Source organism: Ranitomeya variabilis, chromosome 4 (assembly GCF_051348905.1).
Source record: "Ranitomeya variabilis isolate aRanVar5 chromosome 4, aRanVar5.hap1, whole genome shotgun sequence".
Taxonomy (NCBI): domain Eukaryota; kingdom Metazoa; phylum Chordata; class Amphibia; order Anura; family Dendrobatidae; genus Ranitomeya; species Ranitomeya variabilis.
The window spans coordinates 400,689,411-400,761,499 of NC_135235.1; the positions used below are offsets into that span (position 1 = coordinate 400,689,411).

At 44.9% G+C, this 72,089-nt stretch overlaps 1 protein-coding gene across 2 annotated transcripts; it reads right to left on the reverse strand.

The window, feature by feature from the left end:
- Positions 1–751: 751 nt before the first annotated feature.
- On the reverse strand, positions 752–41,457 carry LOC143764916 (gastrula zinc finger protein XlCGF66.1-like). 2 transcript variants are annotated; one of them, XM_077251026.1, is made up of 7 exons: positions 41,430–41,457; positions 27,091–27,189; positions 25,625–25,816; positions 25,416–25,539; positions 25,255–25,331; positions 15,693–15,804; positions 752–1,631 (listed from the first exon to the last, which is right to left on the reverse strand). In XM_077251026.1, the coding sequence occupies exons 2-7, from the start codon at positions 27,184–27,186 to the stop codon at positions 931–933; spliced, it is 1,302 nt and encodes a 433-aa protein (XP_077107141.1). In that variant the 5' UTR covers positions 27,187–27,189; positions 41,430–41,457; the 3' UTR covers positions 752–930. The 2 variants fall into 2 exon arrangements, with proteins under 2 accessions (XP_077107141.1, XP_077107140.1); XM_077251025.1 differs by lacking the exon at positions 41,430–41,457 and having other exon boundaries at positions 778–1,631; positions 15,693–15,801; positions 27,091–29,116.
- Between the last annotated feature and the right edge of the window lie 30,632 nt (positions 41,458–72,089).

Consider the following 72,089-nt stretch of genomic DNA (forward strand, 5'->3'; position numbering starts at 1 on the left):
AGTGATAAGAGCAGCTCATAAATCATCATTAGTCAATCATCGTTATATTTTTTCAACAATACTAGGAAGAAAAAGTAAGGCCGGAGACACACTGGTGCGAGAGACGGCCGAGTCTCGCTGGTTAAAAGCAAGCTGTGGCACCTGCACTCCGGAGCGGAGCGTGCGGCTCCATAGCAATACATGGAGCTGCACGCTCAGCTCCGGAATGCAGGTGCCACAGCTTGCTTTTAACCAGCGAGACTCGGCCGTCTCTCGCACCAGTGTGTCTCCGGCCTAATAGCAAAACTAAGACATAGACCCAGATCATGTGATTGCGAGCCCGCTTCAGCTCATCACCGGACTGCATCATGCTTGGATCTTCACAATCACACTTTTATTGTAGCAGCACTTTAACTCACATCTGCATGCATATTTTTGTATTTGTTTTTTTTATGAGAAGCATTCATAATATCCCAAAATTAGTATTTTATGATGTGTACAGTGATACAAAGGTGAATTTAATTCCACAACCACAAATAATCACTGTGCTCTAAATCACGTTTTTCTTCTAGATCTGAGCCACAAATAATGTTTTAGCAAGTAATTTATAACATGGGAAATCAGAGATAATTCCATCTGAAAAATAATGGGGACTACCCTTTAATACAGGTACAAAAAGATTAATTTGATTCAATTTGTGTATTGGCTTCCTTTATGTGAAATATTAGAATATTTTTTACATTATAAACATGGAAGACATTCTTGTGTTTTTCAAAATATGGTTTTATTGTAAAACATTCCAGAAATAAATTTTGTGGAATCCTCTTTATGTTGTACAAAACATTTTCCCACATGTAAAACATAATTATAATTTTAACCATTTGAGAATTAGATTTAACAAAACTCATTTCTTGGTAGACCAACTCCAAGATTCTGAACACATTTTGCTGTCTAAGATATATGAAGTTTCTGGTGTGCAACAAGATTTGATTTTTGGGTAAAGGATTTACCACATTCCAAGCATGAGAAAGGTTTCTCTCCTGTGTGAATTCTCTGATGATCAACAAGGGTCGATTTCTGTGAAAAACGTTTTCCACATTCTGAACATGAGAACGGCTTCTCCCCTGTGTGAATTCTTTGATGATCAATGAGAGTTGATTTCCTGCTAAAACATTTTCCACATTCGGAACATAAAAACAGTTTCTCCCCTGTGTGAATTCTCTGGTGGTCCACAAGACCGGATTTCCTAGTGAAACATTTACCACATTCTGAACATGGATATAGTCTAACATTTTTGTGGATTTTTTTATGTTTAACAAAATCTGATTTCTGGACAAAACATGTTCCACATACAGAACAAGATGACAATGTATTCTCATGTGTGTGAATTTGCTCATGTTCATGATGACTTGATTTATAGGTGATAGGCCTAAAGCTTTCGGATCTTAAATATGGTTTTAAATTTGTAGGCAGAATCAGATTAGGATCACTTTTACAAATAACATCTCCTCTATGGTTTTCCATACTTGGTTGAACAGACAATAGATCTGCACTGCTGAGTCTTGAATGTATGTGAACAGTAACGAAGTTTTCTTCTAGAGAACATTGTGTGAGATTTTCATGGTATCTTTCTCGCCTGTTTCTAAGACAATCTGGTGGAAAGAACATCATATTAACAAATGATACTGTAACACGATACTTTCTAACTTACCTGTATCATCCATCGTATTCAAGTACTGCTATGAAGTAGTCAAGAGCATTTTGCCATTACATTACACATAAAATTGGTGATTATTACTGACATCTCAAAAGAAACTACAGTAATTCAGAAACTCTCCAATGTATGAAATCTAGACATATTCTACAGTAGTTGGAATGTGGCATGTGCCTGCGTTGACAAACAGGTAAGCAAAGAGACAGAAGGTCATAGTGTAAAATTAATTAAACCCTTAGGGTATTTTCACATTGCGTTTCAGCCACCTGTTTGGTGGCACTGTCGGGTCGTACGTCTGAACCCCCCGCAAAAAGGGATTTGGCCTTTTGCGCCGACGGGGCCATAGACTTTAATGGTGGATCATTTTCGAGTGTGTACGCCTACTGAATTCAGACACTCAGACGTAGTAATCCAAAGTCAATTTTGACCTACCTGACCAGGCCAATTTTTTTTTTTTAACCCCTTCATGACCTTGGGATTTTTCGTTTTTCCGTTTTCGTTTTTCGCTCCCCTCCTTCACAGAGCCATAACTTTTTTATTTTTCCGTCAATTTGGCCATGTGAGGGCTTATTTTTTGCGGGACGAGTTGTACTTTTGAACGACATCATTGGTTTTACCATGTCGTGTACTAGAAAACGGGAAAAAAATTCCAAGTGCAGTGAAATTGCAAAAAAAGTGCAATCCCACACTTGTTTTTTGCTTGCCTATTTTGCTAGGTTCACTAAATGCTAAAACTGACCTGCCATTATGATTCTCCAGGTCAGTACGAGTTCATAGACACCTCACATGTCTAGGTTATGTTTTACCTAAGTGGTGAAAAAAAATTCCAAACTTTGCAAAAAAAAAAAAAAAAAAATTGCGCCATTTTCCGATACTCGTAGCGTCTCCATTTTTCGTGATCTGGGGTCAGGTGAGGGCTTATTTTTTGCGTGCCGAGCTGGCGTTTTTAATTATAGCATTTTGGTGCAGATACGTTCTTTTGATCGCCCGTTATTACATTTTAATGCAATGTCGCGGCGACCAAAAAAACGTATTTCTGGCGTTTCGATTTTTTTTCTCATTACGCCATTTAGCGATCAGGTTAATGCTTTTTTTTTATTGATAGATCGGGCGATTCTGAACGCGGCGATACCAAATATGTGTAGGTTTGATTTTTTTTTTTATTTATTTTGATTGGGGCGAAAGGGGGGTGATTTAAACTTTTATGTTTTTTTTATTTTTTTCACATTTTTAAAAACTTTTTTTTTTCACTTTTGCCATGCTTCTATAGCCTCCATAGGAGGCTAGAAGCAGGCACAGCCCGATCGGCTCTGCTACATAACAGCGATCATCAGATCGCTGTTATGTAGGAGAATTGCAGGTGTGCTGTGAGCGCCGACCACAGGGGGGCGCTCACAGCCACCGGCGATCAGTAACCATAGAGGTCTCCAGGACCTCTATGGTTACCATTCAGAAGCATCGCCGACCCCCGATCATGTGACGGGGGTCGGCGATGACGTCATATCCGGCCGCGCGGCCGGATGCGGTAGTTAAATGCCGCTGTCTGCGATTGACAGCGGCATTTAACTAGTTAATAGGCGCGGGCAGATCGCGATTCTGCCCGCGCCTATTGCGGGCACATGTCAGCTGTTCAAAACAGCTGACATGTCCCGGCTTTGATGCGGGCTCACCGCGGAGCCCTGCATCAAAGCAGGGGAGCTGACCTCGGACGGTATAGTACGTCCGAGGTCAGAAAGGGGTTAAATCTGACCAGATTCACTTTATGTGGTAATAACTCTGGAATGTTTCAACATATCCCAGTGATTCTGAGACTGGAAAAAAACACAGTCACAGAATTACATGGGGCCATTATACTGCATGGAGCATTATATGGGGCCATTATACTATATAGAGCATTATATGAGGCCCATTAATCTGTATGAAGCATTATGTAAGGCCCATTATTCTGTATGGAGCTTCATATGGGGTCCTTTATTCTGTATGGAACATCATAGGGGCTCATTATACTGTATGGAGTAATATATGGGGTCCATTATATTGTATGGAGCACTAAGTGGTGCCAATAATACTGTATTAAGAAGTATGTTGTGCCCGTAACACTGTATGGAGCAATATATGGAGCTCATTATACTGTATAAAAGACTATGTGGTGCTCATAATACTGTATGGAGGACTACATAGGAGGAAATTGACTTTTGTAAAGAGTTTACTCCTAAAATCTTGAAACCTGTGGACCCTTGATGGCCTGAATCCCCTCTGCTGTATGGTATTTTAGAAATTAAAATAAATATCACTCGTGTAATGTAAGATGTGAAATCTTTGGCATTGTACTATACCTATATTTCAATACTGTATCTGTGCATTATGAATCATGGTATGTGTTAAAAGGACCCACTGGGACTCATTTACCCGGGCCCCACAAAAACCTGAAGCCGACCTTGTGTGTCTGCCGGTGCATATGTGTGTATGCGTAAATTACAGACCTTGACAAACTGGTTTAGGAGTTTGGGGTCTAGTATGGGTCTCACTTTTCCGTCTTTTTTTGGGACAACGAATAGGTTGGAGTAGAATCCCTCAAACCTTTCGCCATGCGGCGCAAAGAGTTTATGGCTCGGGAAAGCGCCTTTGCCCTTGATGTTGGAAGTCAGGAAGGAAAGATATGAGACTGGGGATGCCAAGAAAAATCAATTTTGTAACCAGGAAGACACCAGGTCTTTGACCCATTCGTCGTGAACGACTGAGAGCAAGACCTGGTGAAAAAGAAGTAGGTGAAAGTCTACCCTGCTGGTGTTGACTGGATAACCCCATGAGTCATTGGGCGGAAAATCTCTGGGACCTAGATCCCTTAGATCCAGACTGTTTGGGCTGACCATTCCATTGGTGACTGGACCTATAGGATGTCTGGGGTCCTCTGTTCCTGCTGGAGAGCAGAAAAACGATAAAGGTTGCACCATTATTTACCAAGAATTATTACTCTAGAACATTGAAAATGCATTACTGCCATAGAAAATAGGAAAAAAGCGCTATATAATGTACACATGAAATATTTATCTGCAAAAATTGCTATGAAAAAAGGAAGGTATTTCGCGCATGAAGAGCGTCCTGATCCTGAATAGGTAGTGGACCAAACCGAATTGGTGTGAAAGGATTGGAAACGGATTTGTTGGTGATGCCGAAAAGGACGCCTAAGCCACTGCTGGGGAAGAAATTTGCTCCTTCCTCACGTCGCATCCAAGAGAAGCTGATCCAGCTTCTCTGAATGGAATTAGCCAAGGTCTCCGACCAGGATACCATTGCTTTAGCTACCCACACTGCAGTGAAGGAAGGACATAGAGCCGCACCTGAGACCTCGAAGACAGGTCAAGCCAAATTTTCTATCTGTGGGATTTTTAATAGATGATCCGTCCGGCAGGGATAGAAGGGTTTTGGAATGCAAGTGAGAGACTGGCGGGTCTACTACAGGGAACTCAGCCTAATCATTTCTCAGATTGGCTGAGAAAGGTTACTTCGCCTCAAGCGGTTTTTATCCTGTAAAGCGCTTATCCGGTAGTTCCATGTGCCGATTAACTATATCCCGAAACTCCGGGTGAATGGTGAAAGCTCTATGAGGACGCTTAGCTTTTTTGAAACACAGCGTGATCCGGCACAGAGCCGGAGTCTTCATCAACCTTCAGAGTTTGGTTGACGGCCTCAATCAGAGAATCAAGCATCCTCTCAAAGTCTGGCAAATCCAGATCTAAGGAGACATCCGATTAATACTCAAAATCGAGTTCTCTACCAAAGTGTAGAGAGGGAGAACGCGAAACGGAGCTCGCGGACACCTTGGCACGTGATTGTACGGGAGACGTACTACGTATCCGTTTCCTAGACGCTTGTACATTTCTAGATTGTGTGCGACCCCTGCTAGCTGACTGTTCCCGTGTAGGGGAGGGTCCCTCTGCATCAGATGTGCGAACGCCATGATCCCCAGAAGGAATGCTTTGGCCAGAGACATCATAGATTGCATCAGAGACGAGACCCACTCAGGGGGACTAAGGAAACTGGGCTCAGTATCAGCAGGAGGCTCCTGAGCACATTTAGGGTCACATTCTTTGCAGAGTGGCGAACTCTGAGCTTTTGGAAACGCAGACTGGCAGGAGTTACATGAAGTGAAAAAGACTGTAAGAGTCTCATGGGACTTTTTAGGTACCTGAGGCTGGGACATATCTATCATGAACCGGGGGTGTTTGGTTGCCCCCAAGTTCGTCAGCAGAGATTTCTTTATATCTCAGTTCCAGTTCTGAGCTTGCAGCTCTCTGGCACCCCCTTACCCTCTGGTTAGTCAGGGGACTGCACCTAGGATAATTAGTTGCCAGAAAGGCTGCCTTGTTGTGTACTGGCTATTAGGCACGCTGCCTTGAGGGTGATATAACTATTCCCAGCCGCTGCCAGGCAATACACTTATAAACCCCGTTCGGTCACTGCCAGCGTCACCCAACCAGCTCTGTTGTGAATTTGGTTTTTGGGCTCCCCCGGTGGTCACTGGTGGTACTGGACTTGTGTGCTTTTCTTTCTCTGTTCACCTGTTTCCATCTGGATATGGGTGTATCCTATTTAGCCTTGCTGCTCAGTCATTCTGGCGCCGGCCATCAATGTAACCAGAGTCTTTCTGTTGCATGTACCTGCTCCAGTCTTCTGATCAGCTAAGTTGGACTATTTAGTCCTTGGTTTATTTTTGCATGTTTTGTCCAGCGTGCAGTTATGTGACTCTCTGCAGCTGGAAGCTCTTGTGGTCTGAAATTACCACTCCGGTGTCATGAGTTGACACATGAGTTTAAGGTAATTTCAGGATGGTATTTTCTAGGGTTTTGTAGCTGACCGCGAAGTCCCCTTTTTGTATTTTTCTGCTATCTAGTTAAGTGGGCCTCGCTGTGCTAAATCTGCTTTCATACTACGTGTGTCTTTTCATCTGAATTCACCGTCATTATATGTGGGGGGCTGCTATCAACTTTTGGGGTTTTCTCTGGAGGCAAGCCAGGTCTGTGTTTCTTCTACCAGGGGTAGTTAGATCTCCGGCTGGCGCGAGGCGTCTAGAGAAAACGCAGGCACGCTCCCCGGCTACTTTTAGTTGCGTTAATAGGTTTAGTATCGCGGTCAGCTCCAGTTTCCATCACCCGAGAGCTTGTCCGTTTATTCTTATGCTCCCAACGTTCCCCTGCCATTGGGAACCATGACAGTATGGCCGGCCAAGGGTTAAAACTGTTGGCAGAAGAAAGGAGAGGAAAAGAAGTCTGCAGATTTTTTTTTTTTTTTCCCCCACCTCTGAGCTTGCTCTATAGTTGACTCAGTTGCATTTCTGCTCTAATTTGCAGCCTTTGTCTCTCTCTCTCCTTCTAATCCTTGAATGGCTCTGATCGCACCTGATTAAAATGGATCCTCAGAGTTTGACTGCAGGTTTGAATAATCTTGCTACTAAGGTTCAGAATTTACAGGATTTTGTTGTTCATGCTCCTATGTCTGAACCTAGAATTCCTATACCAGAGTTTTTCTCCGGGGATAGATCTCGTTTTCTGAATTTCAAATATAATTGTAAATTGTTTCTTTCTCTGAGATCTCGCTCCGCTGGAGATCCCGCACAGCAGGTTAGGATTGTGATTTCCTTACTGCGGGGTGACCCTCAAGATTGGGCATTTGCATTGGCACCAGGGGATCCTGCGTTGCTCAATGTGGATACGTTTTTTCTGGCTTTGGGGTTGCTTTATGAGGAACCTAATTTAGAGATTCAGGCTGAAAAAGCCTTGATGGCCCTATCTCAAGGGCAAGATGAAGCTGAAATATACTGCCAAAAATTTCGTAAATGGTCTGTGCTTACTGAGTGGAATGAGTGCGCCCTGGCGGCGAATTTCAGAGAGGGTCTCTTTGATGCCATTAAAGATGTTATGGTGGGGTTTCCTCCGCCTACAGGTCTGAATGAGTCCATGACAATGGCTATTCAGATTGATCGGCGTTTGCGAGAGCGCAAACCTGTGCACCATTTGGCGGTACCTTCTGAGAAGGCGCCAGAGAATATGCAATGTGATAGAATTCTGTCCAGAAGTGAACGGCAGAATTTTAGGCGAAGAAATGGGTTGTGCTTTTATTGTGGTGATTCAACTCATGTTATATCAGCATGCTCTAAACGTACAAAAAAGGTTGATAAATCTATTTCAATTTGCACTTTACAGTCTAAGTTTATTCTATCTGTGACCTTGATTTGTTCATTATCGTCAATTACCGCGGACGCCTATGTCGACTCTGGCGCCGCTTTGAGTCTTATGGATTGGTCCTTTGCCAGGCGCTGTGGGTTTAAGCTAGAGCCGCTGGAAGTTCCTATACCTCTGAAGGGTATTGACTCTACGCCATTGGCTAGTAATAAACCACAATACTGGACACAAGTGACTATGCGTATGAATCCAGACCATCAGGAGACGATTCGCTTCCTTGTATTGTACAATTTACATGATGTTTTGGTGCTCGGATTGCGATGGTTACAATCTCATAACCCAGTCCTTGACTGGAAAGCAATGTCTGTGTTAAGCTGGGGATGTCAGGGGGCTCATGGGGACGTACCTTTGGTTTCCATTTCGTCATCTATTCCCTCTGAGATTCCGGAATTTTTATCTGATTATCGTGATGTTTTTGAGGAGCCTAAGCTTGGTTCACTACCTCCTCACAGAGATTGCGATTGTACCATAGATCTGATTCCGGGCAGTAAATTTCCAAAGGGTCGTTTGTTTAATCTATCTGTACCTGAACATGCTGCTATGCGAGAATATATTAAGGAGTCCCTGGAAAAGGGACATATTCGTCCTTCTTCATCTCCCTTAGGAGCCGGTTTTTTCTTTGTATCTAAAAAAGATGGCTCTTTGAGGCCGTGTATCGATTATCGACTCTTGAATAAAATTACAGTCAAATATCAGTATCCTCTGCCACTGCTGACTGATTTGTTTCCTCGAATAAAGGGGGCTAAGTGGTTCTCTAAGATTGATCTCCGTGGGGCGTATAATTTGGTGCGAATTAAGCGGGGGGATGAGTGGAAAACCGCATTTAATACACCCGAGGGCCATTTTGAGTATTTAGTAATGCCTTTTGGTCTTTCAAATGCCCCTTCAGTCTTTCAGTCCTTTATGCATAACATTTTCCGTGAATATTTGGATAAATTTATGATTGTGTATCTGGATGATATTTTGATTTTTTCGGATGACTGGGACTCTCATGTCCAACAGGTCAGGAGGGTTTTTCAGGTTTTGCGGGCTAATTCCTTGTGTGTGAAGGGTTCTAAGTGTATTTTTGGGGTTCAAAAGATTTCTTTTTTGGGGTACATTTTTTCCCCCTCTTCCATCGAGATGGATCCTGTCAAGGTTCGGGCTTTGTGATTGGACGCAACCTTCTTCTCTTAAGAGCCTTCAGAGATTTTTGGGCTTTGCTAATTTTTATCGTCGATTTATATCTGGTTTTTCTGATGTTGCTAAACCTTTGACTGATTTGACTAAAAAGGGTGCTGATGTTGCTGATTGGTCCCCTGCTGCTGTGGAGGCCTTTCGGGAGCTTAAGCGCCGCTTTTCCTCTGCCCCTGTGTTGCGTCAGCCTGATGTTGCTCTTCCTTTTCAGGTTGAGGTCGACGCTTCCGAGATCGGAGCTGGGGCGGTTTTGTCGCAGAAAAGTTCTGACTGCTCCGTGATGAGACCTTGTGCGTTCTTTTCTCGAAAATTTTCGCCCGCCGAGCGAAATTATGATATTGGTAATCGGGAGCTTTTGGCTATGAAGTGGGCTTTTGAGGAGTGGCGTCATTTGCTTCAGGGGGCCAGACATCAGGTGGTGGTATTGACCGATCACAAGAATTTGATTTATCTTGAGTCTGCCAGGCGCCTGAATCCTAGACAGGCGCGCTGGTCGTTGTTTTTCTCTCGGTTTAATTTTGTGGTCTCATACCTACCAGGTTCTAAAAATGTGAAGGCAGATGCCCTTTCTAGGAGTTTTGAGCCTGATTCCCCTGGTGATTCTGAACCTACAGGTATCCTTAAGGATGGGGTGATATTGTCTGCTGTTTCCCCAGACCTGCGACGGGCTTTGCAGGAGTTTCAGGCGGATAGACCTGATCGTTGCCCGCCTGGTAGACTGTTTGTTCCTGATGATTGGACCAGTAGAGTCATCTCGGAGGTTCATTCTTCTGCGTTGGCAGGTCATCCTGGAATCTTTGGTACCAGGGATTTAGTGGCTAGGTCCTTCTGGTGGCCTTCCCTGTCTCGAGATGTACGAGTTTTTGTGCAGTCTTGTGATGTTTGTGTTCGGGCCAAGCCTTGTGGTTCTCGGGCTAGTGGATTGTTGTTATCCTTGCCTATTCCGAAGAGGCCTTGGACTCACATCTCTATGGATTTTATTTCTGATCTTCCTGTTTCTCAGAAAATGTCTGTCATCTGGGTGGTGTGTGACCGTTTTTCAAAGATGGTTCATTTGGTACCCTTGCCTAAGTTGCCTTCCTCATCCGAATTGGTTCCTCTGTTTTTTCAAAATGTGGTTCGCTTGCATGGTATTCCTGAGAATATCGTTTCTGATAGGGGGACCCAGTTCGTGTCTAGATTTTGGCGAGCGTTCTGTGCTAGGATGGGCATTGATTTGTCTTTTTCGTCTGCGTTCCATCCTCAGACTAATGGCCAGACTGAGCGAACTAATCAGACCTTGGAGACTTATTTGAGGTGTTTTGTGTCTGCGGATCAGGATGACTGGGTTGCCTTTTTGCCGTTGGCGGAGTTTGCCCTCAACAATCGGGCTAGTTCTGCCACTTTGGTTTCTCCTTTCTTTTGCAATTCGGGGTTTCATCCTCGTTTTTCTTCCGGTCAGGTGGAGTCTTCGGATTGTCCTGGAGTGGATACTGTGGTGGATAGGTTGCATCAGATTTGGGGACAGGTGGTGGACAATTTGGAGTTGTCCCAGGAGAAGACTCAGCGTTTTGCTAACCGCCGTCGTCGTGTTGGTCCTCGTCTTCGTGTTGGGGACTTGGTGTGGTTGTCTTCTCGTTTTGTCCCTATGAGGGTTTCTTCTCCTAAGTTTAAGCCTCGGTTCATCGGCCCGTATAAGATTTTGGAGATTCTTAACCCTGTGTCCTTTCGTTTGGACCTCCCAGCATCTTTTTCTATCCATAATGTCTTCCATCGGTCATTATTGCGCAGGTATGAGGTACCGGTTGTGCCTTCCGTTGAGCCTCCTGCTCCGGTGTTGGTTGAGGGTGAATTGGAGTACGTTGTGGAGAAGATCTTGGACTCCCGTGTTTCCAGACGGAAACTTCAGTATCTGGTCAAGTGGAAGGGCTACGGTCAGGAGGATAACTCTTGGGTGACAGCCTCTGATGTTCATGCCTCTGATTTGGTCCGTGCCTTTCATAGGGCTCATCCTGATCGCCCTGGTGGTTCTTGTGAGGGTTCGGTGCCCCCTCCTTGAGGGGGGGTACTGTTGTGAATTTGGTTTTTGGGCTCCCCCGGTGGTCACTGGTGGTACTGGACTTGTGTGCTTTTCTTTCTCTGTTCACCTGTTTCCATCTGGATATGGGTGTATCCTATTTAGCCTTGCTGCTCAGTCATTCTGGCGCCGGCCATCAATGTAACCAGAGTCTTTCTGTTGCATGTACCTGCTCCAGTCTTCTGATCAGCTAAGTTGGACTATTTAGTCCTTGGTTTATTTTTGCATGTTTTGTCCAGCGTGCAGTTATGTGACTCTCTGCAGCTGGAAGCTCTTGTGGTCTGAAATTACCACTCCGGTGTCATGAGTTGACACATGAGTTTAAGGTAATTTCAGGATGGTATTTTCTAGGGTTTTGTAGCTGACCGCGAAGTCCCCTTTTTGTATTTTTCTGCTATCTAGTTAAGTGGGCCTCGCTGTGCTAAATCTGCTTTCATACTACGTGTGTCTTTTCATCTGAATTCACCGTCATTATATGTGGGGGGCTGCTATCAACTTTTGGGGTTTTCTCTGGAGGCAAGCCAGGTCTGTGTTTCTTCTACCAGGGGTAGTTAGATCTCCGGCTGGCGCGAGGCGTCTAGAGAAAACGCAGGCACGCTCCCCGGCTACTTTTAGTTGCGTTAATAGGTTTAGTATAGCGGTCAGCTCCAGTTTCCATCACCCGAGAGCTTGTCCGTTTATTCTTATGCTCCCAACGTTCCCCTGCCATTGGGAACCATGACACAGCTCAGTACGCTTTGATGCCACCAGCTCCTATTACTATGATTAATAGCGGGTCAGGAGCCAACACAATCAGTAACGTAATTTACCTCAGAGTATGTTGGGGGTACGTTTTAGAGCAAGGAAAATGAAGCTAGTAATTATTATAATTTTTACTCAAAAGAAATACGCAGTCTTTATAACAGGTAAAAAAAACAATATTACAAGATGAGACAATTATAGTATGAAGAAAACGATTACAAATAATAAGGGATTCAAGTTGAAAAAACACTTACAGTTCTCTCATATCATGGCTGGCCATGCGGGGGGGGGGGGGTGACACATCCCGATGCATCAAAGCAGATTGCAGAGTTTCTGGGCAAAAAGCTACTCCTAAAATGAGGTCCCATATTTTATACACTTATACCCTCTGCTAGTGACATCCCTGAGGGGCTGGATATGCCCCCCTTGGAAAGGTATGGAAAACCTTCTAATAGCTCAAAGCCATCCTAACACGGTCTGTGAGGCTCGCAGATGGATGACAAAATTATAATTTTTCTCAGCATGACATTGGTGTTCATTTAAGTCTAAACACGATTTGGCTGTATGCCTGGGTTAAGCAGTAATCCACTATTTGGATTCTGCTGGTACAGGACATTAGGAAACGCACTGGTGTGTAGCTCTATTGTTGCACATCCCAAATATGTAAGATTCACACCTATACCGCTACTTGGGGTCGAGTTATTCCATTTTCAATAACTCTCATACACAAATGGAAGCACATGGCTGCAAACAAAGAACTTGTTTCTGCTAAGCACTCACACATTCCTGATGGAGGGGGGGAATGAGTGGTTTAGTATTACACAGGCAGACTGAGAAGAAAAGCTATTTAGTGCAGGGAGAAGAAGGAGGGGCTGTGAGGGGGGAACCACAGCTGCAGCTGGTCTTACACAGACCTAATGGATGTAGCATAGCTGTACATATTCATGACACCTCCCCCTTTTGGATTGCGTTACGGAGGCAGGACCTCTCAGTACTCCTCCATGCGCACCTCAGCAGGTTTACCCCGGCGGGACAACCCATCTGCCCTTTTTGTGTTTCACGGTAGTCGTACTGCTGGAGGGCAAGGCTCCAGCATAGCAACCTTCCGTTGGTACCAGACATGGTGTGCAGCCAGCTCAGGGGGTTGTGGTCGGACACCTTGGTGAAGGCGCGTCAGTACAGGTAGGGCTACAAATGTTGCAGGGTTCAAACCATGGCATGTCAGGCACTCCTTCTCGATGGTGGAATAAGCCAGTTCCCTCAGCAGAAGTTTCCGGCTCAGGTACAACACGGGGTGCTCTTGGTTCCCCGAGTCCACCTGGCTGAGCACAGCAGCGAGGCCAAACTCGCTGGCGTAGGTCTGTACCAGGAATGGCCGACTGCTGTCAACTGCTTTTAGCACTGGATAACTGCTCAGGGCTGTTTTCAAAGCCCGAAAAGCCACCTCACAGCCATCTGTCCAGTCGACTGTTTGGGGTAGCTTCTTCCTCGTGAGGTCTGTCAAGGGTTTTGCAAGGCTGCTGTAGTTCTGTCAGGTCAGGCCTGCTTGGTGAATTTGCCTGAGCACCTCTTGGAGATGCTGCAGGTGTTCCTCCCAGGAGGAACTGAAGAAGACAATGTCATCCAGGTACGCCACCGCGTACATCTCCAGTCCCTGAAGCAGGTGGTTGACCATCCACTGGAAAGTGACAGGGGCATTCTTCATGCTGAATGGCATGACCATGGACTTGTACAGTCCGATAGGGTGTTCGCCGTAGCGGGGCGTGATTCCCGGTGTCCACCTTGAGGACCGTTAACTCAGTCCTTCCAGGTCTGTTGGTGAATACGGCCAGGAAGGGTTCCAGCGTGGTCCGCAACTGCGACCGCTGGGGTTCGGATAGCAAGGCGCTTACCTCCACGTCTTCGATGGACCCACCGGCCTTGGCTTGGGCCAAGTCGCAGACCGGTAGGACGCAGGCTTCACGTTCATGATGAGCCTTCATCACATTGATGTGAAAGGCCTTTCGCCTACCCCAAGCGTGACCACATAGGTGACTGGTTTGAGCTGTTGGTGGATGACATACGGGCTTTCCCAGGCTGCCTGCTTATCCTTTGGTACGTGGACCAGCACCCACACCTTCCGACCCACTTGGTAGGTCCGCTCCCGGGCATTCTGGTCGTACCAGTGCTTCTGATTGGCCTGGGCCTGCACCATGTTGTCATGCACCAACTGCATCAAGGTCATCATTTTGTCATGGAAGCGCATGACATACTCCACAATGGACACTTCAGAAGGGTTCGGCTCTTCTTTCCAGGATTCCCTTACCAACCCAAGGGGTCCCCAGACTCGCCTGCCATACAGGAGCTTGAATGGGGAGAACCCCGTCGAGGCCTGCAGAACCTCTAAATAAGCAAATGGCAGGAGTGGGAGGTACCGCTACCAGTCACGTCCTTGGGTCTCAACCAGCATGCATAGCATCTGTTTTAGGGTACTGTTAAAGTGCTCACACAAACCATTGGTCTGGGGGTGATACGCACTCGATACCAGATGCTTCACCTGCATTTTCTTACAGAGAGACTCCATTAGGCGAGACATGAATTGGGTCCCTTGGTTGGTAAGCATCTCCTTGGGAAATCCTACCGTGAAAAGATGGCCAACAGTGCATCTGCCACCTTATCCTTCCTAGTTGAGGACAGAGCCACTGCCTCTGGGTACCAGGTAGCGTAGTCTACCACAGTGAAGACATATCGCTTTCCAGCGCTGCTGGGCATGGTCAGTGGGCCCACAATGTCCACCGCGATCCTCTGGAAAGGCTCCTCTATCACTGGCAAAGGGATCAGGGGAGCCTTAAGAGCAGGCCCTGACTTCTCCACTCTTTGGCAGGTGATACCGAAGCGGCAGTAGTTTGTCAGGGAGAAGGAGGGGCTGTGAGGGGGGGGGGAACCACAGCTGCAGCTGGTCTTACAGATACCTAATGGATGTAGCCGAGCTGTGTATATTCATGACAATATTGTACTCCTATGTGCCCCTTTAATCAGGGTTCCCACAGAGGATAGGAAAGGGAAAGAAGAAAAAAAAAAAAGAAGAAGGCAGTAGCCGAAACATGAGTTGGGGCTGGCTCCATCACCCACAAGAGGTAATGTTTGTACTCGATTGATCATCTATTTTGAATTTCTTGTACTTTCCTTTGTGAATATCATAACTACAGGATTTTCTCTGTTTTGTATATATTACCTTGGAAAGTCATTTGTTGTATATAACCTATTGTATACAGCCTCTATTTGATATATGGTGGGTTTTGGTGCCACTTTGTGCTTTCCCACTTTTTAACCTTTCTGTCATTGTTGTGTTTTTTTCTTAACCAATAAAAGTTTTATTTTTTTCATTATTTTTGGTTCATGTGTACATTTTTCTTTTTCGGATCTCACATTATTTGTACTGAACCTGATACATGTCCATTTTTATGTTTTGGCATCTTATCCTCTAACATTGTTGTATTTTGGTTTGTTTTGACATGATGCCATAATTGTTGACTAAAACTCTTTCTCGTTCCGTCACTATGTGACTGCAGATTGCTGAATTGTGGCAGTGTTTGGGGTGCACACTGTCTTGATTCCTCAGGGGTGGCGATGCGAGCGGTTAGTCACATGGCCACATGAATGTGATGTACATTTTTGCCATCAGATGTTGACTCCACACGTTTGACTTAACTCCATAAGAGTGAATTGCAAGAAACTGAATGTAAGCAGGTTCTGGTCTATATCCCACTGCAGATACTTTACCTCACATTTGGTCTTTACTCACCTGGCTGAATAGCCACAGGAATTTCTTCCTCCTTGTACTGATGATCACCCTTCAGATACACGTCTTCTATTTCAGCTAGGACTTTATCTTCTACACTGACCAAATCTTGCTGCTGATTCACCGTAAGGAATAAATAAGGAATAGTTTACCACAGACCGCTATCAATACCCCAGCAACATCCCAGCTATCTAATGGTGCATATGTATTAAATGCCATCATGATCAGATCTAAGACACTAAATGTTTGGGATTTTTTTCAAAAGGGGAACAAGTCAGAATTTATTAATAAGCACACCTCTTAAAAATATAAACGCACGTCTTGTAGACCTTATCCCAGGAAATCAAATTTACAATGATTTTCATTATAATTTCTGGCAAATATCTGAGTAAATTATAGTAAATCTAAAGGGTCTCGTGTAGCAAAATGTCTTTCCACTAAGTTCCCACCACCATTAAGTCTAGTGATGTATGCGCTGGAAAAATAAAAAAGTAACAAATAGTATAGCAAATGTGTAATCACCCGGGACTTAGGTGGAATGATAAATTGCCCCCTTGTACCGTTTTGGACTTTTGGTGCCATTGTTTTGAGGAACGTCAAGAATTATGTATTTCTGAAGACTACTTTTTAAACACAATTGTATTCAATTCTAAAATGGTATTCCACCTCCACATCGGGAGGAAAGCGTGGCTGGTGAAATTACGTCTACTGATATCTGCCGGGTTGTGCCCACAAGTGGCTGGGGCCTGTATGTGTCCTATCCTGATCAACATAAAACAGTAATTTCTCCTTTTTTTTAAATATCTTTCACTATTTAGTAGTAAACTTGTTGGACCGTTATTTCATCGTTTTCTTTTTAAGTGGTTTATGTAACTGATGATAGGCCCTGTGGGTCTTGGTCACTAGTGGTATAGATTGTTGTCTTATTATGTTCTACCATGGTGACTAGTTCTATAAGTGGCTATTTACTCTTTGCTGTGTTTTGCACAGATTTTCTTATAGGCATGGATCTGAAAGCCAGAGAGACTGCCTGGCGCTCACATATTGACCAAGCGTTTGGAGGGGATATTTCCATCCCTCTGTCGACCAGCGACCGTAGATGGGACGATCGAGTTATGGAATTACAAAATATGATTGTGAAACGGACAAAACTATGGTGGAACTGTACTTTTCTGGAAGGTTACCAAACTAGGAAAATGATTCCACGTGGTCTGAGGGTTAGAGTCATTCCTACCTTCCCTGTTGATGATGCCGCCTTAGTGACTGGTTGGGAGGAGGCGTGCAATAATTGCTCTATGCAGCTTATGAAATTGTTGAGTGATTATAATAAAAATGTCATTGAACAGCTAGATAAGTCTATCAAAACAACGGAGGATGAGTTAGAATCACAAGGGACTGTGGAACAACTTGATTCATGTCACAAGCAGATTGAGAAGGCCATTGATGGCACTGTTAAAAAAATTCAAGAGACACAATCTTCCAAGATTAATAGGGATCGTCATGACTATGAAAGTAGGAAGGTGTATTTATGGAGGAAAGGCAGACCGTCGGATGGCACTATGAAACGGATTCCATCTCAGATTTCAATCTCATCTGCTAGTGATATTTCTGAACGATCAGCATCCTCCATGTCAACTGGGTCTAGAATGACTACACGTAATCAGAAAGATTACACGTACCATCCATACAGACGTGATGATATTTCCTCTGAATTTCGGAAATACAACAACAAGGTAATCAATCTCAGCTCACATGAATTTACTACCATAGATCTTCAGTTGTTAGAAAGAGGCTTATCCTTCTCGCCGGCAGCATCATTTGATGTTTTTGAAGCAGTCAAGGACCTCCATCTTTTTGCCATTTCCTTGATCTTCAAGAAATATTTCTTTAATGATAATCTAGCTGCCCTTTTTCCCACAGAAGAAGAACAGATAGCTCTCCGTACATTGGAAGAATTGGCGGTGGAACATGACACCCCGGAGGGAGGTATGATCCCGGCCTCCATTCGTTCTAAATCTAAGAAGTTTCCCCCCCTTGCTTCATGTCCCAATGTGGATTTATTTGTTCAATTAGTAACCAAAGAATTTTGTGAGATCCCTAGACATATATATAGGGATAATTTGTCAAAGGAGGAAAGGGGGCGCCTTCGTGTCCTTCAGGACCTTGGGGATGTCGTTTTTAAACCGGCGGACAAGGGGGGTAACGTTGTTGTCTGGCCTAATACTATGTATGAAAGGGAGGCCTTTCGCCAGCTGAACAACCATGTATGCTATAAGAAACTGACGTTTAACCCCTTGTCCGCCTTCTCTAAACAGCTTACTGACATTATTAAGGGGGCTAGGGATGTGGGGGTTATTACAAGTGAATTGGCCTCTGCGCTGGTGGTAAGTGAACCCACAGTCCCTACCTTTTACCTTCTTCCCAAGGTCCACAAGGACATGAGGACGCCCCCTGGTCGTCCGATTATATCAGGTAGAGGGAACTATCTGGAGAAGGTTAATCAGTGGTTGGATTCAAAATTGCAACCGTTGGTGGTTAGTTTACCATCTTACTTGAAAGATACCGGTGAATTTTTGAGATTGATGGACGGTATACATTTAGACAAGGATGAATTGCTGGTGACAGCTGATGTAGAGTCTCTGTACACCAGCATCCGACATCAAGATGGTCTTAGAGCAGTCCAATTCTTCCTTAACATGTCTAGCCTTTCTAAGGAAATGAAGGATTTTATTTGTCAGTTGTTAGAATTCTCGTTAACGCATAATTTTTTCATTTTTAAGGGGTCCTTCTTCCTACAGCTCCAAGGAACAGCGATGGGGGCTCCCTTCGCCCCGGCGTACGCCAACCTGTTCTTGGGGCTGTGGGAGAGGGACCTCCCCCTGCCTGACCATCCGGAGTCAATGTGCCGCGTCCTTCTTTGGACGCGGTACATTGACGACATTATGATTGTCTGGCAGGGTTCAGTTGATGGTTTGAGGACATTTATGACATCCCTGAATAATAATGACAGTAATATAACATTGACATATAAGTTTGATGGCAATTCAATCGAATTCTTAGATGTCATGCTGAAACGTGATTCATGTGGAGATGTTCAGACCACTCTATATAGGAAACCGACTTCCACCAATCTTTTATTGCACGCCTCCTCCTCGCATCCTGATCTTGTCATTCGGGCTATACCAACTGGCCAATTCCTTCGCCTGCGGCGATTGTGTTCAACAGAGGCGGACTTTGTTAGTCAGGCCGAGGATTTGAAAAATAGATTGCTAATGAGAGGCCATAGCAAACGAAGTATCAAAAAGGCATTTAATAGGGCCAAACATTCTTCAAGGGATACTCTGTTGTATAAAAGTAACGATAGATCTAATCACGAGATAGTCCGATTCACCACCAAATACCATTCCCAATTCCCAAAGATGAAAGAAATACTACAAAAAAATCCTGGCACGTATTACGAGCTGATCCAGTTATTGCACGGTATTTACCGGAGAGGGCTGGCATTGCAGCCAGAAGGTCTAGAAACCTTAGAGACTTGTTAGTCCATAGTCACTATACGGGAGGGCGGGTTCCCACGTTCCTCGATTCTATGGCGGTCAGGGTGGGGTGCGTCCCCTGTGGCCGCTGCGTCGCTTGCCCCAACATGGAAAGAATTTGCGTATTCCATAATTTTGACAGATCACGAGAATTTAAAATCAAGAAAAGAATAACTTGTTTAAGTAAGAACGTAATATATGTGGTCACATGCCCATGTACCAAAATGTATGTGGGCATGACGACTCGTTTTTTGAAAACACGTATTCGCGAACATGTTTTGGGCATCGAGGCGGCGGTGGCAGTGGATGACATCTCCACCCTGAAAACTATCCCACGCCATTTTAAGATGTTTCATGGTTGCAATGCCAGTCTTCTTAGAGCTAGGGGTATAGATCTTTTGGAGGTTGGGATCCGTGGAGGGGGCACATTCCAGAGGCTGGCCCGTGTCGAATCCAAGTGGATTTGGACACTGGGCACGGTCCAGCCTGCTGGATTAAATGAAAATATTAGCTTTGCCCCGTTCCTCTGACCATACAGTTGTTATTGTATCTAATTATTATTCTTTTCCAGTTCTCGTCCGTCCTACATACATTGGTCGTTGGTCCGACAGCGACTCTGTCGGAACTATGTTGGGTATTGTTTTTAATAACCTTTTAATTTTGTTTTGTCTTAGCACTGCACGTCACCGGAATGATGTCTATGGTTGTCCACTGCTACTTTTTTTCCCTACAACATGACTGAACCGCATGGCCAATAGGATGATGTGCACAGAAGACTAGTCTGCCTATATGAATATCTGTGAAATGAAGTACACTGTGGGATGGACTATTGAAGATTAAATGCCTAGCTTAATTATATACATTTATCTATTTTTGTATTTTCTGTTTGGCATCATATTGGACCTTTTTCTAACCTTAATTGCTATATATGGTGTTCCACCATGAGTATTAGTCATTAGTATGTGTTACTACTATTTTGCTGTAATACTGGGATTGTTGATTTTATTATTATGTGTATAATACTGTTTAGCGGATAATACCTTGCAGTTGAATTTTGATATACATGGTGGGTTATTCTTATATATTTTTCTTATTACTATATACATGCTGTATGATGCCCGCTATAAGATGCAAAGTCATCGGTTAATTGTCCGAATGGGTACAGTCTGTGCTTATATAGGTAATGTCATGTCTTTGTAGCATACATCCATAATAATCTTTGCCGGTCCTTGTGTTGGTGCGATTGCCGTGGGGCCCGTGTGCGCCTGCGTGCCGTGGTGTAGCTGGTTGGTGCTCCGGGTCACATGGGGCCCCTGTGAACTCGGAGTCCTTCGGCTGCACTCGGTAGCGGCCGGCGCCGTATTCTCCATGGTACCGCATCGTCACTTCCGGTCACCGGCAAAACTCATTTCCGGTGCGGGTGCTTTTTAAACTCGTTGTGCACTCCATATCTCTGCCCCCTGACGAAGGTGTTTCTGCCGAAACGCGCGTAGGGGCGGAGGCGCGGTCCCAGGTATAACTGTCCTTAGTGCGGTAAGTGACTGCCAGCCACCATATTGTGATGATGTTTGCAGGAGCGGGCATATTGTTTCAATATTGCTAATATGTACCATCTTTACTATGTGCTACTTGCAGCAGCTTCTGTACACTAGCTAAATGGCTGACTATTGATCACTATAGATTACTACGATAATATGATAATAATGTTCCGCACCTTTACCATGTCTAATCCAGGTTTTTTTCGTTATGTTTATTTAGTTTTTATAGTTTAGTTCGCATTTTGCTAATTTTTTATTATTATCTATCTGGTTTGGACATTATCCTGGGCACGCGCCTCCTGCTCTTTTCCCACGTTTTTCCTGCGGTGTCATTTTCCCTACTTACATTTTGGTCATGTTAATCACCTAATAAAGTATATTCATTTTTCGGAATATTACTTGTTGGACCGTTATTTCATCGTTTTCTTTTTAAGTGACTATTTAGTAGTAGAAGATAGAAGGAATCCAGCAGCCGTAAAAATCAGGTAAGATAAAGCTTCACATTTATTAAAAAAAGTTTAAAACCAGGGTGTATATAAAATCTGTCCTGAGTACGCTGATACCCCATATGTGGGGGGGGGACCACTGTTTGGGCGCATGGCAGAGCTTGGAAGGGAAGGAGCACCGTTTTACTTTTTCAACTCAGAATTGGCTGGAATTGAGATCAGACGCCATGTCGCGTTTGGAGAGCCCCTGATGTGCCTAAACAGTGGAAACCCCCCCATTCTAACTCCAACCCTAACCCCAACACACCCCTAATCATAACCCTAACCATAAACCTAACCCTAACACACCCCTAATCCCAACCCTAATCCAAACCCTAACCCTAATCCCAACCGTAACCGTAATCCGAACTTTAGCCCCAACCCTAACCCTAACTTTAGTCCCAACCCTAACCCTAACTTTAACCGTAACACTAACTGGAAATAAATACATTTTTTTATTTTATTATTTTTCCCTAACTAAGAAGGTGATAAAGGGGGGTTTGATTTACTTTTTATAGCGGTTTTTTTATGTTTGGCAGCTGTTACACACTAAAAGATGCTTTTTATTGCAAAAAACAGTTTTTGCATCACCACATTTTGAGAGCTATAATTTTTCCATATTTTGGCCCACAGTGTCATGTGAGGTCTTGTTTTTTGCGGGACGAGTTGACGTTTTTATTGGTACCATTTTCGGGCACATAACATTTTTTGATCGCTTTTTATTCCGATTTTTGTTAGGGAGAATTAACAAAAACCAGCAATTTATGAATTTCTTTTGGGGGGCGTTTATACCGTTCCGCGTGTGGTAAAATTGATAAAGCAGTTTTATTCTTCGGGTCAGTACGATGACAGCGATACCTCATTTATATTTTTTTATGTTTTGGCGCTTTTATACAATAAAAATTATTTTATATAAAAAAATTATTTTATATAAAAAATAATTATTTTTGCATCGCTTTATTCTGAGAGCTATCATTTTTTTATTTTTCTGGTGATGGAGCTATATGGCGGCTTGTTTTTTTGTGGGACAAGATGAGGTTTTCAGCGGTACCTTGTTTTATTATATCCGTCTTTTTGATAGCGTGTTAGTCCACTTTTTGTTCGGAGGTATGATGATAAAGCATTGTTTTTTTTGCCTTTTTTTTAATGGTGTTCACTAAAGGGGTTAACTAGTGGGACAGTTTTATAGGATGGGTCGTTACGGACGCGGCGATACTAAATATGTGTACTTTTATTGTTTCGATTTTTATTTTTTATTCAAATATTTATTTATTGATCGAATAAATATTGATTTTTTTTATTATTATTTTTTATTATTCTTTTAAATATTTTTACAATTATTAAAAAAAAATTGTTTGAATTAATTTTTACTTTGACACTTTGTCCCACTAAGGGACACTCATTTTGTGCAGGCTGATCGCTTCTATAGCATGCATATGAAGCAGCATCCGCATGCTATAGAAACTGTCAGCGTTGCAGATATTGCAGATACTGCACACTGACCTGAGAGACTTCCTGATCATTACTGCGCATGACAGTAAGTCTCTCAGCTCTGGAGACCCGGATGTCATCATGACGACATTGGGTCTCCATGGCAGCGATCGGGACCCCGCTCTGGAAAGCTGCGATCATGTTTGATTGCAGTGTGGCGGGGGTTAAAGTGCACTATGAGAATCAGCTGACACCAGGCCGCGATCAGCCGCGCTTTCACTGTGAGCGAGGCTGATCGCCTATGACGTACTATCCCGTCCATGGGAATTAAGTCCCAGGTCACATGGACGGAATAGTACGTTCAAGGCCAGAAAGGGGTTAAGGATACATATGAATTTTTTTTCATTTTATTTTAAAATAATTATATCAATCCCACAAAGGGACTTGAACATGACATCCACTGATGACATAGATACTACATTGCACTACTTATAGAGTGCAGTGCATTATCCAATCTGTTAGTGTTTTACTGACAGGTAGCCTAATATACCATTCATCTGACAGCCAAGAAGCCTTAAGGGTATGTGCCCACATTCAGGAATTGCTGCACGTTTGACGCAGCGTACTTATGCAGCGTCAAACCCGCAAAGACTAGTTGTGACAGCATAGTGGATATGGGAGTTCTAGAAATCTTATGTCCACTATGCGTCCATAGTTGCCTGCGTATCACTCATGGACACCGACATGCGGCGTGTCTTTCCAGCATATCAATTTCTCTTGCTTAGACGCTAGTCTCCGCAAGAGAAATTACATGAATCAAAAGTATTGGACACAGTAAATCCACACGGTTCATACGTTCATACGCTGCCTCCAAAGCACTGCTAATTCCAGATCGTGGGCACAGGCTCTTAGACTTATTAATGCTGCATTGGGAATACAGAATGCTTTTCATCTACAAGTTAAGTCTCAAGCAGTCATGATTTTATACATGAAGGGACAAAAAAAACGGTCATAGGAGCGCATGCAAGACGGTTAGTTGATATAAAAATCTTCATTTATTAGTTTCCACAATGCGTTTCAACGGAATAGATCCGTCTTCCTCAGGTGGCAGTTATAGGTAGAGTGGGGTGGGAAAAGTATATAAAGGGAAGGCGGCCTATGAAGAATCAGACACAATTCCACAGACCGCCCACATAGTTAAAACGGGCCAATCAAGGCTCCACTAAAGGAATATAACAGGGATGATACAAAATAAAACACATAATTTAAAAACAATCTAAAATTAAAAGACAAGTAAGAACAGTGCACATAAAATATACACATAATTAATATATGAATAGCAGCATGCATATATTATGTAATTTTCTCAATAGTGAGGTTTAACCCTTCAGGGGCCAGTGTGCCAACCTTAAAAATCCAGAAACTCTCCCTTCTTATTAGATTATTATACCGGTCAGGCCAATCATCTGGAATCTGGTCGATAACAGTAAGTTTTAATGTATTCCAATTCTTTTGATGCACTAAAGAAAAGTGTTTAGAAAGACTATGTAGCATGAACCCATTACGGATGTTTTGACGGTGCTTGTTGAGTCTAGCATGCATCTTCTGTATCATCCGACCAATTTACTGCAAACCACATAGGACACAGGAATTCAAGTCCCGTACTACAGGTGCCAGCTTCAAAATCAACTGCCATGTTAACTGCCAATCCTGCAACGTCATTTACAGTATTTAATTGAGTGTGGTTGTGGTTTGCAGTACATTGGTCGGACGATAAAAAAACATCCGTAATGGGTTCATGCTACATAGTCTTTCTAAACACTTTTCTTTAGTGCATCAAAAGAATTGGAATACATTAAAACCTACTGTTATCGACCAGATTCCAGATGATTGGCCTGACCGGTATAATAATCTAATAAGAAGGGAGAGTTTCTGGATTTTTAAGGTTGGCTCACTGGCCCCTGAAGGGTTAAACCTCACTATTGAGAACATTACATAATATATGCGTGCTGCTATTCATATATTAATTATGTGCATATTTTATGTGCACTGTTCTTATTTTTGTCTTTTAATTTTAGATTGTTTTTAAATTATGTGTTTTGTTTTGCATCATCCCTGTTACATTCTTTTAGTGGAGCCTTGATTTGCCTGTTCAACTATGTGGGCGGTCTGTGGAATTGTTTCTGATTGTTCATAGGCCGCCTTCCCTTTATATACTTTTCCCACCCCACACTACCTATAACTGCCACATGAGGAAGAAAGGATCTATTCCGTTGAAACATGTTGTTTAAACTAATAAAGATTTTATATCAACTCACCGTCTCGCATGCGCTCATATGACCGTTTTTTTGTCCCTTCTTGTTTGATCCTCTTGTGAGGCTTCCGGCTGGAGCTGCAGCGTATCTTCCGTTTTAACCACCCCTAACACCAGCTTGGCGCTCCTGTGAAGCTGTTCATCATTTTCTTTTTCTCTATAATGATTTTATACATAGCCTCAAGTCATATCTTGAAATCTGTATCTGTTGCAAAACTTTAGCTCACAGAAAGACCTTTAGAGCCAAAAGTAAAGACCTACCTGACTATTCAGTGGACAATCCTGTGCAAATGTGGAGCTGGGACATCCCTTTGACATTCTTTTATTAGTTAAGCTACCTGTAGAAAACACATGAGGATTAAAGTATTTAGGTGACATTTGAAACTGATCACTTTTACAAACAAAAAAGTGTCTCTCCTTACTTAGTTTTGTGAGGTTCTGGTGGTTCTCCATCATGATGTTCCTGTACTTTTTCTTGTGCTCTTCTATATAGTCCCACTCCTCCATGGAGAAATGGACAGAAACATCCTGACATCTTATAGAAACCTGACACATAATGATACAGTCATCATCCAGACACATTAACCATTGTGTTATTGTATAATGTACTATTATTCCCAGCAGCGCTCACCTCTCCAGTCAGGAGCTCAATTATCTTGTTGGTGAGATCTAGGATCTTCTGCTCTTTGTTCTTATCATGGATCAATAAGTGAGGAGGAGGCTCTGTGATGGAACTCTGGGTTTTGCACCCTTCTCCTAATATATTAGGATAGTTGCTGGATATCACACCCTCTCCAGATATCTTCTTGACCACTGTGTAATCCTATGTATGGAGAGATGTATACAAATGTATACATTTGTTATATACATTCTCCAAATCCCTTGTCTGCAGCCATGTCAATTATTAATTGACAGAAGTTCTACGTTTATCTTATGTGTGAAATGTGTCCCCAAATGGTTCTGCTAGACCCTAAACCCTTATAAATGGGTTCGCCCAACAGTCTAATGTGTACAGCAATCCTGTACAATTTATCATAGAGGAAAATATTGATCCGGCATGTCCGATTTTGGACTTAAAGTATTGTCTCCCAGGAATAAGCTGCCAACAGACATGTTTGGCGATGGTTCTCTCATAGAGAACACTGAAGCATCATTCAGCCGACAGCCATCTAACGAGTATGGTTAGTAATTTAATATCGACCATGGATATCCAGTTTGCTGTGCCACGGATCTGCACAAAAATTAGCACCATTGTTATCTTTCCTCAGGAATGCAACACTTCTCAGCCTCCAGGCTTCCTGGTTTTCAGGGGGCAGCACGCTCCTGAAGATTGACAGTTTGGACCAGCGGCATGCTACCAGCAGAGACAGCTGTGCCTTTTCAGTATGGTAGACAGCGTTGGGGAACTGAAGCTGGCTGAATCCAGCCATCAGGTCAGCTTCAGCGTGGTGTTTGCATGCTCTAATGCATAGAGAAGGGTTGTGCAACCTTTTGTAGTCAGAGGGCCATGTTGAATCACTCCCAAGGGATGCATTATAACTTATAAGGATATTACCATTTGAGACATTTCTGGCATATTTATATCTCATAAATGAATAATAGGAGTACAGAAAATGAGCCTGCACCTATTGGAAGAACTGTGAATCCTTTTTCACTTTATTAGCACTCCTCCAGAAGGAGAAGGCCATATGTGCTTGTGGCTATGGATCATAAACTCCCCTGCCTTAGACTACAATACTGAGAGCCTCATACATCGATAGTCACCTGTAAATCATATACACCTTCCGTGAGGGTCATGCAATGGAAGGTTTCAGTGTTCTTCTGTGCTTAAATCTATGTAAAATCCTGAACATGTGAACAGGTCTTACACTTTCATACATCTAACTCATTGTAAAATCATATACTGTGCAGTATTTGCAGGATTCAGTTATAAAGAAAAATCTAGTCAATAGATGGTTATACTAATGTGTACAAGCTGCCAAAAATGCCACTTGCTTGTTTTAAATTAATATATGGGCATGTGAAATGTATAGGTCAAATGTATCACCAGTACTGCCTACGAGTCATGTCATGCAACATAATCCCCAAATTACTCACCTCTCCAGTTAACAAACAGATGATCTCTAGATTGAGGCTTATTATCTTCTGGGAAATCTGCTCCATGTGTGGTGGCTTGTTCAGTGAAGAGAACATCACCTTGGATATGGAGAGGCTTCAGAATGACGGTCATTCAGCACAACACAGCAACGATTTTACGTGTATGTAGAGTTTAGTGAGAGACATAATTATATATATATTAGATGTAGAGAAACCTGCACTCAGTCATTGTATCAGTGCAGTTATGTGGCCAGGACCTTCTCTAAAATGTATGTAATAAGGAGTTACATCGACAATGAAAACACAGCCACCCCAAAAGGGCTAAACTGACGCATGGGCCAAAAATCCCCCCAGAAAGGCATTTAAAAAAATCTTACAGCTCCACCACCCGTCTATCATGAGTGCATATCGGTCAGCCAACCACTCATCACACACATGTACTGTAAAACTATTCCACCTGATCCTCTCACATACATATAGTTCCACCTCCCGCTTGTCTCATCTGTACAGCTCCTAGACCCACTTGATACACGTGTATATCTCCAACAACCACACATCATAAAGCATGTAGCTCCACCACCCACCTGTTACACATGCATATAGCACCATCACCCGCTTGTCACACATGTATAATTCCACCATTCACCCCTCATACACGTGTATAGCTTCAACACCCGCTTGTCACACGTGTGTATAGCTCCACCAGCCGTACATCAGAACAGGTATAGCTCCACTACCCGCTTGTCATACATGCACAGGTTTACCAACCATATATCACAACGCAACACGTATGGATCTACCGCCGTCTTGTCACACGCGTCTAGCTCCACCACCTGCTTGTCACACGTGTGTATAACTCCACCAGCCGTACATCAGAACAGGTATAGCTCCACTACCCGCTTGTCACACATATACAGCTTTACCAACCATATATCACAACGCAACACGTATGGCTCTACCGCCGTCTTGTCACACATGTGTATAGCTCCACCACCTGATCATCTCACATGCGTATAGCTCAACCAACCGTACATTAGAACGTCTATAGCTCCACCACTTATCCATCACACACATATATAGCTCCACCACCTGCTTGTCACACATGTGTATAGCTCCATCACCTGATCATCTCACATGCGTATAGCTCCACCAACTGTACATCAGAACACGTATAGCTCCACCACTTATCCATCACACACATATATAGCTCCACCAAATGCTTGTCACACATGTGTATAGCTCAACCACCTGATCATCTTACATGCATATAGCTCCATCAACCGTACATCAGAACACGTATAGCTCCACCACTTATCCATCACACACATATATAGCTCCACCACTCGCTTGTCACACATGGAAAGCTCCACCACCCACCTGTCAGGACTATGAACATTTTTATTACCTTTTGTGCATTACTGCCCTTTTCCAAGATGGTGTCGTAGGTCTCATGTGCACTGTGTCTTTCTGCTATAAAACTCCACCCCAGCCTTCAGTCTGTGCTAGAGTATTCTGCCTTGCATCCAGCTCCTGACCCTGGTGGCTCCCTGGCTATATACCTGCTCCTGTGAACCTGTGTGGTTATCCTGCTACTCTGCTCTGAGTTCCTGCTGCATACACCAGTTTCCAGTAACCCTCCTTCATCTGCTGCTCGTGTTTACTTCCATCTGCATTTGCTGGACATGTAAGCTGCTGCTGCTCTGCTTAAACCTGAGACTATCACCCAGGCCTTCCTGGTTGAGATAAGACATTGCTTGAACTGCCTTATAAGCATATCTATCTGTGTTTGGACTAGACAAGGACTTATTCGTGTCAAGTATCCTCAAGAATAATTGTGCTTCATAGACTTTCTGCGTGATTGCATTTTCCTCTGAAGTTCCCTATAGATTGTTAAGCTGCGTTTATTATTTACACCAAGTGTTGTGGACTTGAGTTTCTCTCTGCACCTGTTTGAATCACCGTGTGATAATATAGACTTTACCACTTATAAAACTGTGTCCTGTAGTTGTCTGGTTCCACGCAAAGAGTCTCCTGAGTTATCCCCTATAAATATTACACCACCCCTCACACATATGCATAGCTCCACCACCCGCTTATCACAAAAGTGTATAGTTCCTCCAACCATTTGTCGCATACACGTATAGCTTTATCATCCACCCCTCACACATGCATATAGCTCCACCGCCCGCTTGTCACACATGTATAATTCCACTACCCATCCCTCACACACGCATATAGCTCCACCGCCCACTTGTCACACATGTATAATTCCACCACCTGCCCCTCATACACGCATATAGCTCCACCATCCGCTTGTCACACATGTTTAGAGCTTCACCAACCGCACATCATACCGCGTATAGATATGACAACCCAATGACATATAATGTTATTTCTTAAATACATCTAATTTAATGATGCACCAAGCACAGGAAATAAAATTACATTTAAATCATTATGGTTCAGGAATATAATACATGATTTCTCTTCAGTATTATAGATAAGGTAGTTTAGGTAATGTACAATATATGGAGGAATCACTTGGGATATTAAAGCGAACCTGACAGCTGATAAATGCTGCCCTATTAACATGCAACATATATTAGCCCGTGGTTGCACGACTTAAACCATCTATGTTTAACTCTGAAATGCTGTGGCGTTTTAGAGAAAAACATAGTTTAATAGCCACTGCATTGGAGACTAGGGACAAATGGGTCCCCTGCGACTTTTCGCCAGCCGTTGTCCTCAGAGTGTCATGTCTCTCCCTGCAAGCATGAATAAGGAGAGACCCGTCACTCTAGTGGAGAGGGAGGATATTATTAAATGGTGCCGCCAGAACCTGCCCAATGCTAGACAAGCCCGATGAAGAGACACGGCTGAAATAGACAGGAACCAGGATTAGGTGAGTGGAAGATTTATTTATTTTTGTTCAATCTTGCAGCTTGGGAGTCGGGAAGACTTTGATGGCATCTTACTGTATATACTGTAGGTGGCTAAGGGCCATTATACTGTGTATAGGGGGCTATGTAGGCATTATATTGTTTATGGGTGACTCTGGGCAATCATACTTACATAGAGGGCCAAGGGGCATTATATATAATGTATAACGGGGGAGCTATGCTGTGCATAGGGAGTGAAATGAGAGAAACATATTGTGAGGACATCATACACTGTGTAGGGCCAGGGGGCTATGGGTCATCATAGTGTGTATAGGGGGCATCATACTGCACAATAGGGGTCATTTTCCTGTGTATGGGTGGCTGTTGAGATGAGGCAATATAGAGAGAAGGCACAGTATAGAATGAACACATAAAGAAGGGATAGTTCTGAAGGTGGTTCTAGTGCTGTTTTTATGTACTGATGGTGCTTTTTGAGCTACAGGTGTTTCTCATAAAATTAGAATATCATCAAAAAGTTAATTTATTTCAGATCGTCAATACAAAAAGAAATGAAACTCATATATTATATAGTCATTACAAACAGAGTGACCTGTTTCAAGTTTTTATTTCTGTTAATGTTGATGATTATGGCTTACAGCTAATGAAAACCCAAAAGTCATTATCTCGGTATATTAAACCAAAAAAGGGGGCATGCAATAGACAAGCTCTTCCATAAAAAGCTATTAGAAAACCAAAGAGAAATGGACACCCGAGCTATGTAAAATTCTCAATAATTTTTATTACAGAATCATATAACAAAATAAATAACAAATGCAATAGGGACGAAGACAAATTAAAAAATAAAAATTATTGAGAATTTTACATAGCTCGGGTGTCCATTTCTCTTTGGTTTTCTCATCTCGGTTGTCATGATTCCAGGGTTTAATCCTGTCTGCCCTTTTTCCAGGCAGATCATGTCAAGGGTTAACTTTGCTCTGTCTCCTTCTGGGTTCAGGTGTGCTATTTAGGTCAGATGCATCCTGCTGGCAATGTCAGCTATAGTTCTGCCTTCGGCGTGTCAACCTGACTCTGGTAGCTCTTGATCTGTCCTGCTGTGATCCCTGACTTGCCCCATGTCTGTTGACTCCCTCTGTCTGCCCTTTTCCCAGTGTTTCCCTTGGCTTGTCTAACCACTCTCTCGCCACTTGGTGGCGTCTGTGCTGCTGCTCTGTGTGTGCAGTCTCACTTCCCTCTTCAGTTCCCCCTGGTGGAGGTTGCGCTATACTGCACTCACAGAGCAACAGCACAGACGCCACCAAGTGGCGAAAGAGTGGTCAGACAAACCGAGTCAAAAAACCATTAGAAGCAGAAATACCAATAGTAGCAGCAGTATATGTGGTCAGGAACAAGCCAGCGGGTTCAGCAACGGTCAGAAGCGGATAAGACAAAGACAGAAGGCAGAAGCGAGTCCGAATACGAGCCAAGTCAAAAACCAGAGAATCAAACAAACAAACAAACAAACAGGGAAACACTGGGAAAAGGGCAGACAGAGGGAGTCAACAGACACGGGGTGGCATTTAACTAGTTAATAGGCATGGGCTGATCGTGAATCCACCCGCGCCTATTGCAGGCACATGTCAGCTGTTGAAAACAGCTGACATGTCGCGGCTTTGAGGTAGGCTCAGTGCCGGAGCCCACCTCAAAGCGGGGTTTCTAAGTCAGACATACTATACCGTCCAACATCAGAAAGGGGTTAAAATCTGAAATGTTGACCTACTGAAATGTATGTTCAGTAATTGCACTCAATACTTGGTCGGGGCTCCTTTTGCATCAACTACTGCATCACTGCGGCGTGGCATGGAGGCGATCAGCCTGTGGCACTGCTGAGGTGTTATGGAAGCCCAGGTTGTTTTGATAGCAGCCTTCTTCTCGTCTGCATTGTTGGGTCTGGTGTCTCTCATCTTCCTTCTTGACTATACCCTATAGATTCTCTATGGGGTTAATGTCAGGTGAGTTTGCTGGCCAATCAAACACAGTGATACTGTTGTTTTTAAACCAGGTATTGGTACTTTTGGCAGAGTGGACAGGTGCCATGTCCTGCTGGAGAATTAAATTTCCATCTCCAATAAGCTTGTCGGCAGAGGGAAGCATGAAGTGCTCTGAAATTTCCTGGTAGATGGCTGCGCTGACTTTGGTCTTGTTGTGGATTCTGTTTGCGGGCTCCCTCTGGTGGTTACTGCTGGTACTGGGTGACTTTGGTGGGTTGCGGCCTTTGGTTTCCATCTGTCCATCAGAGGCTGGGTGTTTCCTATTTTACCTGGCCTCTCTGTCATTTCCCTTGCCGGCTATCAATGTGTTCAGATGTGCTCTGTTTGGTTCCTGCCTACCTGCTCCCAGATCTTTCAGGATAAGCTAAGTGCTGATTTTCAGTTGTTTGGTTTTTTGTCCAGCTTGCTTAGAATGTCTCTTTGTTAGCTGGTTGCTCTAGTGGACTGAGGTTCTCCCCATGTGCCATGAGTTGGCACATGGGTTCTTGTAATCTCAGGATGGTTTTTTTGATTAGGGTTTTTTGCTGACCACTCAGTCCCCTTTTGTGTCATTCTGCTTTCTAGTTTTCAGCGGGCCTCTATTTGCTAAAGCTATATACATCATCTCTATGTATGTGCCTTCCTCTCATTTCACCGTCAATACATGTGGGGGGCAACTATATCTTTGGGGTTAATTCCTCTGGAGGCAAGTGAGGTCTTTGTTTTCTCTGCAGTACTAGTTAGCTCTTAGGCTGGTGCGTGGCGTCTAGAACCAACGTAGGCACGCTCCCTGGCTATCTCTAGTTGCGTTTGTCAGGCGTAGGGCAGCGGTCAGCCCAGGTTCCATCACCCTAGAGCTCGTCCGATATTTATTATACTTTGCTTATCCTGTGCTATCCCTAGCCATTGGGGATTCATGACAGTATAGCCGGCCCACAAAGTGTTAATTGTTTGGGCTGAAGCAGGAGGAAAAGAAGTGTTCAAGGAAAATTTTTTTTTTTTTTTTTTTTCCTTCAGAGTTTTGCTGCCTAGCCCTTAATTGCTGTCTAGCTGCTTCTTACCTCCTCTTAACCCTTGAATGGCTCTGATCTTAGCTGTTTATCATGGATGTCCAGAGTTTGGCTTCCAGCCTGAGTAATCTCGCGGCAAAGGTTCAAAACATACAGGATTTCGTTGTTCACACTCCCATGTCTGAACCTAGAATTCCTATTCCAGAGTTTTTTTCTGGAGATAGATCTACCTTCCTGAATTTCAGGAACAATTGTAAATTGTTTCTCTCTTTGAAATCTCGCTCCTCTGGAGACCCTGCTCAACAGGTCAAGATTGTTATATCGTTCCTACGGGGCGACCCTCAGAATTGGGCATTTGCATTGGCACCAGGGGATCCTGCATTGCTCAGTGTGGATGCGTTTTTTCTGGCATTGGGATTGCTCTATGAGGAACCTAACCTAGAGATTCAGGCTGAAAAGGCTTTATTGGCCCTCTCTCAGGGGCATGATGAAGCGGAAATATATTGTCAGAAATTTCGGAAATGGTCGGTGCTTACTCAGTGGAATGAGTGCGCCCTGGCTGCAAACTTCAGAAATGGTCTTTCTGAGGCCATTAAGGATATTATGGTGGGGTTCCCTGCGCCTACAGGTCTGAATGAGTCTATGGCTATGGCCATTCAGATTGATCGGCGTTTACGGGAGCGCAAACCCGTGCACCAGTTGGCGGTGTCTTCTGAACAGGCACCTGAGACTATGCAATGTGATAGAATTCAGTCCAGAAGTGAACGGCAAAATTATAGGCGGAAAAATGGTTTGTGTTTTTATTGTGGTGATTCAGCTCATGTTATATCAGCATGCTCTAAACGCACAAAAAGGGTTGATAAATCTTTTGCCATTGATACTCTGCAGTCTAAGTTCATTTTGTCTGTGACTCTGATTTTTTCACTGTCTTCCATTTCCGTCGATGCCTATGTGGATTCAGGCGCTGCCCTGAGTCTTATGGATTGGTCATTTGCTAAACGCTGCGGTTTTAGTCTAGAGCCTCTGGAAGTTCCTATTCCTCTGAAAGGAATTGATTCTACACCATTGGCTATGAATAAACCGCAGTATTGGACACAAGTGACCATGCGCATGACTCCCGTTCATCAGGAGGTGATTCGCTTCCTTGTACTGTATAATTTACATGATGTACTAGTGCTTGGTCTGCCATGGTTACAAACTCATAATCCTGTCCTGGACTGGAAAACAATGTCTGTGCTAAGCTGGGGATGTCACAGGGTTCATGATGATGCACCTCCGATTTCTATAGCTTCATCTACTCCTTCGGAGATCCCTGCGTTTTTGTCGGATTATAGGGATGTTTTTGAGGAGCCTAAGCTCAATTCACTCCCTCCCCATAGAGAGTGTGACTGTGCTATAGAATTGATTCCTGGCAGTAAGTTCCCTAAGGGTCGTTTATTTAATCTGTCACTGCCAGAGCATACTGCTATGCGGAATTATATTAAGGAGTCCTTGGAAAAGGGACATATTCGTCCATCTTCGTCCCCTCTGGGAGCAGGTTTTTTTTTTCGTGGCAAAAAAAGATGGTTCCCTGAGGCCTTGTATAGATTATCGCCTTCTGAATAAGATTACAGTCAAATACCAGTATCCATTGCCATTATTTACTGATTTGTTTGCTCGCATTAAGGGGGCTAGGTGGTTCACTAAAATAGATCTTCGTGGTGCGTATAATCTGGTGCGGATAAAACAGGGTGATGAGTGGAAAACCGCATTTAATACGCCTGAGGGCCATTTTGAGTATTTGGTAATGCCTTTTGGACTCTCCAATGCTCCGTCAGTCTTTCAGTCCTTTATGCACAATATTTTCCGTGAATATCTGGATAAGTTTATGATTGTGTATTTGGATGATATTTTGGTGTTTTCTGATGACTGGGAGTCTCATGTTCTACAGGTCAGGAAGGTGTTTCAGGTTTTGCAGGCCAATTCTCTGTTTGTGAAGGGCTCAAAGTGTCTCTTCGGAGTCCAGAAGATTTCTTTTTTGGGGTACATTTTTTCTCCTTCTACTATTGAGATGGATCCCGTTAAGGTTCAGGCTATTTGTGACTGGACACAACCTACATCTGTTAAGAGCCTTCAGAAGTTCTTGGGGTTTGCTAATTTTTATCGTCGGTTCATTGCTAATTTTTCCAGTATTGTTAAACCTTTGACTGATTTGACTAAAAAGGGTGCTGATGTTGCTGATTGGTCTCCTGCGGCCGTGGAGGCCTTTCGGGAACTTAAGCGCCGGTTTTCTTCTGCTCCTGTGTTGTGTCAACCAGATGTTTCACTTCCTTTCCAGGTGGAGGTTGATGCTTCCGAGATTGGAGCGGGGGCGGTTTTGTCACAGAGAAGTTCTAATGGCTCGGTGATGAAGCCATGTGCTTTCTTCTCTAGAAAATTCTCGCCCGCCGAGCGCAATTATGATGTGGGTAATCGGGAGCTTTTGGCCATGAAGTGGGCATTTGAGGAGTGGCGTCATTGGCTTGAGGGTGCTAAACATCGCGTGGTGGTCTTGACTGATCACAAGAATCTCATTTACCTTGAGTCTGCCAGGCGTTTGAATCCTAGACAGGCTCGTTGGTCGTTATTTTTTTCTCGTTTCAATTTCGTGGTTTCATACCTGCCAGGTTCAAAGAATGTGAAGGCAGATGCTCTTTCCAGGAGTTTTGTGCCTGACTCTCCTGGAGACACTGGGCCTGCTGGTATCCTTAGGGATGGAGTAATATTATCCGCCGTATCCCCAGACTTGCGACGCGCATTGCAGGAGTTTCAGGTGGATAAACCGGATCGATGTCCACCAGAAAGACTGTTTGTTCCGGATGATTGGACCAGTAGAGTCATCTCCGAGGTCCATTCTTCTGTGTTGGCTGGTCATCCTGGAATATTTGGTACAAGAGACTTGGTGGCCAGGTCTTTTTGGTGGCCTTCCTTGTCTAGGGATGTGCGTACCTTTGTGCAGTCTTGTGAAGTGTGTGCTCGAGCTAAGCCTTGCTGTTCACGGGCTAGTGGGTTGTTGTTATCCTTGCCCATCCCGAAGAGGCCTTGGACGCACATTTCCATGGATTTTATTTCTGATCTCCCGGTTTCACAGAAAATGTCCGTTATCTGGGTTGTGTGTGACCGCTTTTCTAAGATGGTTCATTTGGTGCCCTTGCCTAAGTTGCCTTCCTCCTCTGAGTTGGTCCCTTTATTTTTTCAGAACGTGGTTCGTTTGCATGGGATTCCGGAGAATATCGTTTCTGACAGGGGATCCCAGTTTGTGTCTAGATTTTGGCGGACGTTTTGTGCCAAGATGGGCATTGATTTGTCTTTCTCGTCTGCATTCCATCCTCAGACGAATGGCCAGACGGAGCGAACTAATCAGACCTTGGAAACTTATTTGAGGTGTTTTGTTTCTGCTGATCAGGATGACTGGGTTGCTTTTTTGCCACTGGCCGAATTTGCTCTTAATAATCGGGCTAGTTCGGCCACGTTGGTCTCTCCTTTTTTTTGTAATTCGGGGTTTCATCCTCGTTTTTCCTCTGGTCAGGTGGAGTCTTCGGATTGTCCTGGAGTGGACGTGGTGGTGGACAGGCTACATCACATTTGGAATCAGGTGGTGGACAATTTGAAGTTATCTCAGGAGAAGACTCAGCAGTTTGCTAATCGCCGTCGCCGCGTGGGTCCCCGACTTCTTATTGGGGACTTGGTGTGGTTGTCTTCTCGTTTTGTCCCTATGAAGGTCTCTTCTCCTAAGTTCAAGCCTCGGTTCATCGGTCCTTATAGGATCTCGGAGATTCTTAACCCTGTATCTTTCCGTTTGGATCTCCCAGCATCGTTCGCTATTCATAATGTGTTCCATCGGTCGTTGTTGCGGAGGTATGAGGTGCCTGTTGTTCCTTCGGTCGAGCCTCCTGCTCCGGTGCTGGTGGAGGGAGAATTGGAGTATGTTGTTGAAAAGATCTTGGATTCTCGTGTTTCCAGACGCAAACTCCAGTATTTGGTTAAGTGGAAGGGTTATGGTCAGGAGGACAATTCCTGGGTGGTCGCCTCCGATGTTCATGCGACTGATTTGGTCCGCGCCTTCCATAGAGCTCACCCTGATCGCCCTGGGGGTTCTCGTGAGGGTTCGGTGACCCCTCCTCAAGGGGGGGGTACTGTTGTGGATTCTGTTTGCGGGCTCCCTCTGGTGGTTACTGCTGGTACTGGGTGACTTTGGTGGGTTGCGGCCTTTGGTTTCCATCTGTCCATCAGAGGCTGGGTGTTTCCTATTTTACCTGGCCTCTCTGTCATTTCCCTTGCCGGCTATCAATGTGTTCAGATGTGCTCTGTTTGGTTCCTGCCTACCTGCTCCCAGATCTTTCAGGATAAGCTAAGTGCTGATTTTCAGTTGTTTGGTTTTTTGTCCAGCTTGCTTAGAATGTCTCTTTGTTAGCTGGTTGCTCTAGTGGACTGAGGTTCTCCCCATGTGCCATGAGTTGGCACATGGGTTCTTGTAATCTCAGGATGGTTTTTTTGATTAGGGTTTTTTGCTGACCGCTCAGTCCCCTTTTGTGTCATTCTGCTTTCTAATTTTCAGCGGGCCTCTATTTGCTAAAGCTATATACATCATCTCTATGTATGTGCCTTCCTCTCATTTCACCGTCAATACATGTGGGGGGCAACTATATCTTTGGGGTTAATTCCTCTGGAGGCAAGTGAGGTCTTTGTTTTCTCTGCAGTACTAGTTAGCTCTTAGGCTGGTGCGTGGCGTCTAGAACCAACGTAGGCACGCTCCCTGGCTATCTCTAGTTGCGTTTGTCAGGCGTAGGGCAGCGGTCAGCCCAGGTTCCATCACCCTAGAGCTCGTCCGATATTTATTATACTTTGCTTATCCTGTGCTATCCCTAGCCATTGGGGATTCATGACAGGTCTTGATAAAACACAGTGGACCTACACCAGCAGATGACATGGCTCCCCAAACCATCACTGATTGTGGAAAGTTCACACTAGACCTCAAGCAGATTGGATTGTCTGTCTCTCCACTCTTCCTCCAGACTCTGGGACCTTGATTTCCAAATGAAATGCAAAATTTACTTTCATCTGAAACCAACACCTTGGGCCACTGAGCAACAGTCCAGTATTTTTTCTCCATGGCGTTGTCTATTGGTCATGAGTGGCTTGACACAAGGAATTCATAGGTGCAATTACTCTGACGTTGATCTCAATCTACCCATAGCTTGGAATGATGCAGGTGTGTGACTTGGTCGCTATTTATACCTGAGTAATGCCAGTTCACACTGCCCAACATCCATCAATAAGGCTCTTTGGAGCTGAAACGCGTCGGTTGTATCCACATTAGCAAGAGCCACTTACCAGCGGCCTGAACTCGGCGCGTGTAAAGACAATTAAAATGTTTCTGTGGTGTGCAGTATGTGAGCATTTAGGGCCCCACTTTAAACTTTTGCCCAGATCTCCACTTTTTACGTTACACATACATCTCCACAACATGCACATTACACATACATCACTACAACATGCACATTACACATACATCTCCACTACATGCACATTACACATACAGTTAGGTCCATATATATTTGGATAGAGACAACATTTTTCTAATTTTGTTATAGACATTACCACAATGAATTTTAAACAAAACAATTCAGATGCAGCTGAAGTTCAGACTTTCAGCTTTCATTTGAGGGTATCCACATTAAAATTGGATGAAGGGTTTACGAGTTTCAGCTCCTTAACATGTGCCGCCCTGTTTTTAAAGGGACCAAAAGTAATTGGACAATTGACTCCCAGGCTATTTCATGGACAGGTGTGGGCAATCCCTTTGTTATGTCATTCTCAATTAAGCAGATAAAAGGCCTGGAGTTGATTTGAGATGTGGTGCTTGCATTTGGAAGGTTTTGCTGTGAAGTAAACATGCGGTCAAAGGAGTTCTCCATGCAGGTGAAACAAGCCATCCTTAAGCTGCAAAAACATAAAAAACCCATCCGAGAAATTGCTACAATATTAGGAGTGGCAAAATCTACAGTTTGGTACATCCTGAGAAGGAAAGAAAGCACTGGTGAACTCATCAATGCAAAAAGACCTGGGCACCCACGGAAGACAACAGTGGTGGATGATCGCAGAATAATCTCCATGGTGAAGAGAAACCCCTTCACAACAGCCAACCAAGTGACCAACACTCTCCAGGAGGTCGGCGTATCAATATCCAAATCTACCATAAAGAGAAGACTGCATGAAAGTAACTACAGAGGGTTCACTGCACGGTGCAAGCCACTCATAAGAATCAAGAATAAAAAGGCTAGACTGGACTTTGCTATAAAACATCTAAAAAAGCCAGCACAGTTCTGGAAGAACATTCTTTGGACAGATGAAACCAAGATCAGCCTCTACCAGAATGATGGAAAGAGAAAAGTATGGTGAAGGCGTGGTGCAGCTCATGATCCAAAGCATACCACATCATCTGTAAAACACGGCGGAGGCAGTGTGATGGCTTGGGCATGCATGGCTGCCAGTGGCACTGGGTCACTAGTGTTTATTGATGATGTGACACAGGACAGAAGCAGCCGAATGAATTCTGAGGTATTCAGAGCCATACTGTGTGCTCAGATCCAGACAAATGCAGCCAAACTGATTGGTCGTCGTTTCTTACTACAGATGGACAATGACCCAAAACATAAAGCCAAAGCAACCCAGGAGTTTATTAAAGCAAAGAAGTGGAATATTCTTGAATGGCCAAGTCAGTCACCTGATCTCAACCCACTTGAGCATGCATTTCACTTGTTAAAGACTAAACTTCAGACAGTAAGGCCCACAAACAAACAGCAACTGAAAACCACCGCAGTGAAGGCCTGACAGAGCATCAAAAAGGAGGAAACACAGCATCTGGTGATGTCCATGAGTTCAAGACTTCAGGCAGTCATTGCCAACAAAGGGTTTTCAACCAAGTACTAGAAATGAACATTTTATTTAAAATTATTGAATCTGTCCAATTACTTTTGGTCCCTTTAAAAACAGGGTGGCACATGTTAAGGAGCTGAAACTCCTAAACCCTTCATCCAATTTTAATGTGGATACCCTCAAATGAAAGCTGAAAGTCTGAAATTCAACTGCATCTGAATTGTGTTGTCTAAAATTCAATGTGGTAAGGTCTATAACCAAAATTAGAAAAATGTTGTCTCTGTCCAAATATATATGGACCTAACTGTACATCTCCACTACATGCACATTACACATACATCTCCACTACATGCACATTACAATCACAGCCCTGCTACATGCACATGACACATACATCTCCACTACATGCACATTACAATCACAGCCCTGCTACATGCACATGACACATACATCTCCACTACATGCACATTACAATCACAGCCCTGCTACATGCACATTACACATACATCGTCACTACATGCACATTACACATACATCTCTACTACATGCACATGACACATACATCTCCACTACATGCACATTACAATCACAGCCCTGCTACATGCACATTACACATACATCGTCACTACATGCACATTACACATACATCGTCACTACATGCACATTACACATACATCTCCACTACATGCACATTACAATCACAGCCCTGCTACATGCACATTACACATACATCTCCACTACATGCACATGACACATACATCTTCACTACATGCACATTACAATCACAGCCCTGCTACATGCACATGACACATACATCTCCACTACATGCACATTACAATCACAGCCCTGCTACATGCACATGACACATACATCTCCACTACATGCACATGACACATACATCTTCACTACATGCACATTACAATCACAGCCCTGCTACATGCACATTACACATACATCTCCACTTCATGCACATTACACATACATCTCCACAACATGCACATTACACATACATCTCCACTACATGCACATTACACATACATCTCCACTACATGCACATGACACATACATCTTCACTACATGCACATGACACATACATCTTCACTACATGCACATTACAATCACAGCCCTGCTACATGCACATTACACATACATCTCCACTTCATGCACATTACACATACATCTCCACTATATGCACATTACAATCACAGCCCTGCTACATGCACATTACACATACATCTCCACTTCATGCACATTACACATACATCTCCACAACATGCACATTACACATACATCTCCACTACATGCACATGACACATACATCTTCACTACATGCACATTACAATCACAGCCGTGCTACATGCACATTACACATATTATCTCCACTACATGCACATTACATACACATTCACAGCTCTGCTACATGAGCTTTCTATACACTGCTGTTATACAGTACAATTCTGCATTAAATCAGAAGACTAAAACCGCACACTGCATACAATCATGAAGCATAAAGAAACTAGTTTTACCTTCTACACAGCACAGCCAGACTCCTCCTACACATGTGACTGATCACATGGCCATGACATCATTGTGATGGAGCAGGGGCCATATTTGATTTGGGCACTGCCCAGACTCAGAACTTGGTACAACAGTCAGTCACACATAGAATAGATGGAATTTCTGTGGTAAGAAGCAGAGGTGATGGCATCAGGGTTGAGCCTAGGTGTAGAGATGAGCCGATCCATCCACTGAGGGTCTAATTCCAGTAGAGTTTCCTGAAATACACCGTCCCAAGCAAATTCACACAATCTGAGATTCACAAGAATCTGCAAAATAAAGGCCCAGCTCCATTCCACACATACTGCACACTCCCTGAGCAGGCCAAAGGTGTCAGATGCCCCACAGCAATATACATTGTGGCCGCATGTTCATTACTGGCCGTAAGAATGAATGTAGACCAACTTGCAACCTGGCATTTTAGGTTGCATTAAATTATTTTTCATTTTGGTTCAACGTCATTATTTAATAAAATAAAAACAATAAGAGGTTAAGGTTTAGCAAATGTTTGCTAGTTGTATGCGAATCATATACTTGCTGTCACGTGACAACCTGGTCATGGCAGCAACACTGAAGTATCCCGACAGCATATAGTGAGCACATGATAAGAATTCAGAAGTCTGTAGACTTTCACTACAAGACCAGACAGCCCCTTTAATGCTGTACATAATGAAATTTCCAATCTGTCAAAGACATCTGTTTCTAGTCTGTCTCAAATCCTTGAACCCAGAGCAACTTAGTGGCTGAGGAACATAGTGCATCTGGAAAACTTCCTCCAGGCGATATTTTGGAGGATGGGGACAGCCAACCAACATTTGTTCTTGGAAGATATGGTGAGAAGAATACTAAACTATATTGCAGGCTCTGCGAGCTGATGTGCTACAGACCTTGTCCATAGTATTAGCACTATTAGGCAGGGCAAATCTCGGGGTGGAAATCAGGCGGTGGGGGCAGGGAGCGTTGGCCATTTCACACCCAGAAGAATCGGTCATCCCGAATTATGGATGTTGAAGAAGATTCTATGTTGGACAAAACTTGGAACCAGACGAGATGATGAAGAGTTGAGGAGGTTGCTATCATTGGTGACACAAAAACGGTAATTAGTCTTACCGGTATGTTATGGTTCTCAATGGCAAGAGAACATAGCCCAGCATACATAGGAACTAGCTCTTGGAAGGATGGAAACTTAAACTGACCATGAACTAAACCTGCCGCACAACTAACAGTAGCCGGGTAGCGTAGCCTGCGTTTTATCCCTAGACGCCCAGCGCCGGCCGGAGGACTAACTAATCCTGGCAGAGGAAAATATAGTCCTGGCTCACCTCTAGAGAAATTTCCCCGAAAGGCAGACAGTGGCCCCCACATATATTGGCGGTGATTTAAGATGAAAATGACAAACGTAGTATGAAAATAGGTTTAGCAAAATCGAGGTCCGCTTACTAGATAGCAGGAAGACAGAAAGGGTACTTTCATGGTCAGCTGAAAACCCTATCAATACACCATCCTGAAATTACTTTAAGACTCTAGTATTAACTCATAACATCAGAGTGGCAATTTCAGATCACAAGAGCTTTCCAGACACAGAAACGAAACTGCAGCTGTGAACTGGAACAAAATGCAAAAAACAAACAAGGACAAAAGTCCGACTTAGCTGGAAGTTGTCTGGTAGCAGGAACATGCACAGAAAGGCTACTGATTACAATGTTGACCGGCATGGAAGTGACAGAGGAGCAAGGTTAAATAGCGACTCCCACATCCTGATGGGAACAGGTGAACAGAGGGGATGATGCACACAAGTTCAATTCCACCAGTGGCCACCGGGGGAGCCCAAAATCCAATTTCACAACAGTACCCCCCCCTCAAGGAGGGGGCACCGAACCCTCACCAGAACCACCAGGGCGATCAGGATGAGCCCTATGAAAGGCACGGACCAGATCGGAGGCATGAACATCAGAGGCAGTCACCCAAGAATTATCCTCCTGACCGTATCCCTTCCATTTGACCAGATACTGGAGTTTCCGTCTGGAAACACGGGAGTCCAAGATTTTTTCCACAACGTACTCCAACTCGCCCTCAACCAACACCGGAGCAGGAGGCTCAACGGAAGGCACAACCGGTACCTCATACCTGCGCAACAATGACCGATGAAAAACATTATGAATAGAAAAAGATGCAGGGAGGTCCAAACGGAAGGACACAGGGTTAAGAATCTCCAATATCTTGTACGGGCCGATGAACCGAGGCTTAAACTTAGGAGAAGAAACCCTCATAGGGACAAAACGAGAAGACAACCACACCAAGTCCCCGACACAAAGCCGAGGACCAACCCGACGCCGGCGGTTGGCAAAAAGCTGAGTCTTCTCCTGGGACAACTTCAAATTGTCCACCACCTGCCCCCAAATCTGATGCAACCTCTCCACCACAGCATCCACTCCAGGACAATCCGAAGATTCCACCTGACCGGAGGAAAATCGAGGATGAAACCCCGAATTACAGAAAAAAGGAGACACCAAGGTGGCAGAGCTGGCCCGATTATTGAGGGCAAACTCAGCTAAAGGCAAAAAAGCAACCCAATCATCCTGATCTGCAGACACAAAACACCTCAAATATGTCTCCAAAGTCTGATTCGTCCGCTCGGTCTGGCCATTAGTCTGAGGATGGAAAGCAGACGAGAAAGACAAATCTATGCCCATCCTAGCACAGAATGCCCGCCAAAATCTAGACACGAATTGGGTTCCTCTGTCAGAAACGATATTCTCCGGAATACCATGCAAACGAACCACATTTTGAAAAAACAGAGGAACCAACTCGGAAGAAGAAGGCAACTTAGGCAGGGGAACCAAATGGACCATCTTAGAGAAACGGTCACACACCACCCAGATGACAGACATCTTCTGAGAAACAGGAAGATCCAAAATAAAATCCATCGAGATGTGCGTCCAAGGCCTCTTCGGGATAGGCAAGGGCAACAACAATCCACTAGCCCGAGAACAACAAGGCTTGGCCCGAGCACAAACGTCACAAGACTGCACAAAGCCTCGTACATCTCGTGACAGGGAAGGCCACCAGAAGGACCTTGCCACCAAATCCCTGGTACCAAAGATTCCAGGATGACCTGCCAACGCAGAAGAATGAACCTCAGAAATGACTTTACTGGTCCAATCATCAGGAACAAACAGTCTACCAGGTGGGCAACGATCAGGTCTATCCGCCTGAAACTCCTGCAAGGCCCGCCGCAGGTCTGGAGAAACGGCAGACAATATCACTCCATCCTTAAGGATACCTGTAGGTTCAGAATTACCAGGGGAGTCAGGCTCAAAACTCCTAGAAAGGGCATCCGCCTTAACATTCTTAGAACCCGGTAGGTATGACACCACAAAATTAAACCGAGAGAAAAACAACGACCAGCGCGCCTGTCTAGGATTCAGGCGTCTGGCGGACTCAAGATAAATTAAATTTTTGTGGTCGGTCAATACCACCACCTGATGTCTAGCCCCCTCAAGCCAATGACGCCACTCCTCAAAAGCCCACTTCATGGCCAAAAGCTCCCGATTCCCAATATCATAATTCCGCTCGGCGGGCGAAAATTTACGAGAAAAAAAAGCACAAGGTTTCATCACGGAGCAGTCGGAACTTCTTTGCGACAAAACCGCCCCAGCTCCGATTTCAGAAGCGTCGACCTCAACCTGAAAAGGAAGAGCAACATCAGGCTGACGCAACACAGGGGCGGAAGAAAAGCGGCGCTTAAGCTCCCGAAAGGCCTCCACAGCAGCAGGGGACCAATCAGCAACATCAGCACCCTTCTTAGTCAAATCAGTCAATGGTTTAACAACATCAGAAAAACCAGCAATAAATCGACGATAAAAGTTAGCAAAGCCCAAAAATTTCTGAAGACTCTTAAGAGAAGAGGGTTGCGTCCAATCACAAATAGCCCGAACCTTGACAGGATCCATCTCGATGGAAGAGGGGGAAAAAATGTATCCCAAGAAGGAAATCTTTTGAACCCCAAAAACGCACTTAGAACCCTTCACACACAAGGAATTAGACCGCAAAACCTGAAAAACCCTCCTGACCTGCTGGACATGAGAGTCCCAGTCATCCGAAAAAATCAGAATATCATCCAGATACACGATCATAAATTTATCCAAATAATCACGGAAAATGTCATGCATAAAGGACTGAAAGACTGAAGGGGCATTTGAAAGGCCAAAAGGCATCACCAAATACTCAAAGTGGCCCTCGGGCGTATTAAATGCGGTTTTCCACTCATCCCCCTGCTTAATTCGCACCAAATTATACGCCCCACGGAGATCTATCTTAGAGAACCACTTGGCCCCCTTTATGCGAGCAAACAAATCAGTCAGCAGTGGCAACGGATATTGATATTTAACCGTGATTTTATTCAAAAGCCGATAATCAATACACGGCCTCAAAGAGCCATCTTTCTTAGACACAAAGAAAAAACCGGCTCCTAAGGGAGATGACGAAGGACGAATATGTCCCTTTTCCAAGGACTCCTTTATATATTCTCGCATAGCAGCATGTTCAGGCACAGACAGATTAAATAAACGACCCTTAGGGTATTTACTACCCGGAATCAAATCTATGGCACAATCGCACTCCCGGTGCGGAGGTAATGAACCAAGCTTAGGTTCTTCAAAAACGTCACGATAGTCAGACAAGAATTCAGGAATCTCAGAGGGAATAGATGACGAAATGGAAACCAAAGGTACGTCCCCATGCATCCCCTTACATCCCCAGCTTAACACAGACATAGCGTTCCAGTCGAGGACTGGGTTATGAGATTGCAGCCATGGCAATCCAAGCACCAACACATCATGTAGATTATACAGCACAAGAAAGCGAATAATCTCCTGATGATCCGGATTAATTCGCATAGTTACTTGTGTCCAGTATTGTGGTTTATTACTAGCCAATGGGGTGGAGTCAATCCCCTTCAGAGGTATAGGAGTTTCAAGAGGCTCTAAATCATACCCACAGCGTTTGGCAAAGGACCAATCCATAAGACTCAAAGCGGCGCCAGAGTCGACATAGGCATCCGCGGTAATAGATGATAAAGAACAAATCAGGGTCACAGATAGAATAAACTTAGACTGAAAAGTGCCAATTGAAACTGACTTATCAAGCTTCTTAGTACGCTTAGAGCATGCTGATATAACATGAGTTGAATCACCACAATAAAAGCACAACCCATTTTTTCGTCTAAAATTCTGCCGTTCGCTTCTGGACAGAATTCTATCACATTGCATATTCTCTGGCGTCTTCTCAGTAGACACCGCCAAATGGTGCACAGGTTTGCGCTCCCGCAGACGTCTATCGATCTGGATAGCCATTGTCATGGACTCATTCAGACCCGCAGGCACAGGGAACCCCACCATAACATCCTTAACGGCATCAGAGAGACCCTCTCTGAAATTCGCCGCCAGGGCGCACTCATTCCACTGAGTAAGCACAGACCATTTACGGAATTTTTGGCAGTATATTTCAACTTCATCTTGCCCCTGAGATAGGGACATCAAGGCTTTTTCCGCCTGAAGCTCTAAATGAGGTTCCTCATAAAGCAACCCCAAGGCCAGAAAAAACGCATCCACATTGAGCAACGCAGGATCCCCTGGAGCCAATGCAAAAGCCCAATCTTGAGGGTCGCCCCGGAGCAAGGAAATCACAATCCTGACCTGCTGAGCAGGATCTCCAGCAGAGCGAGATTTCAGGGACAAAAACAACTTGCAATTATTTTTGAAATTTTGAAAGCAAGATCTATTCCCCGAGAAAAATTCAGGCAAAGGAATTCTAGGTTCAGATATAGGAACATGAACAACAAAATCTTGTAAATTTTGAACTTTCGTGGTGAGATTATTCAAACCTGCAGCTAAACTCTGAATATCCATTTTAAACAGGTGAACACAGAGCCATTCCAGGATTAGAAGGAGAGAGAGAGAGGAAGGCTGCAATATAGGCAGACTTGCAAGTGATTCAATTGAAAGCACACTCAGAACTGAAGGGAAAAAAAAAAAAAAAAAAAAAATTTTTCAGCAGACTTCTTTTTTCTCTCCTTTCTCTGCCAATTAATTTAACCCTTTGTGGGCCGGTCAAACTGTTATGGTTCTCAATGGCAAGAGAACATAGCCCAGCATACATAGGAACTAGCTCTTGGAAGGATGGAAACTTAAACTGACCATGAACTAAACCTGCCGCACAACTAACAGTAGCCGGGTAGCGTAGCCTGCGTTTTATCCCTAGACGCCCAGCGCCGGCCGGAGGACTAACTAATCCTGGCAGAGGAAAATATAGTCCTGGCTCACCTCTAGAGAAATTTCCCCGAAAGGCAGACAGTGGCCCCCACATATATTGGCGGTGATTTAAGATGAAAATGACAAACGTAGTATGAAAATAGGTTTAGCAAAATCGAGGTCCGCTTACTAGATAGCAGGAAGACAGAAAGGGTACTTTCATGGTCAGCTGAAAACCCTATCAATACACCATCCTGAAATTACTTTAAGACTCTAGTATTAACTCATAACATCAGAGTGGCAATTTCAGATCACAAGAGCTTTCCAGACACAGAAACGAAACTGCAGCTGTGAACTGGAACAAAATGCAAAAAACAAACAAGGACAAAAGTCCGACTTAGCTGGAAGTTGTCTGGTAGCAGGAACATGCACAGAAAGGCTACTGATTACAATGTTGACCGGCATGGAAGTGACAGAGGAGCAAGGTTAAATAGCGACTCCCACATCCTGATGGGAACAGGTGAACAGAGGGGATGATGCACACAAGTTCAATTCCACCAGTGGCCACCGGGGGAGCCCAAAATCCAATTTCACAACACCGGTAATTGTATTTCCAGGAATCCATCCTGACAGCACCATTGGAGGACGTCCTTTTTACCCTCAGTGGGACAGGAACAACAAGCGGTTAAAAGGACCCTCCCCACTCCACCCACCAGTGATTTTCTAAGTACCACATCTGGATGGATGCAAAGAGAGAGTTTATTAACAGTCATATACCAATGTTACATCACATTTAGTCAATAGTATAAACTTGCAGAGGGAGGGAACTAGTAGTGCTGTCAGGATGGATTCCTGGAAATAATTACTGGTAAGACTAATTACCGTTTTCCAGTTCACCATCCTGACAGCACCATTGGAGAAATACCAAAGGATGTTAAACTAGGGTTGGACTACTGCATGTAATACTTTTCTACCAAAAGCTAACTGATCTGATGAAACATCTAATTTATAGTGTCTAGCAAAGGTAGAAAGACTGGTCCAAGTCGCCGACCTACAAATTTGCTCAGCTGAGGCTCCCCCTTTCTCCGCCCATGATGTAGACATAGCTCGGGTTGAATGGGCTCTAAGAATATCCGGGGGATCTTTCCCTTGGTCTGTATATGCTAGGTTTATCATGGTTTTGATTCACCTAGCAATGGTTGATTTTGCTGCCTTGCTACCTCTATTTGGACCCCCGTACTGTATGAACAAGTTAGTGTCTCGTCGCCAACCTTCCGTCGCCCCCAGGTATTTTAGAACAGTCTCCCTAACGTCAAGGTTATGGTAGACCCCTTCCTTTGTGTTTCTAGGGTGTTGGCGGAATGAGGGAAGGATTATCTCCTGATTTATATTTGTTGAAGACACTACCTTGGGGAGGAAGGCTGGGTTAAGTCTTAAGACTATCCTGTCGTCAAAGATCTGAAGATATGGGTCCTGAGTAGAAAGAGCCTGCATCTCCCCCAATCTTTTAGCTGACGTGATAGCAATCAGAAAGGCAGTTTTAAAGGAGAGATTGGCTATGCCCATATCTTCTGATAATAAGTACGGGTTTTTACACAGGGCATTAAGGACCAGGTTTAGGTCCCAAGGAGGAGTTGATTTTCTCACAAGTGGTCTCATTCTCTGCGTGGCCCTGGAGAATCTTGCTATCCAAGGATGGGAGGCTAGTGACGTATCAAAAAAGACTCTAAGTGCTGAAATCTGTACTTTTAAGGTACTAGGCCGGAGGCCCTTCTCAAAACCGAGTTGCAGGAAGTCGAGGATTCTGGGAATGTCAGGTTTTGAAGTATCCACAGAAACCTCTCCCAGAAAGGAACAATACCGCTTCCAGATTTTGTTATAAATCGCTGAAGTCACCGGCTTTCTGCTTGCCTGGAGTGTGGTAATGACTTCTTCTGACAGGCCTCTGGATCTTAGGGTTTGCCGTTCAGGATCCAAGCAGACAGGTGAAGAGAGTCTGGGTCTTCGTGGAACACCGGCCCCTGTAGTAGAAGGTCCTGCCTGTTCGGTAATAAGATTGGTCTCTCTGCTGACATTCTGGATAGTAGAGAGAACCAGCTCCTTTTTGGCCAAAAAGGAACCACCAGGATTACGGTTGCTCTCTCGTCTCATATCTTCCTGAGTGTCTTCGGTATCAGAGGAAGAGGCGGAAATGCGTACAGGAGACATTCTCCCCAATACTGAGACAAGGCGTCTACTGCAGTGGCTCCGTCTAGAGGATTGAGAGAGAAAAATGCCCTGGTCTTTGTATTTGACCTGGTGGCAAAAAGATCCACCTGAGGTTTTCCCTATTCCTGGCACAGACTGCTGAATATTTCTGGGTTCAGTTCCCATTCTCTGGGATGTACAGACGTTCTGCTCAAGAAGTCTGCTACTTGATTCTTGGCGCCTTCCAGGTGAACTGCCGAGATGGATTTGACAGATTTCTCCACCCATCTGAAAATCTGGTCTGCTAGGTGTTGCAGCGGTGGATGTTTCGGACCTCCTTGGTGTCTTAGAAATGCCACTGCTGTGACATTGTCGGACAGTATCCTTACGTGTCTGCCCCTGACCTGTGACTGGGCCTGGTATAACACCTTCCTGATCGCATACAGCTCCCTGAAGTTTGACGACCTTGCGGCAATCTGAGGAGTCCATTCTCCCTGGTAATATGTCCTTTCTATATGTCCACTCCATCCGAATTGACTGGCGTCTGTGGTAACCGTAACACAGGGATCGAGGATCCATGGAACTCCCTCTTTTAGGTTTTTCGGTGTGGTCCACCAGGTTAGGGATCTCTTTACTGACAGACACAATCATCTTCTTGTCTAGGGAACTCTGTTTCCTGTTCCAAGATTTGCATGCATGCCGTCATAAAGCCCAGAATCCTCATTGCCTCTCTTATGGAGGGGGTACTCCTCCTGAATTGATGTATGTGCCTGATCAAGGCCTCCTGTCTGTCTTCTGGTAAAAAAGATGTTCTGACGTTGGAGTCTAATATGACCCCGAAAAATTTAATTCTGGAATTTGGGACCAGGCAAGATTTCTTCCAATTCACAATCCACCCCAGGTCCTAAAGGATGGATAGTGTGAAGCTGCAGTCTATTTTGAGAAGTTTCTCTGATCTTGCCATTATCAGAAAGTCGTCCAGATATGGCACTATGGTCACATTCTGGTTCCTTAGATAGGCCACAACTTCTGACATTAGTTTGGTGAATATTCTGGGCGCCGAAGCAAGCCCGAAGGGGAGATATCTGAACTGGAAGTGATACATTATTCCCTTGTTCATTAGGGCAAATCTCAGAAACTTTTGGTAGGTAGTGTGTATTGGGACATGGTAGTATGCATTGCTTAGATCTAAGGTGCACATCACCATGTCCTTGTCTATGAGAGGCGTTGTGGACTTTATAGATTCCATCCTGAATCCACCTGTTTAGGGGTTTTAAATTTATAATCGTTCGGGAGTCCCCCGACGTTTTTTTTATTGAAAATAAGTAATGGCCCTTGCCTCTTTCTGAGATGGGTACTGGGATTATTACATCTAACTCTATCAACTCTTGGATGTTTGTCCACATAGAGGGGTCTGAGAGCGGCCAGGGTCGAGTTACAACAAATCTTTCTGGGGGACTGCTGGAGAACTCTAGCTTGTACCCCTGAGCAATTACCTGTAGAATCCAAGGATTTTGGGATACTTTCTGACAACCCCCTAGAAATTTTTGTAACCGACCACCCACCTTGATGTCATTTATTCGGCTTTCCTGCACCTGCACTTGGGAAGATGGAGTCTCTACCCTTTCCACCCTTGGGATAAGGCCACCTCCCTTTCCCACTGTAGTCTGTCTTCTGACTAGGTCGGGATCTATGAAAGGGCTGGTACTTTTTTGTATTTTCCTCAGGGAGCCCCTTCTTTTTATCTGAGGCTTTTTCTAAGATGTCATCTAGAAAAGGAAGAAGGAATATAAACCAGCTCACCCGTGATGCAAGAGCAAAACCTCGGGAGCACGGACCCGCTGTATCCAGGCGTATAAAATCCAAAAAAGAAAGAAATGTCCAGCTTCACCGAGTCCGTAAAAAAGAGTTTTCTTTATTCACAAACTTTAAACATGGAGGATACAGACTTCAGCACAACCATATGGGTAAGAATCTCAACGCGTTTGATATATTTGGTTGTGCTGAAGTCTGTATCCTCCATGTTTAAAGTTTGTGAATAAAGAAAACTCTTTTTTACGGACTCGGTGAAGCTGGACATTTCTTTCTTTTTTGCATCTAGAATAGGCCCAAATACTTTATTCCCTGAGAATGGGATTCCGCACAATTTATTTTTTGATTGGATATCCCCCGACCAAGTCTTTAGCCAGATAGCTCTTCTGGCCGCGTTGGATAAGGACTCGCTTCTGGCGGTGAAGCGTACAGATTCTGCTGAAGCGTCTGCCATAAAGCCTGTTGCGAGCTTAAGTAACAGTAGACATTTGAGAATAACATCTCTGGAAGTCTTAGCTTTGAGATGTTCCTCCAAATCATCTATCCATAGATGCATTGATCGGGTTACCGATATTGCAGCTATATTGGCCCGTATTAATGCTGTGGAGGATTCCCAAGTTCTCCTGAGCAGTCCATCTGCTTTGCGATCCATTGGATCCTTTAAAGCGGAGGAGTCCTCACATGGAATTGAGGTCTTCTTCACCACTTTTGCCAACGGAACGTCAATCTTGGGAACTTCATCCCACACTTTAATGTCCTCTGGATTATAAGGCAAACGGAGTCTGAAATCTCTGGGTACTACTAGTCTCTTCTCCGCTTCTTGCCATTCTTCTAGAATCATGGAACGGATGTGATTGTTGACTGGAAAAACCTTTGTGACCTGGGCATGTAATCCACCAAACATTTCATCCTGGATCGAGGTCTCCTCTGGCGTGTCCTGTAACTGCATGGTGTTACGAACTGCATGAAGAAGCTCATCTGTATCTGCCGCCGAGAAGAGATATCTCTTCCCTCTGCCCAATGATCCGTCTCTTTCCTCCTGGTCTGAATCTTCCGAAATCTCTCCTTCGGAAGAGGGACTAGACTCTCTTGGCCTTTTCCATGATGTTTGCGGTTCCGACTGGCTTCTCTGGGGAAGATTCAAGCTTGAGATGGATGCCTGAAACTCTTGACGAATCATTGTCCTCATACTGGCTAATAATGCAGTCTGTTCATCACCCACAATTTTAGATGTGCACGACTTGCATAGCGGCTTCCGCCAATTTTCCAGAAATTTAGCAGCACATATCGGGCATTTATTTTTCCCTGATTTTTTCCTTTCGGATGTGGGGATAGGAGGCTCTGCCTAGGATAGATAGGAATACATAGATACACCTTGTGGATAGGGAAGTAGGGGGAGGGGTGAGCATTGTGGTATGGCTTAGTATAGCCTACTCACGTGCCCCTGAAGCTGGTCAGTCCCCTCAGGTCTGGCTGTTTCCTCCATAGTGAGGACAATTTACCATATAGCCGAGTGCTCCTTTTGTCAGGATGGCCGCCGGCATAAAGGCCCCCATAAGACGTTTATATAGGATTTACCTGGTTGATCCTGCCCTCCTTACCGCCGCTGCGGTTTACCGTGCTGCCCTGCCCTGAGGCCGGCGCTGCTGCCGGCACCATTCTCCCACGCTGCCGCCATCGCTGCCGCGACCGGAAGTGACGCGGCCGTCGCGGCTGGAAGTGACACGGCCGCTGTACCCGGAAGCCACCTGGAAGCTGATGGGGAACGCTACGGCCGCATGCTGGAACCGTCCGCTGTTGAAAGCAGCCCCCGCACTCACCCCCCGGCAGAAAGCGACCGGACCGAGAGCCCCCTGAGCGGAGGAGACGGACCCGACCCCAGGAGCAGCGCTGCTCTGGGGAGGCTGAGGGACCCCCCATAGCAGGTATCAGCCGCAGATATCTTGCGTCAGGGAAGGGAAAGGCTGGACCCCCCCGATCCCCACCATCTGCACAGCACCGCTGGAGGAAAAGCTTGCCTTTCCTATCCACAGTGGGACAGGAAAAACACTGGTGGGTGGAGTGGGGAGGGTCCTTTTAACCGCTTGTTGTTCCTGTCCCACTGAGGATAAGAAGGACGTCCTCCAATGGTGCTGTCAGGATGGTGAACTGGAAAAAAACATTCTATGGGGCAACACAGCTTTTCCTGCAGTCAGCTGTGGAGTAGGCAGTGTTGCACGTGCTGATGGTGGAAAAGGTTCTACAGCACCTAAAAGGTGTGATCGCTGCGGTGGCAAGTCGTACGTGTAGGCTTATCATGTGTGGGAGTACTTTTGCACGTTGCTGCCAGACAATTCTTTAGCACTCTGCAGGCTCTGCAAGAGGAAAATAAGCCGAGGATAGTCCTGGCTCTTATAGACTAGGAATTACGGCTCTCAATCAGCACATGAAGCGACATCACCTGCTCATTTGGCAGAAGTTAAGCCAGGATTCAGAACAAGTCTTGAGTTGTCCTCCTTCCCCTTCTTGCTACTCTTGTCTTGCTGTCAGCCAAACCGCACCTTTAGATAGCAGCTGTTTGGTGTCATCCTCACCACCATTATCATGTCATCCTCCTCTACTGTGTGTCATAGTCCAAGTACATCTCCTCCTCCTTCTCTGTTGAAACAGCAAATATCCATTGCCAATTGTGTATCGAGGAAACAACTGTACGCTCCCAGTCATCCGCTGGTTTACCGACTAACGTGAACTGTAGTCAAGTTACTGGTGGTGCAGTGATTTTGCTGCCTGTCAAATTATGGCATGCGCACAGCCTCACTTGAAGATACTAAGCCACTTTCTTGCAAGAAGCTTTCTGTTTTCCAAGGAAAATGTAGGCCGCTCTCTGTACTTGTATTTGAGTTCCAAGGTGCACTGCACTGTAGATACCTGGAGCAGCAACTATGGCCAGGGATAATACATGAGCTTCACAGTTCACTTTAACGTTTTCACTGCATCTGGGACAAATGGTAAGACCTCCGTGACTGGGACCTACTCCTGTTTACACCGCCAGGTAGCGGTTATCTGTCTCCTCCAACAAAGAACATGGTTGATTCCACACAGAGTCCTCACATATTTTTTATGTGTTTTTTGCACTTTTTTTCGGGGTGAAGTTGGGCCCATTCTGTCTTGTAAACTGTGGTGTCTGTTCACATGAGATGTATTTGGATAGCGCTGGGCAGCCCACCTGATCTAATAGGAGGGTGTCACTACTAGGCTGTTAACCTGGATGCTGTGCATTTCCATTGTGTGAACAGCACCACATACAAGTCTCTATTGTGCAGTAATATGCCAAGCAGCCGCCCCCTCCATTGGGATTGGTAGGTTCTGAGTGGCTGCCTCATTGGTATTTCTGCACCTGTTTAGCTGCCATCTTAACTACATGGGTCTACTGCATCCTGATAGTGCATTTGTTTGGAGGCCTGGGCAGGTAAACATCTCTGCCTTTTTGCTAGTATTTTATGAATTTTTGGAGGATCTTTAAGTCCTCTTTTTGTGCTATATTTATTTATGGAAGTTTTCCAATAAAGTAAAATACAGTGTAACAATGGTTCTCATAGTACAACACAGAAAAATATAACAGTAGAGAATAGTGTAATTACACACAAAGTAGTAAGTAGTCAGTTGCAGATCTTCCCGCTACCTTCTCCTGGATGTCCCAGCAATCTATTGCGCTCCCAATAGAGACCCGATGGATAAGCGAGGGGGAGGGGTGTGTCTATATGTAAAATCATCCTTAAAACCCATCCCGCGTGATAATATAGGTGAATCTAATGAAAATGTAGAGTCCCTGTGGGTGGAGATAAGGGGAGGGGGAAAAATAATAAATTACTGATAGGGGTTTGTTATAAGTCTCCAAAAATAATGGAAGCAACAGAGAATATACTCGTAAAGCAAATAGATGAAGCTGCGACTCAAGGAGAAGTCATTATTATGGGGGACTTCAACTACCCTGAAATAGATTGGGGAACAGAAACCTGCAGTTCCAGCAAAGGTAATCGGTTTTTGACAACTATGAGAGACAATTACCTTTCACAACTGGTTCAGGACCCAACAAGAAGGGGGGCACTGCTAGACCTAATATTAACCAACGGGCCAGACCGCATAGCAAATATAAGGGTTGGGGGTCACTTGGGGAATAGTGATCACAAAATAATAAGTTTTCATCTTCTTTTAATAAGATGTGTAGCAGAGGGGTGACAAGGACACTAAACTTCAGGAGGGCAAATTTCCAACGGATGAGAGAGGATCTTGGTGCAATTAACTGGGACGATATCCTGAGACATAAAAATACACAAAGAAAATGGGAGACGTTTATTAGCATCCTGGATAGGACCTGTGCACAGTATATACCGCATGGGAATAAACATACTAGAAATAGGAGGAAACCAATATGGCTAAATAGAGCTGTAAGGGGCGCAATAAGTGACAAAAAGAAAGCATTTAGAGAATTAAAGGAAGTAGGTAGTGATGAGGCACTAAATAAATACAGAAAATTAAATAAATTCTGTAAAAAGCAAATCAAGGCAGCTAAGATTGAGACAGAGAGACTCATTGCTAGAGAGAGCAAAAATAACCCCAAAATATTCTTTAACTACGTAAATAGTAAGAAACTAAAAAATGATAGTGTTGACCCCCTTAAAAATAGTCTGGGTGAAATGGTGGATGAGGATGAGGAAAAAGCCAATATGCTAAATGACTTTTTTCATCAGTATTTACACAAGAAAATCCCATGGCAGACAAAATGACTAGTGATAAAAATTCCCAATTAAGTGTCACCTGCTTAACCCAGCAGGAAGTACGGTGGCGTCTAAAAATCACAAAAATTGACAAATCTCCGGGCCCGGATGGGATACACCACAAAGTACTGCAGGAATTAAGTACAGTCATTGATAGACCTTTATTTTTAATCTTTAAAGACTCAATAATAACAGGGTCTGTACCACAGGACTGGCGTATAGCAAATGTGGTGCCAATATTCAAAAAGGGGACAAAAACTGAACTCAGTGATTATAGGCCAGTAAGCTTAACCTCTACTGTGGGTAAAATCCTGGAGGGCATTCTAAGGGATGCTATACTGGAGTATCTGAAGAGGAATAACCTCATGACCCAGTATCAGCACGGGTTTACTAGGGACCGTTCCTGTCAGACTAATCTCATCAATTTCTATGAAGAGGTAAGTTCTGGACTGGACCAAGGGAACGCAGTGGACGTAGTGTATATGGACTTTTCAAAAGCTTTTGATACGGTGCCACACAAAAGGTTGATACATAAAATGAGAATATTGGGGATAGAGGAAAATATGTGTAAGTGGGTTAAGAGCTGGCTCAGGGATAGGAAACAAAGGGTGGTTATTAATGGAGCGCACTCGGACTGGTTCGCGGTTAGCAGTGGAGTACCACAGGGGTCAGTATTGGGCCCTCTTCTTTTAACATATTCATTAATGACCTTGTAGGGGGCATGCAGAGCAGAATTTCAATATTGGCAGATGACACTAAACTCTGCAGGGTAATCAATACAGAGGAGGACAATTTTATATTACAGGATGATTTATGTAAACTAGAAGCTTGGGCTGATAAATGGCAAATGAGCTTTAATGGGGATAAATGTAAGGTCATGTGTAGCGCCCCCACTGCCGCAGGGCCGAGGGGTACCCGGTACCGGGCCTCTGAGTCTCTGCTCTGGGGTTGTCACGGTGGCTAGACCCGGTCCGTGACCCTGCTGAGGGGCGCCCAATAATAGGTGTGGATGGTGGTGGTAGTGCAGTGCAGTGCCGGTCACAGTAAATAACGAGGACACCAGGTTGCAGTCTCTTTACCTCTTTACTGAAGGCTTCAGGATCCTCAGTCCGGAATACGGTCAACCAGGCTGCGCAAATCCGGCCGGTCCGATGGCACCTCCAGAGCTTCCTTTGCAGGTGGAAATCTATGCCTACCTTCTAGCACTTGTGTGTTGCGGTCCTCCCCTGCTGTGCTTACGGGATAGTCGCCACAACCGTTGTGTCTGTTTCTCGTGTTCCCTGTTATGACCCCAATGGCGAGGGTCTCAGAGGTACGTGGAAGTCTGCAGAATACAAAAATCCAGCTCATAGGGCAGTGGTAACTGGGTTGACCATATATCTACTCCTAACGCCAACACTAGAAGTAGCCGGGGATCATTCCTACGTTGATTCTAGATGACACGCTCCAGCCGGAGAATCTAGCTACCCCTAGTAGAGGAAAACAAAAGACCTTTCTTGCCTCCAGAGAAGGGGACCCCAAAGCTGGATAGAAGCCCCCCTGTCATGATCTCAATGGCAAGAGAACATAGCATCAGCATATATAAGAACTAGCTCTTGGAAGATGGGAACTGAGCTGACCATGAACTAAACCTAACACACAACTAGCAGTGGCCGGGTAGCATGCCTACGTTGATTCTAGATGCCCAGCACCAGCCGGAGGACTAAATAAAGCTAGCAGAGGAAAAGTTAGTCCTAGCTCACCTCTAGAGAAATACCCCGAAAGGAGACAGAGGCCCCCCACATGTATTGGCGGTGAATTAAGATGAAATAACAAACGTAGTATGAAAATAGGTTTAGCAAATTTGAGGTCCACTTACTACATAGCAGAAGACAGAAAGGACACTTTCATGGTCAGCTGAAAACCCTATCAAAACACCATCCAGGAATTACTTTAAGACTCTGGCATTAACTCATAACACCAGAGTGGCAATTCCTGTTCACAAGAGCTTTCCAGACACAGTAACGAAACTACAGCTGTGAACTGGAACAAAATGCAAAAACAAACATGGACAAGAGTCCAACTTATCTAGTAGTTGTCTAGGAGCAGGAACAAGCACAGAGAGGCTTCTGATAACATTGTTGACCGGCAAGCAACTAACAGAGAAGCAAGGTTATATAGCGACTCCCACATCTTGATGGGAACAGGTGAACAGAGAAGATGAAGACACCAGTTCAATTCCACCAGTAGCCACCGGGGGAGCCCCGAATCCAAATTCACAACAGTACCCCCCCTCAAGGAGGGGGCACCGAACCCTCACCAGAACCACCAGGGCGATCAGGATGGGCCCTATGAAAGGCACGAACCAGATCAGAGGCATGAACATCAGATGCATTCACCCAAGAATTATCCTCCTGGCCGTATCCCTTCCACTTGACCAGATACTGGAGTCTCCGTCTGGAAACACGGGAGTCTAAGATTTTCTCCACAACGTACTCCAACTCACCCTCAACCAACACCGGAGCAGGAGGCTCAACGGAAGGCACAACCGGTACCTCATACCTGCGCAATAATGACCGATGAAAAACGTTATGAATAGAAAAGGATGCAGGGAGGTCCAAACGGAAGGAAACAGGGTTAAGAATCTCCAATATCTTATACGGGCCGATGAACCGAGGCTTAAACTTAGGAGAAGAGACCCTCATAGGGACAAAACGAGAAGACAACCACACCAAATCCCCAACACAAAGCCGGGGACCAACACGACGGTGGCGGTTGGCAAAAAGCTGAGTCTTCTCCTGGGACAACCTCAAATTGTCCACCACCTTCCCCCAGATCTGATGCAATCTCTCCACCACAGCATCCACTCCAGGACAATCCGAAGATTCCACCTGACCAGAGGAAAATCGAGGATGAAACCCCGAATTACAGAAAAACGGGGACACCAAAGTGGCAGAGCTGGCCCGATTATTGAGAGCGAACTCCGCCAATGGCAAAAAAGCAACCCAATCATCCTGGTCAGCAGACACAAAACACCTCAGATATGTCTCCAGGGTCTGATTAGTCCGCTCGGTCTGGCCATTCGTCTGAGGATGGAAAGCGGACGAAAAAGACAAATCTATGCCCATCCTAGCACAGAATGCCCGCCAAAATCTAGACACGAATTGGGTCCCTCTGTCAGAAATGATATTCTCAGGAATACCATGCAAACGAACAACATTTTGAAAAAACAGAGGAACCAACTCGGAAGAAGAAGGCAACTTGGGCAGAGGAACCAAATGGACCATCTTAGAGAAACGGTCACACACCACCCAGATGACAGACATCTTCTGAGAAACAGGCAGATCTGAAATAAAATCCATCGAGATGTGCGTCCAAGGCCTCTTAGGAATAGGCAAGGGCAACAATAATCCACTAGCCCGAGAACAACAAGGCTTGGCCCGAGCACAAACGTCACAAGACTGCACAAAGCCTCGCACATCTCGTGACAGGGAAGGCCACCAGAAGGACCTTGCCACCAAATCCCTGGTACCAAAAATGCCAGGATGACCTGCCAAGGCAGAAGAATGAACCTCAGAGATGACTCTACTGGTCCAATCATCAGGAACAAACAGTTTATCAGGTGGGCAACGATCCGGTCTATCCGCCTGAAACTCCTGCAAGGCCCGCCGCAGGTCTGGAGAAACGGCTGACAATACCACTCCATCCTTAAGGATACCTGTGGGCTCAGAGTTACCAGGCGAGTCAGGCTCAAAACTCCTAGAAAGGGCATCCGCCTTAACATTCTTAGAACCCGGTAGGTATGACACCACAAAATTAAACCGAGAGAAAAATAATGACCAGCGCGCCTGTCTAGGATTCAGGCGCCTAGCGGTCTCAAGATAAATCAAATTTTTGTGGTCAGTCAATACCACCACCTGATGTCTGGCCCCCTCAAGCCAATGGCGCCACTGCTCAAAAGCCCACTTCATGGCCAAAAGCTCCCGATTCCCAACATCATAATTCCGCTCAGCGGGCGAAAATTTACGGGAAAAGAAGGCACAAGGCCTCATCACGGAGCAGTCAGAACTTTTCTGCGACAACACTGCCCCAGCTCCGATCTCAGAAGCGTCGACCTCAACCTGAAAAGGTAGAGCAACATCAGGCTGACGCAACACAGGGGCAGAGGAAAAACGGCGCTTAAGCTCCCGAAAGGCCTCCACAGCATCAGGGGACCAATCAGCAACATCAGCACCCTTCTTAGTCAAATCGGTCAATGGCTTAGCAATATCCGAAAAACCAGCAATAAATCGACGATAAAAGTTAGCAAAGCCCAAAAATTTCTGAAGACTCTTAAGAGAAGAGGGCTGCGTCCAATCACAAATAGCTTGAACCTTGACAGGATCCATTTCAATGGAAGAGGGAGAAAAAATATATCCCAAAAAGGAAATCCTCTGTACCCCAAAAACACACTTAGAACCCTTCACACACAAAGAATTAGACCGCAAAACCTGAAAAACCCTCCTGACTTGCTGGACATGAGAGTCCCAGTCATCCGAAAAAATCAGAATATCATCCAGATACACAATCATAAATTTATCCAAATAATCGCGAAAAATATCATGCATAAAGGACTGGAAAACTGACGGAGCATTTGAAAGACCAAAAGGCATCACTAAATACTCAAAGTGGCCCTCGGGCGTATTAAATGCGGTTTTCCACTCATCCCCCTGCCTGATTCGCACCAAATTATACGCCCCACGAAGGTCAATCTTAGAGAACCACTTGGCCCCCTTTATGCGAGCAAACAAATCAGTCAGCAACGGCAATGGGTATTGATATTTAACAGTGATTTTATTCAAAAGCCGATAATCGATACATGGTCTCAAAGAGCCGTCTTTTTTTGACACAAAGAAAAAACCGGCTCCTAAGGGAGATGACGATGGACGAATATGTCCCTTTTCCAAGGACTCCTTTATATATTCTCGCATAGCAGCATGTTCAGGCACAGACAGATTAAATAAACGGCCCTTTGGGTATTTACTACCCGGAATTAAATCTATGGCACAATCGCACTCTCGGTGCGGAGGTAACGAACCAAGCTTGGATTCTTCAAAGACGTCACGATAGTCAGAGAGGAACTCAGGAATTTCAGAGGGAATAGATGATGAAATGGAAACCACAGGTACATCCCCATGAGCCCCCTTACATCCCCAGCTCAACACAGACATAGCTCTCCAGTCGAGGACTGGGTTGTGAGATTGCAGCCAAGGCAATCCTAGCACCAAATCATCATGTAGATTATACAGCACCAGAAAGCGAATAATCTCCTGGTGATCCGGATTAATACGCATAGTTACTTGTGTCCAGTATTGTGGTTTATTATTAGCCAATGGGGTGGAGTCAATCCCCTTCAGAGGAATAGGAGTCTCCAAAGGCTCTAAATCATACCCACAGCGTTTGGCAAAGGACCAATCCATAAGACTCAAAGCGGCGCCAGAGTCGACATAGGCGTCCGTGGTAATAGATGACAAAGAACAAATCAGGGTCACAGATAGAATAAACTTAGACGGTAAGGTGCAAATGGAAACAGATTTATCAAGCTTTTTAGTGCGCTTAGAGCATGCTGATATAACATGAGTAGAATCACCACAATAGAAACACAACCCATTTTTCCGTCTAAAATTCTGCCGCTCGCTTCGGGACAGAATTCTATCACACTGCATACTCTCTGGCGACTTCTCAGTGGACACCGCCAGATGGTGCACTGGTTTGCGCTCCCGCAAACGCCTATCGATCTGAATAGCCATTGTCATGGACTCATTCAGACCCGCAGGCACAGGGAACCCCACCATAACATCCTTAATGGCATCAGAGAGACCCTCTCTGAAAGTCGCCGCCAGGGCGCACTCATTCCACTGAGTAAGCACAGACCATTTACGGAATCTTTGGCAGTAAATTTCCGCTTCATCTTGCCCCTGAGATAGGGACATCAAAGTTTTTTCTGCCTGAAGCTCCAAATGAGGTTCGTCATAAAGCAACCCCAAGGCCAGAAAAAACGCATCCACATTGAGCAACGCAGGATCCCCTGGTGTCAATGAAAAAGCCCAGTCTTGAGGGTCGCCCCGGAGCAAGGAAATCACAATCCTGACCTGCTGTGCAGGGTCTCCGGCAGAGCGAAATTTCAGGGACAAAAATAATTTGCAATTATTTCGAAAATTCTGAAACCCAGATCTATTCCCCGAGAAAAATTCCGGCAAAGGAATTCTCGGCTCAGATACAGGTGCATGACAAACAAAGTCTTGCAAATTTTGTACCTTCGTGGCGAGATTATGCAAACCTGCAGTTACACTCTGAAGATCCATTACAAACAGGTGGACACAGCCATTCAAAGATTAGAAGGAGAGAAAAAAAAAAAAAAAAAAAAAATCTCAGCAGACTTCTTATTACTCTCATTTCTCAGCCAAGGATTTTAACCCTTTAGATGGCCGGTCAAACTGTCATGATCTCAATGGCAAGAGAACATAGCATCAGCATATATAAGAACTAGCTCTTGGAAGATGGGAACTGAGCTGACCATGAACTAAACCTAACACACAACTAGCAGTGGCCGGGTAGCATGCCTACGTTGATTCTAGATGCCCAGCACCAGCCGGAGGACTAAATAAAGCTAGCAGAGGAAAAGTTAGTCCTAGCTCACCTCTAGAGAAATACCCCGAAAGGAGACAGAGGCCCCCCACATGTATTGGCGGTGAATTAAGATGAAATAACAAACGTAGTATGAAAATAGGTTTAGCAAATTTGAGGTCCACTTACTACATAGCAGAAGACAGAAAGGACACTTTCATGGTCAGCTGAAAACCCTATCAAAACACCATCCAGGAATTACTTTAAGACTCTGGCATTAACTCATAACACCAGAGTGGCAATTCCTGTTCACAAGAGCTTTCCAGACACAGTAACGAAACTACAGCTGTGAACTGGAACAAAATGCAAAAACAAACATGGACAAGAGTCCAACTTATCTAGTAGTTGTCTAGGAGCAGGAACAAGCACAGAGAGGCTTCTGATAACATTGTTGACCGGCAAGCAACTAACAGAGAAGCAAGGTTATATAGCGACTCCCACATCTTGATGGGAACAGGTGAACAGAGAAGATGAAGACACCAGTTCAATTCCACCAGTAGCCACCGGGGGAGCCCCGAATCCAAATTCACAACACCCCCCACAAATAATAACGGTGAGGTAAGAGGAAATGACAAACACAGAAATGAACCAGGTTTAGCACAGAGAGGCCCGCTTACTGATAGCAGAATAAAGAAAGGTAACTTATATGGTCAACAAAAACCCTATCAAAATCCACACTGGAAATTCAAGAACCCCCGAACCGTCTAACGGTCCGGGGGGAGAACACCAGCCCCCCTAGAGCTTCCAGCAAAGGTCAGGATATAGATTTGGAACAAGCTGGACAAAAATACAAAACCAAAACAAATAGCAAAAAGCAAAAGGCAGACTTAGCTGATATAACTGGAACCAGGATCAGTAGACAAGAGCACAGCAGACTAGCTCTGATAACTACGTTGCCAGGCATTGAACTGAAGGTCTAGGGAGCTTATATAGCAACACCCCTGACTAACGACCCAGGTGCGGATAAAAGGAATGACAGAAAAACCAGAGTCAAAAAACTAGTAACCACTAGAGGGAGCAAAAAGCAAATTCACAACAGTACCCCCCCCTTAGTGAGGGGTCACCGAACCCTCACCACGACCACCAGGGCGATCAGGATGAGCGGCATGAAAGGCACAAACTAAATCGGCCGCATGAACATCAGAGGCGACCACCCAGGAATTATCCTCCTGACCATAGCCCTTCCACTTGACCAGGTACTGAAGCCTCCGCCTGGAGAGGCGAGAATCCAAGATCTTCTCCACCACGTACTCCAACTCGCCCTCAACCAACACCGGAGCAGGAGGCTCAGCAGAAGGAACTACAGGCACAATGTACCGCCGCAACAAGGACCTATGAAATACATTGTGAATAGCAAACGACACAGGAAGATCCAGATGAAAAGATACAGGATTAAGGATTTCCAATATCTTGTAAGGCCCAATAAAACGAGGTTTAAATTTGGGAGAGGAGACCTTCATAGGAACAAAGCGGGAAGAAAGCCATACCAAATCCCCAACGCGTAGTCGGGGACCCACACCGCGGCGGCGGTTGGCAAAGCGCTGAGCCCTCTCCTGTGACAACTTCAAGTTGTCCACCACATGATTCCAGATCCGCTGCAACCTATCTACCACAGAATCCACCCCAGGACAGTCAGAAGGCTCCACATGACCCGAAGAAAAGCGAGGATGGAAACCAGAGTTGCAGAAAAAAGGCGAAACCAAGGTGGCGGAACTAGCCCGATTATTAAGGGCAAACTCAGCCAACGGCAAGAATGTCACCCAATCGTCCTGATCAGCAGAGACAAAACACCTCAAATAAGCCTCCAAAGTCTGATTGGTTCGCTCCGTCTGTCCATTAGTCTGAGGATGGAAAGCAGACGAAAACGACAAATCAATGCCCATCCTACTACAAAAGGATCGCCAGAACCTAGAAATGAACTGGGATCCTCTGTCTGACACAATATTCTCAGGGATGCCGTGCAAACGAACCACGTTCTGGAAAAACACAGGAACCAGATCGGAAGAGGAAGGCAGCTTAGGCAAAGGAACCAAATGGACCATCTTGGAGAAGCGATCACATATCACCCAGATAACGGACATGCCCTGAGATAGCGGAAGATCAGAAATGAAATCCATGGAGATATGTGTCCAAGGTCTCTTCGGGACAGGCAAGGGCAAGAGCAAACCGCTGGCACGAGAACAGCAAGGCTTAGCTCGAGCACAAGTCCCACAGGACTGCACAAATGACCGCACATCCCTTGACAAGGAAGGCCACCAAAAGGACCTGGCCACCAGATCTCTGGTGCCAAAAATTCCCGGGTGACCTGCCAACACCGAGGAATGAACCTCGGAAATGACTCTGCTGGTCCATTTATCTGGGACAAACAGTCTGTCAGGTGGACAAGACTCAGGCCTATCAGCCTGAAATCTCTGCAACACACGTCGCAGATCCGGAGAAATAGCTGACAAGATAACTCCATCTTTAAGAATACCAACAGGATCAGCGACTCCAGGAGCATCAGGCACAAAGCTCCTAGAAAGAGCATCGGCCTTCACATTCTTTGAACCTGGTAAATACGAGACAACAAAATCAAAGCGGGAGAAAAACAATGACCAGCGGGCCTGTCTCGGATTAAGGCGTTTAGCAGACTCGAGATACATCAGATTTTTGTGATCAGTCAAGACCACCACACGATGCTTAGCACCCTCGAGCCAATGACGCCACTCCTCAAATGCCCATTTCATGGCCAACAACTCCCGATTGCCCACATCATAATTTCGCTCGGCAGGCGAAAACTTCCTGGAGAAAAAGGCACAAGGTTTCATAACAGAGCAACCAGGGCCTCTCTGCGACAAAACGGCCCCTGCTCCAATCTCTGAAGCATCCACCTCAACCTGAAAGGGAAGTGAGACATCGGGCTGGCACAAAACAGGCGCCGAAGTAAACCGGCGCTTCAACTCCTGGAAAGCCTCCACGGCAGCAGGAGCCCAGTTAGCTACATCGGAGCCCTTCTTGGTCATATCCGTCAACGGTTTCACAATGCTAGAAAAATTAGCGATAAAACGACGGTAGAAGTTAGCGAAACCCAAGAACTTCTGAAGACTCTTAACCGACGAGGGCTGAGTCCAATCAAGAATAGCTCGGACCTTGACTGGGTCCATCTCCACAGCAGAAGGGGAAAAAATGAACCCCAAAAAGGGAACCTTCTGTACACCAAAGAGACACTTTGAGCCCTTGACAAACAAAGAATTTTCACGCAAAATTTTAAAGACCAACCTGACCTGCTCCACATGCGAATCCCAATCATCAGAAAAAACCAAAATATCATCCAGATAAACAATCAAAAATTTATCCAGATACTTCCGGAAAATGTCATGCATAAAGGACTGAAAAACTGAAGGCGCATTGGAGAGCCCAAAAGGCATCACCAAGTACTCAAAATGACCTTCGGGCGTATTGAATGCGGTTTTCCATTCATCACCTTGCTTAATGCGCACAAGGTTGTACGCACCACGAAGGTCTATCTTGGTGAACCACTTGGCACCTTTAATCCGGGCAAACAAGTCAGACAACAGCGGTAAAGGATACTGAAACGCAGGATCCCCTGGTGTCAATGAAAAAGCCCAGTCTTGAGGGTCGCCCCGGAGCAAGGAAATCACAATCCTGACCTGCTGTGCAGGGTCTCCGGCAGAGCGAAATTTCAGGGACAAAAATAATTTGCAATTATTTCGAAAATTCTGAAACCCAGATCTATTCCCCGAGAAAAATTCCGGCAAAGGAATTCTCGGCTCAGATACAGGTGCATGACAAACAAAGTCTTGCAAATTTTGTACCTTCGTGGCGAGATTATTCAAACCTGCAGTTACACTCTGAAGATCCATTACAAACAGGTGGACACAGCCATTCAAAGATTAGAAGGAGAGAAAAAAAAAAAAAAAAAAAAATCTCAGCAGACTTCTTATTACTCTCATTTCTCAGCCAAGGATTTTAACCCTTTAGATGGCCGGTCAAACTGTCATGATCTCAATGGCAAGAGAACATAGCATCAGCATATATAAGAACTAGCTCTTGGAAGATGGGAACTGAGCTGACCATGAACTAAACCTAACACACAACTAGCAGTGGCCGGGTAGCATGCCTACGTTGATTCTAGATGCCCAGCACCAGCCGGAGGACTAAATAAAGCTAGCAGAGGAAAAGTTAGTCCTAGCTCACCTCTAGAGAAATACCCCGAAAGGAGACAGAGGCCCCCCACATGTATTGGCGGTGAATTAAGATGAAATAACAAACGTAGTATGAAAATAGGTTTAGCAAATTTGAGGTCCACTTACTACATAGCAGAAGACAGAAAGGACACTTTCATGGTCAGCTGAAAACCCTATCAAAACACCATCCAGGAATTACTTTAAGACTCTGGCATTAACTCATAACACCAGAGTGGCAATTCCTGTTCACAAGAGCTTTCCAGACACAGTAACGAAACTACAGCTGTGAACTGGAACAAAATGCAAAAACAAACATGGACAAGAGTCCAACTTATCTAGTAGTTGTCTAGGAGCAGGAACAAGCACAGAGAGGCTTCTGATAACATTGTTGACCGGCAAGCAACTAACAGAGAAGCAAGGTTATATAGCGACTCCCACATCTTGATGGGAACAGGTGAACAGAGAAGATGAAGACACCAGTTCAATTCCACCAGTAGCCACCGGGGGAGCCCCGAATCCAAATTCACAACACCCCCCACAAATAATAACGGTGAGGTAAGAGGAAATGACAAACACAGAAATGAACCAGGTTTAGCACAGAGAGGCCCGCTTACTGATAGCAGAATAAAGAAAGGTAACTTATATGGTCAACAAAAACCCTATCAAAATCCACACTGGAAATTCAAGAACCCCCGAACCGTCTAACGGTCCGGGGGGAGAACACCAGCCCCCCTAGAGCTTCCAGCAAAGGTCAGGATATAGATTTGGAACAAGCTGGACAAAAATACAAAACCAAAACAAATAGCAAAAAGCAAAAGGCAGACTTAGCTGATATAACTGGAACCAGGATCAGTAGACAAGAGCACAGCAGACTAGCTCTGATAACTACGTTGCCAGGCATTGAACTGAAGGTCTAGGGAGCTTATATAGCAACACCCCTGACTAACGACCCAGGTGCGGATAAAAGGAATGACAGAAAAACCAGAGTCAAAAAACTAGTAACCACTAGAGGGAGCAAAAAGCAAATTCACAACAGTACCCCCCCCTTAGTGAGGGGTCACCGAACCCTCACCACGACCACCAGGGCGATCAGGATGAGCGGCATGAAAGGCACGAACTAAATCGGCCGCATGAACATCAGAGGCGACCACCCAGGAATTATCCTCCTGACCATAGCCCTTCCACTTGACCAGGTACTGAAGCCTCCGCCTGGAGAGGCGAGAATCCAAGATCTTCTCCACCACGTACTCCAACTCGCCCTCAACCAACACCGGAGCAGGAGGCTCAGCAGAAGGAACTACAGGCACAATGTACCGCCGCAACAAGGACCTATGAAATACATTGTGAATAGCAAACGACACAGGAAGATCCAGACGAAAAGATACAGGATTAAGGATTTCCAATATCTTGTAAGGCCCAATAAAACGAGGTTTAAATTTGGGAGAGGAGACCTTCATAGGAACAAAGCGGGAAGAAAGCCATACCAAATCCCCAACGCGTAGTCGGGGACCCACACCGCGGCGGCGGTTGGCAAAGCGCTGAGCCCTCTCCTGTGACAACTTCAAGTTGTCCACCACATGATTCCAGATCCGCTGCAACCTATCTACCACAGAATCCACCCCAGGACAGTCAGAAGGCTCCACATGACCCGAAGAAAAGCGAGGATGGAAACCAGAGTTGCAGAAAAAAGGCGAAACCAAGGTGGCGGAACTAGCCCGATTATTAAGGGCAAACTCAGCCAACGGCAAGAATGTCACCCAATCGTCCTGATCAGCAGAGACAAAACACCTCAAATAAGCCTCCAAAGTCTGATTGGTTCGCTCCGTCTGTCCATTAGTCTGAGGATGGAAAGCAGACGAAAACGACAAATCAATGCCCATCCTACTACAAAAGGATCGCCAGAACCTAGAAATGAACTGGGATCCTCTGTCTGACACAATATTCTCAGGGATGCCGTGCAAACGAACCACGTTCTGGAAAAACACAGGAACCAGATCGGAAGAGGAAGGCAGCTTAGGCAAAGGAACCAAATGGACCATCTTGGAGAAGCGATCACATATCACCCAGATAACGGACATGCCCTGAGATAGCGGAAGATCAGAAATGAAATCCATGGAGATATGTGTCCAAGGTCTCTTCGGGACAGGCAAGGGCAAGAGCAAACCGCTGGCACGAGAACAGCAAGGCTTAGCTCGAGCACAAGTCCCACAGGACTGCACAAATGACCGCACATCCCTTGACAAGGAAGGCCACCAAAAGGACCTGGCCACCAGATCTCTGGTGCCAAAAATTCCCGGGTGACCTGCCAACACCGAGGAATGAACCTCGGAAATGACTCTGCTGGTCCATTTATCTGGGACAAACAGTCTGTCAGGTGGACAAGACTCAGGCCTATCAGCCTGAAATCTCTGCAACACACGTCGCAGATCCGGAGAAATAGCTGACAAGATAACTCCATCTTTAAGAATACCAACAGGATCAGCGACTCCAGGAGCATCAGGCACAAAGCTCCTAGAAAGAGCATCGGCCTTCACATTCTTTGAACCTGGTAAATACGAGACAACAAAATCAAAGCGGGAGAAAAACAATGACCAGCGGGCCTGTCTCGGATTAAGGCGTTTAGCAGACTCGAGATACATCAGATTTTTGTGATCAGTCAAGACCACCACACGATGCTTAGCACCCTCGAGCCAATGACGCCACTCCTCAAATGCCCATTTCATGGCCAACAACTCCCGATTGCCCACATCATAATTTCGCTCGGCAGGCGAAAACTTCCTGGAGAAAAAGGCACAAGGTTTCATAACAGAGCAACCAGGGCCTCTCTGCGACAAAACGGCCCCTGCTCCAATCTCTGAAGCATCCACCTCAACCTGAAAGGGAAGTGAGACATCGGGCTGGCACAAAACAGGCGCCGAAGTAAACCGGCGCTTCAACTCCTGGAAAGCCTCCACGGCAGCAGGAGCCCAGTTAGCTACATCGGAGCCCTTCTTGGTCATATCCGTCAACGGTTTCACAATGCTAGAAAAATTAGCGATAAAACGACGGTAGAAGTTAGCGAAACCCAAGAACTTCTGAAGACTCTTAACCGACGAGGGCTGAGTCCAATCAAGAATAGCTCGGACCTTGACTGGGTCCATCTCCACAGCAGAAGGGGAAAAAATGAACCCCAAAAAGGGAACCTTCTGTACACCAAAGAGACACTTTGAGCCCTTGACAAACAAAGAATTTTCACGCAAAATTTTAAAGACCAACCTGACCTGCTCCACATGCGAATCCCAATCATCAGAAAAAACCAAAATATCATCCAGATAAACAATCAAAAATTTATCCAGATACTTCCGGAAAATGTCATGCATAAAGGACTGAAAAACTGAAGGCGCATTGGAGAGCCCAAAAGGCATCACCAAGTACTCAAAATGACCTTCGGGCGTATTGAATGCGGTTTTCCATTCATCACCTTGCTTAATGCGCACAAGGTTGTACGCACCACGAAGGTCTATCTTGGTGAACCACTTGGCACCTTTAATCCGGGCAAACAAGTCAGACAACAGCGGTAAAGGATACTGAAATTTGACAGTGATCTTATTTAAAAGCCGATAATCAATACAAGGTCTCAAAGATCCGTCCTTTTTTGCCACAAAAAAGAATCCCGCACCAAGGGGGGAAGAAGATGGACGAATATGTCCTTTCTCCAGAGACTCCTTGATATATGAACGCATAGCGGTATGTTCAGGTACCGACAGATTAAACAGTCTTCCCTTAGGAAACTTACTGCCTGGGATCAAATCTATAGCACAGTCACAGTCCCTATGAGGAGGCAGTGCACTGGACTCAGACTCACTGAAGACATCCTGATAATCAGACAAATACTCCGGAACTTCCGAAGGCGTAGAAGAAGCAATAGACACAGGCAGGGAATCCCCATGAATACCACGACAGCCCCAACTTGAGACTGACATAGCCTTCCAGTCCAGGACTGGATTATGGGTCTGTAACCATGGCAGCCCTAAAACAACCAAATCATGCATTTTATGTAAAACCAGGAAACGTATCACCTCGCGGTGTTCAGGAGTCATGCACATGATAACCTGTGTCCAATACTGCGGTTTATTTGCTGCCAATGGCGTAGCATCAATACCCCTAAGAGGAATAGGATTTTCTAATGGTTCAAGAGTAAAACCACAGTGCTTAGCAAATGACAGATCCATAAGACTCAGGGCAGCACCTGAATCTACAAACGCCATGACAGGATAAGACGACAGTGAGCAAATCAAAGTTACAGACAGAATAAATTTAGGTTGCAAATTACCAACGGTGACAGGACTAACAACCTTAGCTATACGTTTAGAGCATGCTGAGATAACATGTGTAGAATCACCACAGTAGTAGCACAAGCCATTCCGGCGTCTATGAATTTTCCGCTCATTTCTAGTCAGGATTCTATCACATTGCATTAAATCAGGTGTCTGTTCAGACAACACCATGAGGGAATTTGCGGTTTTTCTATCACATTGCACCGAATTAGGTGTCTGTTCAGACAACACCATGAGGGAATTTGCGGTTTTGCGCTCCCGCAACCGCCGGTCAATTTGAATAGCCAGTGCCATAGTATCATTGAGACCTGTGGGAATGGGAAAACCCACCATAACATTCTTAATGGCTTCAGATAGGCCATTTCTAAAATTAGCGGCCAGTGCACACTCGTTCCAATGTGTCAGCACGGACCATTTCCGAAATTTTTGGCAATACACTTCAGCCTCGTCCTGCCCCTGAGACATAGCCAGCAA

Excerpts from the sequence above, each read along its gene's own strand:
- LOC143764916 (XM_077251026.1), bottom strand. The coding sequence starts at position 27,186 with ATGTTCTCTTCACTGAACAAGCCACCACACATGGAGCAGATTTCCCAG. Across the intron at positions 25,540-25,624 it reads TTGAGCTCCTGACTGGAGAG|GTTTCTATAAGATGTCAGGA; the intron begins GTGAGCGCTGCT and ends ATTATGTGTCAG. Across the intron at positions 25,332-25,415 it reads CCAGAACCTCACAAAACTAA|GTAGCTTAACTAATAAAAGA; the intron begins GTAAGGAGAGAC and ends TGTTTTCTACAG.